The sequence below is a fragment of the Prionailurus bengalensis genome, chromosome B4 (assembly GCF_016509475.1).
Source record: "Prionailurus bengalensis isolate Pbe53 chromosome B4, Fcat_Pben_1.1_paternal_pri, whole genome shotgun sequence".
Lineage (NCBI taxonomy): Eukaryota > Metazoa > Chordata > Mammalia > Carnivora > Felidae > Prionailurus > Prionailurus bengalensis.
In genome coordinates, this window is record NC_057358.1 from 76475966 (window position 1) to 76546562 (window position 70597).

A 70597-nucleotide genomic window follows, 5' to 3' on the forward strand; every position below is an offset into this window, starting at 1 on the left:
TGTAAGAAAAAAGTAATATTCAAGCGTGGCTGGCATTTAATTCATCAAATTATTATGGGAGTTTTTTTTATGATATTTGTGGTGTTTGTCAGCTTTAAAAATTTTTCCTGTACAGGGATTAATCTTAGATATACTCTTCAAATTTACTACATTTACTAGCTGATTTGCCTTTGAAAACCTCATTATAATTGGTGTATTAAGAGTTTTTCCTTTTCTGCATTGATATTAGTCATTTGTGTCATCAAAAATATGTAAAGCTAGGAATTCTGAGAAATTGTATTTTGAACAGTTCCCATCAAAAAAGAAAAGAATGTATGGTACACTTAATGATATACTGTGTTATTGAGGATATTGCCAACAGGACAAAACTTGTTTTGACTGGATGTCAACATGGACAGAATCCTCTGCTTATATTTTTGCACAGCTGACAATCGGAAGAATTTTCTTCAGACTAGCTTCTGGCTTCATACATCTTCTAAGCTTTATTTTCCTCTACTCCTGCACACTTCTGGTGCCGGGTGCTAAATGTAGGACACGTTTAGATATTGATTTGAACTCCGGCCTTGCATCCACAGGTCATAACATCATGTGAGTCAGAACATGGGTGGATAAGAGACTTCTGGAACTCTTCCTTCATCTGGGCAGCAGGTAAAAATTCAACAACAAATGACCTTGTAAACATATTTCTAGGGCCTTAGCTATGTTCTACATGTGGAGGAGGACCCTAAAACCTGAGCTTCATTAGCTCCGTGGAAAATAAATCTCTGCTCTGCACGGAACATGTACCCAAGAACATCTAAAACGGAGAGGTATATATACAGAATTGGAAATATCCCAGGAAGGGACAGTTGACATGTATAATGATTTCTACAGCTTCCTAAGGAACCTTGTGACGCGGATATCTTGGCCCATGGTCTAGCCCATCCTACCCTCCCATTCTTTCCCTCTCAAATCATGCCCTAGCGGCTCTGCTCAGTCCCTGCTGTTCCACCTCACTCACTGCCTCCATTTGGGGGTCATAGGGCCTCAGAGCTGAGAGTTAAGTAGGAATCCGTGTATGTTTTTAAATATTGAATCTATTTCCCTACTGAAACAATACCCCAGCAAGGGACTCTTGCCTGGACTTTTGGAACACACTGCATCTGTAAATGGAGAACTTATCCTTTTTTTTTTTTTAATGTTTATTTATTTTTGAGAGAGAGAGAGTAGGGGAGGGGTAGAGAAAGAGGGAGACAGGGGATTCGAAGTGGGCTCCACGCTGACAGCAGAGGGCACGGTGTGGGGCTCAAACTCACGCACTGTGAGATCATGACCTGAGCTGAGTTGGACACTCAGCCGACTGAGTCACCCAGGCATCCCTGGAGAACTTACTCTTTATTATAGTTGAGAAATTCTATAATTAGTCCTTGCAGAATTTTAAATCACTTGAAAATTATAACCATGCAATTTATAAATGGAATGTTATAGCTGAAAGGCAACAAAGAGAACTCCTATTCTGAACCCTTCATTTTCAGATAAGGAAACAGAGATCCAGGTGGTAAAGGCAGTTTCTCCAAAGGTGGAGCCAAATTAGTCAGGGCACGCTAAGTACAATAATAAAAAGCCCCCAAATCTCAGTGCCGTACCATAATAAAAGTTTATTTCTTCCTCGTTGTCACAGTCCATTGTGGGTCAGTGGGCAATGAGGGAAGGGCTCTCTGCTTCTCAGAGACTTCATGGACCCATCTAGAAGGTCCACCTTTCCCTGGGGCTTCAGAGTCCTCCAGTGAGTCCTCCATATCTGGCAGCTGAGGACAGACCCTGGACAATCTCAAGGGATAATTTAGGAGCCAGATCCAGAAGAGGTATTCTTTACTCCCACGTACATTCTATTGGCCAGAACTCAGGTCCATGGCCCACATGGATGCAAGAGAGATGCAGAATATAGCAATGTGCCCAAGAAAAAGAAAAGAAAACGTGAATTTGGGATAAAACTAACTGATCTCTGTCCAGGAAGAATGAGTGAGGAGGAAGGGAGTGAATGTTTTTGGAATACTGACCAGAAGATTGCTGCTGGGTTTTTGTACATTAGTTGGCTCATTGGTTTATTTATTTATTTATTTCTATCGAAAAAATTTTGTTTGTTAATGTTTGTTTATTTTTGAGAGAGAGACCGAGCATGAGTGGGGGAGGAGCAGAGAGAGAGGGAGACAAAGAACCCGAAGCAGGCTGCAGGCTCCGAGCTGTCAGCAACGCACGAACAATGAGATCATGACCTGAGCCAAAGTTGGACGTTTAACCGACTGAGCCACCCAGGTGCCCCTAAAACCTCATTAAAATGGTAGTAAATTCACAAACCTTCAAGGACAAAGAAAATTGGAGAAAGCACAATAGCAACAAAATGTGGGACACTGGAAAGTGGATCGCAAATGTAACCGCTTGAGCTAACGGGGAGAGCTCACTCCTAAGGCGTTAGGAAAAGAAAGTCAGGAAGAACCACAATTAATGCTATGGAGTCCCCTAAAATTTCAGGAATTGATGGCAAAAACACTTCTGATACATGGCGAGTAGATGTGTCTCAAAAACAGAAGAATTATTCCTTTCAATAAATGATGCTCGAACACTTAGGTATCAATAGGCAAAAAAACAAAAGAAAAAAAGGATTCCAACCTAAACACCGTATACAAAAATTAATAAGGATAATAGACTTAAATGTAATGTGTAGAACTATACAATTTTCTGAAGAAAATATAGGAGAGTGTCTTTAGGACCAAGGGCTTGATGAAGAATTCTTATATATGACACCAAATGCATGAGCTATAAAAGAAGAAAATCAATGAATTGGACTTAATCAAAGCTAATTGGACTTAATCACTTTTACTTTGTGAAAAAGCTGGTTAAGAGGGTAAAAAGACGAGCTAAAAATAGAGAAAAGACACTAGTAAACTACACACCTAACAAAAGATTTGTATCGGAAATATGTAAACAACTCTGTGGGTCCCTGTGTGGCTCAATCCGTTAAGCATCCAATCGGCTAAGGTCATGATCTCATAGTTGGTGGATTTGAGCCCCTCATCAGGCTCTGCACTGACAGCGAGGAGCCTGCTTCAGATCCTCTGTCTCCTTCTCTCTCTACTCGTCCCCTGCCCATGCTCTCTCTCTCAAATATAAATAAACGTTAAAAAGAATATATGTAAAGAACTCTTAGAATCCTATGGTAAAAAAAACCCAAACAATCTAACTAGAAAATATGTAAAAGATCTGGAAACATTTCACTGAAGAGGATATACCAGTGGCAGATAAACACATGAAAAGATGTTAAACATTACTAGCCACTAGGGAAATGCAAACTAAGACCACGATGAGATATTCATACACACGTATTAGAACAATGAGAATTAAAAAAACATACTGACATCTTCAAATGCTTGAATGCAGAGAAATTTTGGATTCTCATATATTGTTGTTGAGAATGACAAATGGCATGGCCAAAATAGTTTGGCAGATTCCTTTTAAAAAACAACAAACAAAAGTACCTGACTGGCTCAGTAGGTAGAACATGCAACTCTTGATCTTGGGGTTGTCAGTTTGAGCCCCAAGTTTGGTGTAGAGATTACTTAAAAATAAAAAAAACCATATCTTTAAAAATAAAATAAATAAAGATAAAAAACAACAAACAAAACAAACAAACAACAAAAACTCCTAAGCATACACCAACTAGAATGTTTAAAATGAAAAAGACAGGGGTGCCTGGGTGGCTCAGTCAGTTAAGCATCTGACTTCAGCTCAGGTCATGATCTCATAGTCTTTGAGTTTGAACCCCGTGTAGGGCTCTGTGCTGACAGCTTAGAGCCTGGAGCCTGCTTTGGATTCCATCTGCCTCTCTCTCTCTCTGTTCTTCCCCCGCTCTCTCGTTTTCTCTCTCTCTCGAAAATAAATAAACATTAAAAATTTAAAAAAATTAAATGAAAAAGATAATAATAACAAATATTGATGAGAATGTGGAGAAGTTAGAACCCTCAGACATTGCTGGTGAGAATCTAAAATGGTACATCGTGGGGCGCCTGGGTGGCGCAGTCGGTTAAGCGTCCGACTTCAGCCAGGTCACGATCTCGCGGTCTGGGAGTTCGAGCCCCGCGTCAGGCTCTGGGCTGATGGCTCAGAGCCTGGAGCCTGTTTCCAATTCTGTGTCTCCCTCTCTCTCTGCCCCTCCCCCATTCATGCTCTGTCTCTCTCTGTCCCAAAAATAAATAAACGTTAAAAAAAAATTAAAAAATAAAATAAAAATAAAATAAAATAAAATAAAATGGTACATCGTATATGGAGAATAGTTAGCTGTTCCTCAAAAAGTTAGATGTAGAGTATGCTATGACCCAGAAATTACACTCCTAGTGTATATCCAAGGTAAATGAAAACACGTGTCTACACCAAAGTTTATATACGAATGTTCAGCTGCATTATTAATAGTAGCCCAAAAGTAGAAACAACCCATATGTCCTTCAACTGATGAATGGCTAAATACAATATGTTATAATGTGGTATATTTATATTATTTGGCAATAAAAAAGATGAAGTACTAATAAAATATGGATGACCTTCGAAAATATGCTAAGTGAAAGAAGCCAGTTGCAAAAGACCACATATTATATGATACCATATATAAAATGTCCAGAATAGGCAAAATTCTAGAACCAGAAAATAGTTAATGGTTACTTAGGAATGGGGCAGTGATGTGTGGAAAGGAAGAGTAAGGACTGACTGTTAATGGATACAGGGTTTTTTTTAAGGGGACAAAAGTGTTCTAAAATTAGATTATGGCTGGGTGCCTGGGTGGCTCAGCTGGTAAAGCATCTGACCCTTGATTTAGGCTCAGGTCATGATCTCACGGTTCATGGGATTGAGCCCCGAGTTGGGCTCCATGCTCTGTGCAGAGCCTGCTTGAGATTTTCTCTCTCCCTCTCTTTTTGCCCCTTCCCTGTGTTATCTCTCTCTCTCAAAAACAAAAAAAAAAACATTAAAAAAGATTGTGATGATGGTATATTCACATCCTCTAAATATACTAAAAAAATATTGAATTGTACACTTTAAATGGCAAACTCTATGTTGTGTAAGTTATATCTTAATAAATCTGTTTGAAAAAGAACAAAAATGAACATGCACTTACCATATGACCCACGCAATCATAATCCTGGGCATTTATACCAGAGAGAAGAAAATTTATATTCACACCTTTACATGAATGTTCATAGGGCTTTATTTGTAATAGCCGACAACAATTGGAAACAACCAAACTATCCTTCTTCAGGTGAATGGTTAAATGATAAAGTGTCACAGAACTAGATCCACACATACTAATGTTAATTTCCCAGTTTGGATAGTGCACTATAATCACGTAAGATGTAATCATTGAAGGCAACTGGGTGAAAGGTATATGGGGCCTCACTGAACCATCTTGGGACTTTCCGTGCACATATAATTATTTCAAAATAAAAAGTTAAAAAAAAATTTTTTTACATGTATTTATTTTTGATAGAAACAGAGCACAAGTGGGGGAGGGCAGAGAGACAAGGAGACACAGAATCCAAAGCAGGCTCCAGGCTCCAAGCTGTCAGCACAGAACCCAACGCGGGTCTTGGACCCACAAACCGTGAGATCATGACCTGAGCTGAAGTCAGATACCCAACTGACTGAGCCACCCAGGCGCCCCAAAAAGTTTTTTTTAAATAAAAGGAATTACTAGAGAATTGATGTAAGAAGCAGTTATACCCCCACTCTCATAACCACCCAATGCAGGCATATGACTGCTTCTCATGAATCCCAGAAGAAAGCGGAAAAGGTAAAATAGAGGATCTCTGGTCTAGGGAACACCAGCCCACTGGTGGCAAGGATAACCCCATGGCAAGCTTAAGTAAACATGTATACATTGAATATTGAAAACCTCAGATTTCCTGACCTATCACTTTCTAGATAACTGACATCCAGGATTATACCCTTTGACTGGGAGGGTTGAAGAGGCTTTTTGGAGGTGTTCTCTAGGGAAATGGCCCAGACAGAACACCAGCCAGTGAAGCCCATAGAGACAAGCCCCTCCACCAGCTCAGAGTTTATGATCAGATTCCTAGTGCCCCACTCATTTTTTTAATGGAAAATTTCATACATATGTGGAAGTAGAGAGAATGGTGTAATAATCTCCATGCACCTGCTACCCAGCTCCAACAATTACTAACGGAGAGCCAATCTTCTTTCTTGCATACCTCTACCCACAGTGCCTCCACTCTAAGTCTTGAAGCAAATCCTAGATGTCATATTTTACCTGTAAATACACAGATCTTTCTAAAGGTAAGGACTTTTTTTTTTTAATACAGCCACATATTACCTACAAACTTTAATAATAATTTCTTGGGGCACCTGGGGGGCTCAGTCGGTTAAGTGTCTGACTTTGGCTCCGGTCATGATCTCACGGTTCATGGGTTCAAGCCCTGCATCGGGCTCTGTGCTGACAGCTCAGAGCCTGGCGCCTGCTTTCGATTCTGTATCTCCATCTCTTTCTGCCCCTCCCCTGCTTGACTCTATCTCTCTCTCAAAAATAAATAAACATTAAAAAAAATTTTAAAAAGGAAAAGGTAATAATTTCTTTATATCAAATGTATTTAGTAAGTGATAAGATTTTCCCGATTGTTTCATAAATATATCTATTTTTACAGTTGGTCCACACCTGGCATTTGATTGATATGTCTTTCAATCTATAGTGACTCCCTCTTTTGTGTGCGTGTTTTTGGTTTTGTTTCTTTAGCCTTTATTTGTTGGAGAAATTAGATATATTCTCCTATAGAGTTTCCGATATTCTGAATTGTAGAAATCATTTAGTAAGTTTCTTGAACTTTGTATTCTATATGAATTGTCGGTTAGCTCTAGAGTCTTAATCAGATTCAGATTTGGTTTTGAGCAGGAAAACTACCTAGATGAGGATGTACTCTTCCTACTACATCCCATCGGGGGGACTATTTTTAAAATAGGATGGGTGACCCTAGCTCATCAGACATTTGAAGCAAGTCTCTAATATGAAAGAGTCCAAACAGCCTAGAAACAGAGGAGCAAAGACTCTGCAGGGAGAAGAAAGCATAAAAAATCATGAAACATTCATATTAAATATTAACATCCTCTAAGAAATAAGAGAGATAGTGCATCCATGAAACAAGCTATAAAAAGAATCTAGGTGGTGATTAAATGGATATTTACCATAAAATTCTTCCAACTTTTCTATATGTTTGGAAACTTTCATAATAAAATATTGGGTGAAAAGAACATTTAAAGAACAAAAAGAAGTCTTGGGAATTAAAAATATAATAGCAGAAATGAAACACTCTATAGAACAGTTAGAAGATGACATTGAGACAGTCTTCCACAGAGTAGAGCAAAGAAGGCAGGAATAGAAAATAGAAGACAAAAAAATAGAGTCCAGCCCCAAAGGTCTGATATCCGAATAATAGGAGTTCCAGAAAGACAAAGCAGAGAGAACGGAACCATCAATCTATTAAAGAACTATCAAAGAACTAATTCAAGAAAATTTCCCAGAGCTGAAGGGCTGATCAGGTGTGAAGTATAATGGATAAAGACAGTTCCCCATCATGATACAACTTGGTAAATTTTGAGAACATTGAGGAAAAAGAGGAAACCCTACATGTTCTTAGGAAGATTTCATGGAAGGGTTCAAGAATCATAATAGTGGATTTCTCAACAGCAACACTGGCAGCTAGAAGGCAATGAAACAATGTTTTGAAAATTCTGAAGGAAATTTATTTCCAATCTTTCATTTGATACACAGCCAAATGATTAATTAAGTGTGAACACAAAATGAAGACACTTCCAGACATGCGAGAAGCCAAAAACATGTTTTCCCATCAACTCTTCCTGAGGAAGCCGTTGGGAAAGGTTTTCCACCAAAATGAGGTAAGAACCGAGAAATCCATGGAGTCTAGAATGCATGTTTCTAATAGAGGAGAGTGGTGAAGGGTATTCCCTGGAATGGGGAGGCCCGAGGATTCCTGTATAACAGCTGAACAACAGATATTCGGAGCAACCAGTGCAGGTTAGAGAAATCAGAAGATTTGGAAAGATAATAAGGTGTCAACAAGATAAAACTGATAGAACATTTAATATATTTGGACATATTGAGAGGATATTTACCCATGTAAGTAGTAAAGATAAGTTATTAATAAGGACATAGGAAATTAAGCAAATGGACAATTAGCCACAATAACTGATTAACCTCCAGAAAAGCAAAACATTGTGCAAGAAAGGAAACCGTATACTACGTAGTTCAGCGTCGACAGGGTTTGTAGTCTTAATAAGGTAAACGTTGAATATTGATTAATTCACAATTATTGACAACCAGATCAAAAGGAGCCAGGGAGTGGGTGGAAGAGAAGTGTGTGTGTGTGTGTGTGTGTGTGTGTGTGTGTGTGTCTGCGCACACATTCATGCCCTTGATTTCCATCTCTCTCCCAGTTTGTTTTTCCCTCTGACTGCCATTTTATTTTCTTCTTCTAATGTATTTCCCATGCTTTCAATAATGCACACATATTAATTTTATAGTCAGAAAAGAAACCCCCCCCCCCAACACAGCTTATTACGAAGAAAAGGTTAGGAATGATGTCTCCAAGCATCCTCAGTTCCCCTTCTGAATTCACTACGGACTCAGCGTCTGTAAATTTTTCTAAATGTTATTTGAACCTACTTACATTTTCGGCATGTACCACTGCCTGGGCATAATGAGTTTCATAAGGTCACCCTACTATGCAAAGTATCCTTCCATAGAATCATAGAATCCTACCCTTTCCATTTACATCTTTCAAACCCAAGGGATTCCCTACATTCAAGAATTTTGTAAGGCGTGTTGAGGATAATGTGGCTGAGGCAAGGTCTGTGAAGGGAACAGTGGGGTGGAGGCCTGGAATGTTCTGGGGTTAGCGGAGGCAGAGGAGCTGGTGAAGAAACCTAGAAGAGAAGATGAAGAACCCCACCCTTTCCCTTACTAAGGACATGAAGGGAAGACAGATCTGTCAGGCTCCCTGGTATCTACAGGATGAAGTCCAAAGGGCTTCTGAAACATGAATATGCACATGACTCACCTGAACCTCTTGTTAAAATGCAGATCCTGATTCAGAAGGTCTGGGGTCTGGACTTCTGACAGGCTCCCAAGTAATGCCAAGGCTGCTGGCCCACGGAGCGGCCTTGAGTGGCAAAGATGATCCACAAGGTCCTCTAAACACTGGCCTGTTTCTCCAGCTTCATCTCCTCCGCCCACTCCCCTCCCCATTCTAACATCTCTATTCCAGCCACATTGAACCACTAATAGTCCCTGAATAGGCTGGGTGGGAGCTCCATGTCCTTGCACATGCTGTTCCCTATGCCTGGCATCTACCCCCCGTACCCCGGCAATTCCTACTTTTCTGAGACCCAGCTCATGTGTGTCCTCTTTTGTGGGACAGCACCACACGCTCTTCTTCAGAAAGAGTATTTCCCTCCCTCTACCTACATGAGTCTGTTACTGCCTTTATCATACAACATTGCAATTTTTTTCAGTTACTCGGAACTTACTGAAGGAAGTGACCATGTCCTGTCTTTGCGTCCCCAACTGCACGGTGCTGGCAGCTAAATAAATGCCACCTAACTGAATGAATGCTTGGTTTATAAAGAAGGAATAGGTTCTCAACAATGTACAGTTGTACCAAGAGGACGAACAAAGTAAGACTCGGGAAAGGATACTTCATGCACCAAGTAGGTGATACTTTGTCACTGTCACACTGCCAATTTCCTTTCCATCTGCCTTCCCTTCCTCCTTTCCTTCTTTCCTATCATTCTTCCTTCTTTGTTGTCTATTTATTCTTTGAATTTTTCTTTATAGTATAAATGTATTTTTTTTGAGAGAGAGGGTGCAAGTGAATGAGGGACAGAGAGAGAGGGAGAGAGAGAGAGAATCCCATAAAGGGGAAAGAGGGAGAGAGAGAGGGGGAGAGAGAGCAATTGGGCTCGTGCTTACTCAAAGCAGGGCTTGAGCTCACAAACTGTGAGATCATGACTTGAGCCGAAGTCCGACACATAACCGACTTAGCCACCTAGGCACCCCTATAGTATATTTTATTATCTGAGTTATGTAATTTTTCAATACAGAAAAATTGGTAAATCTAGATAAGCCACCAGAAAAGACCCAAAGTCTTATTCATCACCTGGAGATGACCACAATGAACATTTTAACGTATATCCACCTAGATTTTTTTCTTCTTCGTAAGCATACATAAAATATATGTGTGCATCTGTATATTTGATCAATATTAAGCAAATTAATGTTTTATGTATTACCCACTGAGCTTCAATGGAGCTATAGTCTCTTTTGGAGATAACACCGAAAGCCTACATTTCAGAACATTTTAAAAAATTTTAGATCTCTTTTGTATTAAATTAAACATTTTAATTCCAGTATAGTTAACAGTGTTATACCAGTACCAGGTATATGGTATAGTGATTCAGCAATTCTATATATTACTCAGGGCTCATCATGTTAAGTGTGCTCTTTATCACTGGTTCATTGCAGAACATTTGTAAGGAATACAAGCTAGTTAGTTTGTGGAATATCCCTTGATTTGGTTTTGTCTAGCATTTCCTCGTGTATCAGATTCAGGCTTTGAGTTTTTTGGTAGAAATTACATAAGTAGAATGCGTCCTTGATAATACATCATGCTAGAAGAGGCACACAATGTCAGTTATTGGGCCCTTCAAACACACACACACACACACACACACACACACACCAGGCCCTTGTTCAAGCTGTATCCTTTGTCTGAAAGGCCCTCTTTTCTCTTGCCTGCTTGAATAAAATGGACTCATCTTTTAAGATCCAGCTCAAAGTTCTCCAAGAAGACTTTTCTAACTCTTCATCTAACTATGCTAGTGTGGCACCTACCACATTACAGTCACTTTCCTGTCACCTCCATACCACTATGCTGAGTTCCCTGAGGACAGACTCTGTCTTAAGGTGGTAGACATGTGCTGTTTTTGGCCGATTGGCATTCAACATTCTCTGGGAGCCACACTCTGATTATCTTTTGGGGAAATATCCCTCATATTCCCTATCCCCATCAGTGAGTGCAGCTCAGGGATGAATATATGATCCGGGTCCAGTCACTCAGCACATTCCATCCCAGTGCCATAGGGACTGGTCCAGTGAAGAGCTTCTGAACCAAGGAGGTCCCGTCGGGCTCAACCAGGGCTTCTGCCACAGCTGCTGGCCAGGGAACTCACGGAACTCACACAAGAGCACTTCCATCACATTCCATTGGTCAAAGAACGGTGGGCATTGTTTTAAACTGCTCTGTTCTACCCTCTGGCCTCATGTCCCTCCCGAGGCCCCCAAAAGTTTCTTCCCACTACAACATCAGGCTTAGGTTTGAGGTCCAGAATCACATCTAAATCAAGTCTATGCGCATGTGAAGCTCCTCACATTTGGTTCCTTAGGTAAGGGTGTTCTTAATCTGAACTAAAGGCAAGTTATTTACCCCCACCCACCTACACACACACACAATGTACAGGAGCTGGACAGGCGTAGGACAACTACAATAGAGGCTCTGGCTCAAAAGGGAGAAAGGTGAGGTCCACCGCAGACATTGGTTATAGCAATTGTGAACTCCAGCTGGCTACCTGTTACCAGTTCCTTGACTAGGGCCCAGTATTGCTCCCTGGCAATGATCACCTGTGGCTCTTAACTCTACCCTCTGGCCTTCTGGTTTTGCCTTTGGAGTCACTTTCTTTTCTATAGGAAATAGCCCATATTACAGCTGAGTAGTTTTCTCAGCCTGCTTCCTGCCCTTAGAAGTCCAAGAGTCCAAAGGCCGCTTTTCACTTTGTATTATTTCTCTCCTTTGCAGGCTGAGCTGGTGGTGCTTCAACCAATACAAGTCTTATATATTCTGTCTTTTTGCTATGAATCTCACTGGAGTTCACTTCATCAGACAACTCGCACTCATAAGTCTCTCTGAGACAAGGCCCCCCCTGTCTTGGGCCCCCAGTGAGGCTGCCGAGGGAGTCTCTTCAAGATCTGTAGAAGCAGAGCGGCTGTGCGACAAATGCCTTGAAGACTCTAGGAGTACTTCTGTCTGTTTGAAAGATTCCATGGAGGCACCGTTTTAGATCTTTCTGAGGGCTTTTTAAGAAAATTAAATGTATTTATTTCAAGAGAGGGAGTGTATATGTGAGCAGGGGGTGGGGGCAGAGAGATAGGGAGAGAGGATCTTAAGCAGGCTCCATGCCCAGTGCAGAGCCCAAGGCGGGGCTCGATCCCTTGGCCGTGAAACGGTGACCTGAGCTGAAATCGAGACTCAAATGCTTGACCCACGGAGCCACCGAGGTGCCCCTCTGAGGGTTTAAGAGGACCTTACAATCATACTTCTGGCCTCGTCTTCCCCAGGAGACTGGGTTTTCCTGACAGTGTCCTGGGTTTGATCTTTGCCATGGGGCCCTTTATTATATTGAGAATTCTTAGCTAGCTCGAAAGACTGTCATGGCCTTTTTATACCTCCTCCAAATTCTGCTCAAAAACGGAACAATTTCTTCTTTAGCTTTCCTCTCACTATCTGTTTCTTATGATACGAAGCCAAAATAAGACAGTTGACGCTTTCAACGTTCCGCCTGGAAATCTTTCTAGCTAGCGACATCAGTTCGTCAGGTATTTTTCTATTTTTCGAGTTAGTGCAGCTAAAAGTCTTGCCGAAGTTTCTACCATGACACAAGGGTCTTTGTTCCTCCAGCTTCCAAGTACATTTTTCTCAACTTTCCCTTGAACTTTCACCTGCAGTCTCCTTCTCCTTGAAGCCCGTCTAGCCTTCCCTAACAGACTCATTGAGGTCTGGCCGGTGTCTTCTATTACCTGGAATGCCCAAGAAATGACAGATGTTTTAAGTTTTCCTATGGCAGCGTCTCCCTTCCCGCAACCAAACTGTGTTGCTGCAGAGCAAACTACTTTGAACTTAGTGGCATTAACTATTATGCTCGTGGTTTATGTGGATTAGGAATTGGGATGAGGCATACAGGGGATGGTTTGTCTATGCTCCGTGATGTCTTGGGCCTCAGCTTGGAAAATTCAAATGGCTAGGGGCTGAAATAGCCAAAGTTAGGGGATCTACTTCCAAAATGGCTTCTTCCCTCACATGGCTGCCACTTGATGGGCATGGCTGGAAGACTGGACCAGCCGGGTCTCTTGGCTAGAGCATCTAGCCTCCTTAGCATGGAGAAAAAGGAGCTAATAAAGAGGCGTAGAGCTCTGGAGGGACAGGATAAGGCTCACTTCTTTTGGCAAAGTTTTCCCAGAAAAGAAACCAGAGATCTTGGAGAAGGTTTGGGGTTAGTAGGCTGGGCAGAAAGGATCTTTGTGTGTATGAGTGTCTGTGTGTAGGTAGGTGTGTGTGTGTGTGTGTGTGTGTGTGTGTGTATGTAATCAGCAAGAGGGCAAACATAAGTTTGCTGGGAGTAGCCAGGCTTGAGTGAGAGCAGATGACATATGTGAAGCGGACCAGGTCAGCTCAGCTCTGTCATTTCTCCAGCCTAACTTAGGAGCCTGGGAATGTGAATGAAGAGCCTTGGTGCGAGGACCATCCCCAGGGGGTGCGGGTGACGGATGTGCTTGAAGGCCACCGCTTGAGACAGTAGCTGCCAGAAGGGAGCGGATGGTATAGTGGATTGTATAGTGATATCCAAGCAGAGATGTTCAAGTTCTAACACCCCGGTATCTGGGAAAGTGACCTTTTTCAGAAATAGGGTCTTTGTAGCCGTAATTCAAGACCTTGAGAAGAGATCATCATCCTGAATGTAGGGTGGGCCCTAAATCCAGGACAGGTAGCTTTATAAGAGAAAGGAGAGGGAGATTCAAGATGCAGAGACACAGGAGCAAAGGTCATGTGAAGACAAAGGTGGAGATGGGAGGGCAGCCACAAGCCAAGGAAATGATTGCTAGGAGTCGCCCGAAGCTAGAAGAGAGGCATGCAATGTGTTCTCCCCCAGAGCCTCCAAAAGGAACCAACCCTACTGATCCCTTGATTTCAGGCTTCTAGCCTCCACAACTGTGTGAGGATAACTCACTTCTGTTGTTTTCAGCGACCAGTTTGTGGTCATCTGTTACTCCAGCCCTAGGAAACGAAGGAAGAAGAATGAGTGGGCCGAAGACAGACCCAGTGGGGCTGAAGGGCTGGCTGGAAGCTGGAAGAGCTGAGGGAGCCCAGTGTTGCCGACCCCGCCTATGTAGCCGGCCCTCCCTCCCTTTCCACCAGTCTGCAAGGCTCAGCCTTTCATACGCTCTAGACCCTGACTCAGAACCTCACTCCCCTCACTGTTCCACATCTCAGCACCTGCTTCCCTGCCAGGGATGCTGTAAAGAGCGTTTGCTTGGGAGCATCAGCTGAGTAGTCAGGAGCTGTCGTCTACGTCTTCTGTTCTGCAACACCGTTTTCTCCCTCTCCTATCTTTGTTGTCTATGGAAGTGCTTAGTACACAGCGAGTGCTTAATACGTGTTGTTCATTCTCTCTTCAGGGTCCCCTCAATGTTGCCCTGCTCGTTTCCCTGCTAGAGCTGAATTTATACCAAAACCTTGTCACAGAGGAGGAGACTGTCTCCCACTGCTTCAGTGTGGTGTGTCCCCCTCCCACACGGCACCCTCGGCCCCAAGTTCCCTGAAGGAACTCGGCAGTGTAATCTCCACCCCACGTGCCTTCTGGTCCCACTCGCAGTCACTAACTCGTGTATAAACTTGGACAAATCACTGCACCTTCTGCTCCTTAGTTTCCTCCTCAGTAAAACCAACGGGTTGGCGCAGATCCATTCATCCCTCCGTTCATCCAAAAGGCATTATTGAGACTATTGGCCGTAAGTCCTGTGGATTCAAGGGTGAACAAGACACAGTTCATGCCTTCAAGGAGCTCAAGTGTCACAGAAGGAGATAGAAAGAGCGACTAAAATGTAACCAGGGTGGTACAGGGCAGGGGGGCTCCTAGGAGCGGTGAGTGAGGGTACCTGGGGGAAGGACTGAGAAAGGTTCCACAGGAGGGGTGACTCTTAAAGCTACTGCTCCTGGGGATCCTTCCAGCTACAACATAGGCCCTCCTTCTAGAGGAACAGATTTTGGGTCAAAATAAGGAGGCATCTTCTAACAGAACGACGCACAAAGGCTTCCCTGGAAGGTTTCCTATCTGGAGGCACCTCTGGTAGGGCTGTGACAGGTCCAGGGATCCCAAGAGCCTCTGCAAAGGGTATATACGGACAGGAAGATCAGTGTTTCTTTTTCCACATCAAGATAAATGTGGAGATTTAATTCACACTTAGCTATGCTGGGAGAAACAGCTCTGGTGTGAACTTTTCACATTGAATCTGAGTTAAACCTCACACACAGACTCCCCGGCCATCTGAGGCGACAAGCAAAAGGCAGGCCGAGGAAATGGTTCAGGTGTCATAATTTTATTCTTATCTCCTGTCAGTCACGGACCAGGAAGGTGAGGCCAGGGAAGGGAACAGGCGCGGACCCTGGGAAACTTGGAGGAGCTGAGGCCAAAAGGACTGTGTCTGGCGGTATGTCTGCCCTCAGTCACTTGGGAGAAAGCTCTGGCTGCCGGGTGGTGCAGGGTGGTGTCCAGCAGACAGGTGAACAGTGTCCCAGAGATGTGACGATGCTTGGACTAAAGGGATCAGTCGGAGGCCGAAGAGGAGAGAGGTCTGAGAAGAGCCGAGAGTGAAAACCAAATCCTGCCTGAAACAGGCCACACACAGCCCTTATGCTTCTTCCCTGCAGAACCAGACCCTGCTTTTCCTCAGGCGGCCACCGAGGGGCAGCAAAGGGCTTGTGTGAAATCCAGCACCCCCCCCCCCCACCCCCCCCCCCCCCCCCACCGGGCGAGCTGATAGCTCCTGGACTTGTCCCCAGGAGGCTGAGGGAGCAAGAGGCAGAGGCTTTTAACATACGGGTATCTGTTGGATCTTGACTCCCCTGAGATTCCTGGGCTTCCACGGGCAACACAGGAGCCACACATGCACCTGGGAATTGGGGCAGGAGTCCGGGGAATTCCCTGTGCCTCCCAGGCGCCCAGCTACAATCCCAGGAGAAGATCTCTTGATCTGTCTTCCTCCGACTTCATCACAGATGGTCAGATTCCTGGCTGCCTCCAGCTCTGTAAAATCCAACTACCCCTTCCTGGGCCCAGCCCCACCCTTGCCAAAAATGTATGGGGCCAGCGGTCTCTCCTCTCTGCAGCTTGTGGCACCTGGTCAGCTCAGGTTTCTCCTAATCCCACATTCCTGTAACACCTTCCCCCACCCCCTTCCTCCTTCCAAGGCCCATCCAGGTGTTCTTGGGGCTCTTTCTGGCCTTGATGCAGCGGGGACGAGGGCACCGAGCCCTGACTCTGCTGCCAGCTCACTGTGTCCCGGATCCCTCCCAGGACCCAGAGCGGGAGACTGGACAGCACACGCTGCTTTGAGAATGCCAAGTTGCCCAGTCATGTTGTTTGTTGCTGAGGGCTTACCTCCTCCCCCAAGCTTTTGGAGCCCAGCCTTGGATAAGCTTCTCAATCCTATTTCTGCAAAAACTGTCCCAGGAAGAGGAGGACTTGGACAGGAGGATTCTGGGAAACATGACCAAGGCCCAGGCTGAGAATAGCAGCCAAGGAGTGGGGGAGTGACGCCTCTGGAGCTAGGACCAGAGCTCAGGAGAGGAAGTGAAGAAAGGTAGCAACTGCATAAGGAAGTCAGTGCAAGTAAGTGTTCTGGCACCTCTCTGGCCATGGTCTTCCATCTTGCTGATACGAAACTAATCACAGCTTAATACCATGAGCCATCGGCAGTGAGGCCGTGAATCAGAAATCAGATTCCGGTTTCCCATCTTGTGCCCAGAAGGTGGCAACTACAAAGTACAAAATTTGATGGTGGTAGTGGGGGGAGGGGGAGGCCAGGGGCGGCACTGAGGCCAACAAATCTCCAGAGCTGTCAGGGCCTGACTGCCCAGTCTCATTCCAGCCCCAACCTTGTCTGTCAGCTGTATGACCTTGGACTCGTTACCAGTCCCCGCAATCGCCTCAGCTTTTCCCTCTGCAGTCGGTATATGCAGGCTACTCCCTTTATAGGATTGTTTTCACGGACTGACTTAGACCAGCACAGAGTAGGCATCCCAGCCATGCTCCCAGTTGCCTTTGTCTCATCCACCAACACCACCATCTGTTCTTGGTTCCCTCTGTCCTCAAATACCCAAGGTGGAACAAAATTTCAAATGCTTCTGCAGTGTGTTTTGGAAGCTGGCAACAGGAAGGGCGGAGAGGGAAGAGTCAAAACAGACAGGTAACATACCTAGTCACTCCCTCCAGGAGCAAACAGAGCCCCCAGCACAGGGGAGAGAGGCGAGCCCTGGAGGGAGAGGCCAAGGGAAGGTGCAGGTATCTGAGCCTCCCTGACTCCACCCAGTAACTTTCCACTGGCCCAGAGTCGGCTGCTGGGTGCCGGCTACACACTTCCCCCAGGTGTGGCCCCCTGGTCCCCTCCCCAGCAGGGCCTGCAGGGGGCCGGGTGGCTGACGCACACCCTGGTGGAGATCGCAGCCGCCTGGAGGCTGATAAGGAGACCCGACTTCATCACATGGGACCAGCTGGAGGGATTGGCCCTGGCTGTTAGCATCAGCTGAACAGCTTCCAGATTGGAGAGATAAGGAGATAAGGAATGGAGGGGGCTTAGGACTCTGGGCTGAATGGCCGGAGAAGCCAGGGGGAGGGACATGGGGGCACTGCCAGCTGAGGCCTCAGGAGGCCTGGCAGCAGATGGGGGAGAGTTTAGGAAATAAGAAGGGCACAAAGGCCGTGGGGCAGGGCAGGATTCCCTCCCACGGGGACTTGTTCAGCAGCTAGAATAACCCTCCCTCTCCAGGAACCTCCAATCCTCTAGGGCCCAAGCACTCCACTCAGCCTCAGGCGTGGGGTCGGGGGCAGCCCAGGGGATCAAGAGAAGAGGATGTGGGAATATGGGTCTCAGTCCTGCCAACCTCAAACACCCCCAGGGAGATGAAGGTCTGGGTGAATGGGTGCTACTACAGAGCCCACGCCTCTCGGCAGGCTGCTGACTCCCACCTCCCTTACAGCCCCAGGACAGGTAGGTCCCCACTTAGGAGCAGAGCCCCCTGTCCCCACCTCCTGCCCCAACAGTGCTCCATCATGGCCCAGGAAGCTAAACCAAGGCAAGTGCAGATGGCGCTGGTATCCTGTCCCTCTCCCATTGCCCTTGGCCCCAGGGCTCAAGTGCCGAGAACAAGCTGCTAGTCCCAAAGCTCAGAGAGGACTGGCAGTCTGAGACAACCATTTGGTCCCCCCACATCCCCCCACCCTGCAGAGCAGCCTCGCCTCGTTGCCCAGCTGTCCTCCCGCCCCCTTCCTTACAAGGGTCAGTGCCTGATCTGGAAGGAAAGAAGGGAGGAGTGGATTGGACACAGGACAGTGTGCCCCAAGGTCACACAGCTGTGGCAGTCTTAGGAGGAACTCTGGTGGGGTGCAGGCCTCAGTCAGGCTTCCTGGGGTCCCTTTCCCACATCTGGAATCCTGTCGGGCTCCTCCCACTCGTTCTGTGGGTCCTCAAACCCAGGGGAGCCTCCAGCCTTGACTGTCCACTTTGGGAGATGTAACTGGGGGGAAGGGGCAGCACAGGGGATGGTGTGACCTCAGTTCCACAGGGCCCCTGGTGGTTGGGTACAAGCTGCAGAGGGTGAGGGTGTGAGTGTCGGGCTGAGGGGAGGCCACAGGATGGGCTGGCAGCTAGTTTTATATCTGGGCTTGCAGGAGCACAGGGAGGGTCAGAGGACCAGCAAGGGGGACATTCTTTGAAGGAAGGAAGGAAGGAAGGAAGGGCTCCTCATTCCCGGTTGGTGCCAAAAAGCTGCAGGAAGAAGGTGAAGATGTAGATGATGTCTAGGTAAATGTTGAGGGCTCCAAAAATATACTCCTCAGGGCTCAGTGAGTGGCGTCGGTTACCCATCAGCAACTGGGTGTCAAATGCCAGGAACTGCGGGAAGGGGGAAAAGAAAGAAGTCAGAAAGTCCATCACTCTGACACTGACCAAGGGGGCCCAGTGTCCCCCCCCCCCAGGCCCTCTCTGATTTTGTTACCATCATGTACAGTTTGGCCACTCAGTGACCCTCCTGGAACAGCCCGAATCTGGAACTTTCCCAACACCTTCCATCTCTAATTAACACCTGTTTCCCAAGCACCTACTATGTGCCAAGCACGGGGAAATAGTAAAGAACAAGACAGACAAGATCCCCGACCTCATAGAGCTTAGAGTCTAGAGGGGAACTAGTTATTAGTATGAGTGTAACCAAAGAGAAATGCGAAGTGCCACAGGGGGGTGGCCGGTAATAAGGAACCCGACCCATGTGAGTTTGACAGTGAGCTTGGGAAGGCTTCCTGGAGGAGGGGACCTTCAAGCTGAGGCCTAGTCCTCTCACCATTGCTTCAGAGCCCTGCCCTTAGAAGATGAGGGAATGCTTCATGTAACGGTGAGGAGAAAACAGGTACTTCTTCTGTGTTTTGCAGAAATTAGCCCACTTAGTCCTAATAACGTTCCTCGAGTAGGGATTATTCCCAGAGGAAATCGAGGCCCAAAGATATTAAGTTCTCGCCTGAGGTTACACAGCTGGGAAGTAGCAAAGCGAGGATTTGAACCTGAGCAGGCCGGCACCAGGGCCCCCACGCTTAGCCATTCTGTTCCACTGTTCATGGGCAGCACCAGGGGTTAATGTGTCTCCTGCCAGGAAACACTTTCTCCCCAGGGCACCTTCTTGGCCTCATGGACCAGGAACAGTTATTCCCTTAGAGGCAGCTCCTCTCTGCCACCCTGCTGCCCCCTTACCAGACCTTCCTACTGTCGACACTGATTCCTACTCCTCCCACTTAGCTATTCTCTGGGGTCCAAGAATAGGAAGCAGAACGGCCGCTAGAAATGGCATATGACACTTCCCAGGCATGGTGTAGTTTTCTGGGAGAATGAAGCCAAAAAGTTCCACTAGCGACCCAAAGGTTATGAGCCACTGGTCGACCTGGGATTGGGATTCTTAAAATGCATTCACATTCTTGTTAACCGGGCTGTGCCCGGCTCTTCCGTTAACTCGTGTGTGGAAGACCTGTGTTCCTTGGGTCCTCTGGAACGTTCATTAGGCAATAAATACGTGTAGGGCAAGAGTTGGTGCAAGCGATTTGCTGGCAGAGACAACACCATGTCTGCCTTCTGGGCTCACCGCTTAGTGGGGAACACTTCCAGACGATTGCAGTAAAACTCAGAGGGCACCTGGGGTGGCTCAGTCAGTTGAGCGTCAGACTCTTGATTTCAGCACAGGTCATAACCTCATGGCTTGTGGGATCGAGCCCCGCATCTGTCTCTGTGCTGTCAGTACAGAGATGCTCTCTCTCTGTCTCTCTCTCTCTGCCCCCCCCCCCCCCCGCTTACTCTCTCTCTCTCAAACTAAATTCATAAACATTAAAAAAAAAAAAAAGAAACCTTGGTAAATTCCATTATTAGGGCTGCTTGAGCAGGAGGAAGGTAGCGCAGGAGAGGTGACATTTTGCCTGGGCCTCAAAGGATTAGTAGGAGTTTGCTACATAGAGAAGGCATGGGGAGGCGCGGGCCATGGTATGAAAAGTGAGGAATTCGGTGCGGCAGAAGCAGTGAGGCAAAGGGACAGAAAGAAAGGGACTAGAGCTCAAGGGCCAGAGGCTCCAATACGGAACAGCTCCAGCATGGGGGGACATCAAGGCATGACCCCCTCAAAGGTGGGGAGGGGGGGTGATTATGAGCACGGGCTTGGAAGTCTGCCCGACCTGGACTGCAGCCTCAACTCTGCTCCTCACTAGCTCTGGGACCCTGGGCAAGGCAGCCTCCCTGAGCCCAGGTCTGTAAAAGGGAGTTGAGTGTGCTTGCCTCCTGAGGCTGTGAGAATAAGATAATGCACACCAAGTGGCTGGCACGGTGCCTGACACGTGGTACGAACTTAATGGACGTGAGCTATTAATGTGGCTTTATAGTTGTTACATGCAGAAGGAGGGGTGCCCCCTTGAGAACACGTGTATGCTGCTGCTGAGAGCCAGGTGTCTCCAACAGCTCATCCAGGAGGCGGAAATGTTACTAGGGGACGCTACGCAGCCTTAACAGAAGGAACGCGGAGAGCCACAGCCAGGGCTGAGGGGGGGTTGTGCCAGGCACGTCAGGTTCCCTGAGCTCAGCAGCATTGAGGGAACGGTGCATGAGACCGCAGGACTGGAGTCGGACCGCTCGGGTTTGAGTGCCGGTTCCACCCCTCAGTAACCATCACCCACTTGACCTCAGTGTCCTCCTCTACCAAGTGGGACAGTAATAATGACCACACTATGGCACGGTTTTGAGGGTAAGTAGATGTATGCGGCCTCAATGCTTATTGTTCTTTCGTATCCTGTCACTTCATTCTACTCGGCTCCTCCTGAACAGGATTCGGATTCTCACATAAATTTGCCCTCTAAAGAGAGAAAGCGCAAGGAGAGGGACCGACTTGAATGCTACAGGCTGCTTAGCAGTCATGCTGCCAGCATAAGTTAATAAATTGCTGATCTGGCTTATCAATCAGTGGCTTGCTTGGTTGATTTCTCAGAGCCTGGTCACCCCTGGGTGAGCTAATGAAATTGACTCTCTCAACCTAGAAGGCTCGGACCCAACCGGGTCTGGGGGGTGGCTCCTCCAAGGAGCACCCACCCAGGAGGCCTCCTACAGCAGCCAGCAGGCTTTGCTCTTGGAAGGAGGAGGAATGAAGTGATTTCCGCCCCTGCCCTTGGCCTATAGCCACGGATGCTTATCTACGTGGTGCTCTCTGGGATAGCCTGCCCCAGATTCCAATACCATTGCACCTGTCGCTGCAACCTCATGCCTGCGAGTCAGCTGCAGGCTTTCCCTCATTTAGTCCCACCAATATTTATTGAGCACCTACTATGTTCCAAGGAGCTTGCCTTCAGAGAATTGACAGTCTAATGAAAGCAAATTATCAGACATTACATTATGAGCATGCATTCATTCCAGGGGCAAGTAGCCCGATAATCTTGGGTGTTGGTAAGCATCGTTAACTAACGTTTTGGTTGGGAGTGGATATCTTGGTTATAGTTAACATCTGGCAGCTAAGATCTCAGCTGGTTTGACCGCTGACATCTGAAAGGACACGGGTACTTCCTAGAGTTGGTGGCCAGCTGAACACAAGAGGAGGAGCATGTGGGAGGAGGAGCATGGGTTAGGGGCAAGAGGCAGGAGTGGGTCTAGGAGCCTATTAATTTACATCTGAGTTGCCCTTTCACACACTAATCCTTTATCTCATTTCTGTCGCCCAATATGCCCTGGGAGGTGGGAATTACTATCACTATTTTACATACAAGGAAAGGAGTCTCAGAGCCAGTGAGTGGCTTGCTGATGGTCATTTTTCTTCCGTGCCGGGGGACATCAAGGCATGACCCCCTCAAAGGTGGAGAGATGGGGGCGATTATGAGCACGGGCTTGGAAGTCCGCCTGACCTGGATTGCAGCCTCAACTCCGCTCCTCACTAGCTCTGGGACGCTGGGCGAGGTAGTGACCATCTGTCTCCTACTCTGATAGAGAAGTAGGCAGAGTGGGCTTGCAGGGGGAGGGGGCATGCACAGAGGGCAGAGGAGCCAAAGGCAAACTTTCCTGGCTCACCCTGTTGGCTGGGCCCCCTGGCCACACACTTGGCCTGACCCTGCTGTGTCCAGGACCTGGGCTTATGTCTTTTGTCCTCCCAGAGGTGAGGCTGGGGGAGCCATGCCATGGAGAGGCCAGCTCAGAGCCAGCAACAAACAGGCACCGGATGCAAAACGCTGGCCTTACAATGTGTTGAGTCAGCATAAAAAAATAGCTCGTGGACCATGTCCATCCTACAGAAATGCCAGCATGAGTGTGCAAAACAGCACGCCCAAGGCCATTTACAGCAGCGCTGGTTCTAACAGTGAAATACTGGAAACCCTAAACTCTCAACTAGGAAATGGTTAAATAAACTACGGGCAGCAGCACCAAGGCAGAAACATCTCTGATATACGCTATTATTAGAAAAGAACAAGCTGCACAAAAATCTGCCTCATACGATCCCCTTTCTGTAATAACAACAAAAAACTCACAAAACTGTATGTCATACAAGCCTATATAGCAAATACCTATAAAATGCATGTAGAAAGGTCCAGAAGGAGACAACTGATCGCAGCACTTACCACTGGGCAAGGCAGCGAAGGGCAAGCAAATAGCATTTGCTTTATCTACATACTGTAAGATTTTAAAAACTGAAATATGTGAACAAATGTCTTCATACTTTATTTAATTAAAAAGTTTTATTTTTATTTCATTTTCTATTCTTAGGGAAAGAGAAAGCATGAGCAGGGGAAGAGGGGCAGAAGGAGAGAGAGAGTTTCAAGCAGGCTCCCTGCTCAGCATGGGAGCCCGACACAGGGCTCGATCCCACAATCCTGGGATCATGACCTGGGCCGAAATCAGGAGTCGGACGCTCAAACTACTGAGCCACCCAGGCGCCCCTAATAAGAAATTTTTAAAAGAGAGATTAAAGTAACACACAAAAAAGTTGCTGAACCTTCTGAGGAATCTGGGGCACAAAGAGTGTGAGGGACTTGCCCACCTCACACAGCCAAGAGGACAGCTCAGATCTTCTGACCTCAAATCCCGTTCTCCTTCCAGCATGTGACACTGCTCTGGGATCCGGTGTGTGTGTGTGTGTGTGTGTGTGTGTGTGTGTGTGTAGAAGGCTGGAAGAGGTGGAAAGAGAAGCACAGAGCTCAAGGCTAGCTGAGGCTTCCTGGAGGGCTACAGGGAGCACTGGGCCCATCTGGCCCTGCCACCACTTTCTGGGCTAGAGGGTGAGCCTGGGCTTCGAGGATTCTGTAGGAAGAGGCCGCCAGCCTCAAGCCCTGTGCCTTTAAAGGCTGGGATGCAGGACAGGGTAAGGGAGTAGGGGAGCGGAGGAGAGGCACTGAGTGGAGACCTGGGTCCATTTGTGGCCTGGTACCAACAGAAGTTATTTCTCTTGTCTTTACTGACCTGAGTGTCAAAAGTTTAAATGGTTCAGACAACGTCTGCACGCAGCTTACATCTTCGGGAGCACCTCTAGGCAGCCACTGAAGGAACAGGGTCTGGCAGGTATGTGAGCCAGAAGGCCTACCCCAGGATAAAAGGGAAGCAGCGTATGGAAGTATGTGGAAGAGCCCATGTGTGGTCCTCTGAGGTAGGGCTTGAGTGTAATACGGTGCTTAAGAACATGGACTGGGGAGGGGCACCTGGGTGGCTCAGTCGGTTAAGCATCCAGCTTCGGCTCAGATCATGATCTCACGGTTCGTGGGTTTGAGCCCCGCGTCAGGCTCTCTGCTGACAGCTCAGAGCCTGGAGCCTGCTTCAGATTCTGTGTCTCCCTCTCTCTCTGCCCCTCCCCTGCTCACACTCTGTCTCTCTCTGTGTCAAAAATAAACATTAAACAAAATTAAAAACAAAAAAAAAGAACATGGACTGGGGAGGTATGCCTGGGTGGCTCAGTCGGTTAAGCATCCGACTTCAGCTCAGGTCATGATCTCATAGTCTGGGGGTTCAAGCCCCTTGTCAGGCTCCGTTCTGACAACTCAGAGCCCAGAGCCTGCATCAGATTCTGTGTCTCCCTCTCTCTGCACCCCCCTCCCACTCATTCTCCCTCCCTCTCTCTCTCTCTCAAAAATAAATAAACATTAAAAAAAAAAAAAGAACATAGATTGGGGAGTCACACAGACCTGGGTTCAAATCTTGCAACTGACTACCACTAACAGGCAATATCATCGATTACTAATGATGCACCAGTCACTTTCTTAAGTGCTTTGCATATGTTAATTCACTTTCAAGTTACAACAACCTACATGGTGGGTACTATCGTTACCTGCATTTTAGAGATAAGGAAACGGAAGCACAGGGAGGTTATATGATTTTATCAGTTCACACAGCTAGAATACGGCAGAGCATGGATTTGAACCCAAGTGCTCTGCTCCAAAATTTGGTGCTCTGAGTTACAAGGTTAACATTTACGATAAGGGTAAAAGTCACCATGGTAGTGGAGAAACTATCAAGTTCCAAGTGCCAGGCTGTTTTCCTTTTTCCTTTCATGTATTATCTTATTTAATTACGGCCACGACTTTGTGGAATAGTTCATATTAGGCCCATTTTAAAGACGAAGCAGGTGAGGCACAGAGGAGTCAAGTAACCTGCCCAAGGTCACAGTGGTAAGAGGATGAGCTAGATCCTGAAAGTCATTTGGGGGGGGTGCATGTGGCCACCTGGAGGGCTCCCCTGGCCCTTCTCATAGCACCTCTTCCTGGTTCTGCTCTGCATCTGAGAGCAGTGACTCCTGCCCTCCCTGCCCCAGCATGCCAGTTAGACACTCCTCTGCCCAGCTCCTTACAGGGACTCTGAACTGTCCCTCCCTCAGTCCCCCACCCCTGGTGGTGGAGGGGGTGGAGCTGGGAGGAGGACTCCTTTCACTGTCTCCAGGTCAAGGTATTGGTTTGAAGGGCTTGGTTTGGGCAGGGCATGGGTTCCTGAGGAGGACTGCCTCGGGAAGTGAAACCGAGGTGGGTCCTGGGAGGGGGACACCTAGTGCACTTTCCCCCTGAAGGAGCAATTACCCGTCAATCCACGCTCCCCGCTGCTGCCCTCTGAGGAGAGCGCTCAACTTCGGAGGGTTCAGATGAGGCCGCAGGTGAGGTGTCAGGGCTGTTTTAGTGGTGGAGGGTGGGTAGCAGAACAGAGAAGGTTCTCACTAGATCTTTCAGGCTCACGTAAAAAACTGAGGCGAAAGGGCCTCTGAGCTCTGAATGAAATAAAGGTTAAGTCTAAAATAAAATGATGCCCCTGCCTTGGGCTTGGGTAGCCATTTTTGCTTTTCAAAGTGTTTCTCTAATTGTGAAGAAGGTAGGGCATATGTCACAGCCCTGAGTAAAAAAGCAGGGGCGGGGGCAAACAGGAGTCTCTTTCCAGAATCCTCCAGATGCTGTGGGGCTGCCCTAGGCCAGTCAGGGGAACATCAGGGACACAGATTCTCTGCTGGGGTTGGATGGAAGTAACTGCTGAAAGCCTGATCTCAAAGGTTGAGAAAGCCTCCCTGGGTTCTTCTGCTGTGGAGGGAGTCAAGCAGCAGGAACTCTCTGGCCTCTATTTTCCCACCTGTGAAATGGGACAGGGAGATAGAGTCGAAAGAATAGCTGGACTGAGAGTCAGGAAAATGGGGCTTTCATCCAGCTTGGCAGCTAACACTGTGTGTGTGTGTGTGTGTGTGTGTGTGTGGTTTATGAGGGTGCGTGTGGGGTGGGGAGCATGCTGTCTCAGGGCCTCAGTGCAAATAGGTCCCTGCCAGCACTAAGGACTCACCTCAACCCTCCTTTCTTGCAGGGACTGAGGACAGAGGGCTGTATGTATCTTCCCCATGGGCAGGGGCCAACACCTACAAAGCATCTTCCTACCTCAGCTTCACTCATCCAAACACCATCAGGCCCTGAAGCATCCAGTACTGACCAACATACCTGTTCTTCCTGCCACCCTGTCCCCAACTCTGGCACTCTGCCTGCAGTGGTCTTTTAACTGGTCTCTCAGGCTCTGGCCTACCCACACAGCTTCTGGCTAATCTTCCTTAAAACACAGAGACCGTGAGGGGCGCCTGGGTGGCTCAGTCGGTTAAGCGTCTGACTTCGGCTCAGGTCATGATCTCACAGTTCGTGAGTTCGAGCCCCGCGTTGGACTCTGTGCGGACAGCTCGGAGCCTGCAGCCTGCTTCGGATTCTGTGTCTCCCTCTCTCTCTGCCCCTCCCCAGCTCCTGCTCAGTCTCTCAAAAACAAATAAACATTAAAACACACACACACAGACTGTGATGTTTTCTCGGGTCTCCAATCCATCCAGGCCAGGCAGGGGACAGTTCTGTTCGTATTGGGCTTGTCGCCTAATTTCCAAAGTCCCATGCTTAGTTTCTTTCCTAAGTCTCCTGGCTTGGCTTCCCGGTTTAGGTGGCTGGGAGATCCTAGCTTCCCCAAAGAAGGACTAGCTCTGAGGTAGAGCCACACAAGTACGGAGGCTCAGCCACAGCGGGAAACCTGCTGGCCCAGCCCTTGGCCCAACCCGCTCTCTCTCCCTGCCCCAACCCTCCTGCTCTGTCCCAGCCCCTCCACTTTGCCCCATCATCTCACCCAGCCAAGCCCTCATACTCCCCCGCCTGACTTTCCATGAGCCACTATAAAAAAAAGCACCGAAGGAGAGGGCACTAGTGGGGTCAGGAGGATAAGCCCTGAGGTACCTGCGGGCTGACTCACCCACTTCTACTGGCATTTGGGTCTGGTGCCCAGTGAGGGGTATGAGATAGGGGTGAGGCAGAAAACCCAAAGCCTCTTGAGAATGCACCAAGGCTGGATGGGTGAGGCCTAGGAGGGGCCTCTTCCTCAAGGCTGGACCTCGGCCCTAAGAAGCCTGGGCTCCCCACCCCTGATCTCGGCCTAGTCCAGCTCAGTGGCCCTGCCCTCACAGATGGTAGAGACTGTCAGAGAGGGGCTAAGGTATCTAGGAGAGAAAAACCATTTGAATTCTAACAGCCCTTCCAAGGCCCAGGCTGGGAGCATTGGGTGGGTCCTCGCTGGAGGTCTGGGGTCTCCTCTGAGGCTTCTCCCCTTTCTCACCCACCCTCCTTGTGGCAGCTGGGCAGGGATGCTCTGAGTGCGTCGCTGGGAGGGCCCCTCGTGGTGCTGAGAATTCTCCACAGGCTAGGGTGGGAGATGCCGGGATGGGCAGATGAAGAGACTGGGCGTGCTGGGTGCTGGGGATGGGTTGGAGCTAGGGGACCACAGCTTCCACAGGACAGAACTGATGCAGGAAGCAGGGTCAGACTGAGGTCAATGGCCTTCTGAGTTGGGGTTCATGGAAAGGCCCGGAGACTGTTCTTGTGGGGCTGGGCCTCTGATGGCCTCTGTCCACCTAAAACTCAGAGGAGGGAGAGCAGTGAATCCAGGGCCCTCCTCGGCTCTCCCCTACCCCAGGGGCCCCAGGGAACCTGTGCATGTCTTCCCTCCTTTGGCCCAGGTGAACAAGGTCAGGAGGTGGAGCTGGGGGATTCAGACCACGTGCTCCTGGCCATTGTTTACATAATCTGGAGGAGGAGCCCTAATGAGACATTAACAGCTAATTAGGCACTGTGGTTCCTCCTCCCCTGTGACTCACCGAGCAACTGAGGCTTTCTTTCCCTGCTCTGACCAGCATCTCGGCCAGTCCTGGCCCCTCGGACACGCCTCTCAGGCACCTATCCGTTCCATAAACATCAAAGGGGTGCCAGGCACTGGGGATGCAGTAAAGTAACAAGCTAGACAAAAACCCCTGCCCTCAAGGAACTTACATTCTGCTGGAGGGAGACCATCAACAAACAAGTCAGAAAAAAAGGATGAACAGTGCTGTGGCGAGAAATAAAGCAGGGAGGAGGAGTAGGCAGTGTGTGCGTGCGTGTGTGCTCAGTCACACAGGATTGTAAATCAAGCGAACACTTGAAGGAGGGGACACAGGGAGCTGTGAGTGGATCTGAGGGGACAGATGGAGGCATCTGAAGGTGGAGAGGTCCCGGGCTGGGAGTGAGCCTGCCGTGCTCAGGGGCAGCAAGGAGGTGCACATGGCTGCACCAGAGCGGGCGGTGGGGGGCATGGGAGGAGGTGAGGTCAGGGAGGACCTGCAGGCCCAGGAAGTCATCCCTGGAGGCCCAGCAGAGGAACGATGTGACCTCATTCACACTTAACAGGATCAACCCGAGCTGCTGCACTGAGCACACACTGTGGGGGCCACGCCAGTGGGAGGCCACGGCGGCAATTCAAGAGGGGGACCAGGGAGTAGCCATGAAGGTGGAGACAAGTGGTCAAATTCTGCCTAGAAGGTGGGGCCGATAGAATTTGCTATAGGGCCAGAAGTGGGGTGTGAGGAGAGCGGAGGAGTGGAGGATGTCAGCAGGGCGTTTGACTTGAATGACTGGAAGGACAGAGTTGCCATTTACAGAGATGGAGAAAAGGCTGTGGGAGAAGCAGGGGTTTGGCGAGAGCAGGCGCTCAGTTTCAGACGTATTAGGTTTGGGGTGCCTATTAGGTTTCCAAATGCGGATACTGAGTGGACAATAGGAAATTTGAATCTGGAATTCTGGGCTGGAGATCAACTGTAGGGCCATCAGCATAAACGATGGTATTCAAAGTCTTGAGAGGATCCTGACTTGAAAGATCCTGTAGAGAGTGAGCGTAGAAAGAGAGGAGTTGATGGCCCTATGGCCCTCGGTGTGAACAGGGGGACAGGAGAAAGACAGGACAGCTGGTGGCCAAGATGCCCAGGGAAGAAGATGCTTCTGGGTGGAGGAATGAGCAACTGTATCAAACAGGCTGAGGGTCTGGCAAGATGAGGGCTGAGAAATGACCACTGCTGACCCTGCTGAGAGCATTAACAGGGTTGAGAGAATTCGAGAAGGACTGGGAGGAGAGAAAGGAGGAGACAAATTGGAAATACAGGTATCCCTTGCTTTCTGAAAGTTTGAGTTACATTGTTTCATTTTTACCAAAGACCTGTCGTACCTGATTTCGCTAGCCAAAAGAAATCCAAAGAGGATTTTCACTTTTACAAAAAAAATGGCGGGGGGGGGGGGGCGTGGATAGCATTCAGTATTTGCTTTGCAGTGAGCTGTTATATACAGTGAGCTGTATATATATATAGTATATATGCTATATATATACTATATATATATAGTATTTGCTTTGCAGTGAGCTGTTATATGATAGAGGCAGCATGCACCCCAGACAACGAGTGGCACCCCCGAGCTCCTTCCCTGGGAACTACACCCAGCATCTGGGCATCAAGCCGCCACAGTTTTGAGCAGTGTCTGTGAGCATCTGTGTTTTATCTCTATTTATTTTGTGCATCATGTCAGCAAGATATGTCCTAAGGTAGCAGAAAAACCTAAGAGAGGTTATTTTGGAGGGGGGCTGGGATACTCAAAAATTTTTCCATAGACATTAGTTGCTTCTTCGCTTATACCATTTCAGCTTACAAAGGTTTCATAAGAACGCATTACTTTTGGGGGAAGCTTATCATCAGTGTAGATTCCCTTATAAGGATTTTTGCTCTAAATGGGGGTGCTGCAAAGGGATGTGGGTCAAGAGTGGTGTGTGTGTGTGTGTTTCCAGATAGAAGAAATTATAGCCTGTTTCCATGCTAATGGGAATAGTCCAGTAGAAAGGCCAATACTGATGGGGGCGGGGCGGGGGTGGAACAGGGGGTTTGCTGGAAAGAAACTTCCAGCCTCTTCCCAAATCCAAGCTAATAGGAGTTGTCTTCTTTGAGGGGGACCACAGGGGTGCTGGAAGTGGCACCAGGCTGGGCACAGGACACCTGGGTCCTATCCCACATCTGCCAACTCTTAACACCCAGGGCTTCGGATGGGGAAAGCAGGTCTTATAACATCAGTGCTGCCTCCTTCCCTGGGTTGTGGTGCAGATCCAATGAGGTAATAGGTGTGAAAGTGTTTTCTAAAATGTAAAGGGTGGAACAGATGGCTGGGATTATTTTTACTATTCTAACAACACAAGGGATTATTAAACAAATTTAAGGGATTACTATTCATCCAGCCTTCCTTGTATGTACAGCCTTCCTGCTTAGCTGACATACTGGCTGTGATCTGATCCACAGGAATCCAAGTAAACTCCCCTACTCTCCACTGATGCTCGCCGTGCTCCCCCTCTGCCCTGCACATTGACCCCTCTTCTTCCATTTGTCCCTGGCAAACACTGTCCTCTGAAGCCTCCTGGGTTCACTTCCCCCCATGTGACCCTGCATTTTTCTTTCCTCTTGGTCTTATTCCCCACCCCTTCCTTTTCATTGAAAGAACTTTTTAATGTTTATTTATTTTGAGAGAGAGAGAGAGAGAGAGAGAGAGCAGGGGGAGGGGCAGAGGGAGAGAGAGAGAATACCAAGCAGACTCTGCACTGTCAGCACGGAGCCCGACGCGGGGCTCAAACCCACAAACCGCGGGATCATGGCCTAAACCAAAACCAAGAGTCCATGGCACAACTGACTGAACCACCCAGGTGCCCCTCATTGGAACTTATTTTAAGTAGGTCCTGCCTGGAGGAAAGAGAGTATTGGTGCAGGAGCCAAGAGAAGTTAGTGCTGCATGGTGACCTTTCTGGTTTGCCCGAGATGTAGGGGTTCCCTCAAGCAGTGGGACTTTCAGTGCTCAAACTGGCAAAGTTCTGGGTAAACTGGGAGAAACTGGTCAGCCTAGCCTTGACCAAGGCCACACTTAGTTGATATGCCATCATCTTGCCAGGAAACGGGACAAACCATTTAACTTCTTTGTGGTCCAGTTTTCTCATCTATGAGAGGAAGGGCTTGGAGTTTCACTAGATCCCTTTTTAGTGCCTTCAGCACTAAAACATTCCAACAAGGGACAGGAGGGTCTGGTCACTCCTCCTGCTGGTGTTGGTGTTTACCTTGTGTGCCCCCTGAGAAGAGGTCACCGAGATGAGCTTGCCCACCTGGGCGGGTCCCGGAGCACCAGCACATTCAGGTGCCCACCTGAGCAAAGGGCCTGTATTGGGCTCTTCCAGGCAGATGTCTGTCCCTGGCTACCTCCTGTCTCCTGGGCATCTCCCTGGGGCCGTCCCGAGCTCCTCCCCACGTAGCCTCATACCCAGAATGGGGCTCTGCAGCCAGACCATCCAGGTTGTCACTCTGGTCCCCTGCTTCCTAGGACGCTGTGTGAACTCCGGCAAGTCGTTTAGGCTCTGAGCTTCGGGTTCCTCATCTTAACCTGATCACAGCAGAAGCTATTTCACAGAGTCATGGTGAGGGTTAAACGCACATGGAGAGCTTGTTGGTGGGGGGAGGCGTTCAATAAATACCGTCATCATCATCACCATCAACACTCTCAGTTTGGTGACAACAACCACGACCACTGGGGATCTCCCTTGCTCCAAGAAGCCTTCTCAGATTTTCCCTAGGAGAGCAATGACTAGCTTAGTCCCCGTGGCCAGGGCACCCTCATTCTCTCACCCCTGCAAGCAGCACTGGCCCTCCCCAGGAGCCAAGGGTGCCTCTTCCCAGCTCTGTCTAAAGCTCCAATCCTGTTACCACCTTCTTCCTCCCCTGCCCAGCTAAGCTGGTGTATCTCAGAAACCAGAGAGCATTCCCTGAAAGCAGCGCTGAGCCTTGACCTGCCCACAGGAGCTTTACAAGGTGTTAGGGAGGAGGTCCATGAGGAAGACGGGGATAGTGGAGGGGCTTGGGGAGGTGATCAGAGGCTGAGAAGGCGGGGCCCCCAGGGAGCCACACTCACCAACGTAAACACGCCTGCTCCCAGAGCGGCATACACAGCGTGGAGCCAGGGCACCTGTGGAGCAGACACAAAATGGGTATAGGGTGACAGGCGGCAAAGGAGGGCTCAGTCCAGAGACCGGGGGATGTAGCACAGACCTCCCTGGTGGGTTCCCTCTCTCACAGCAACCCCCAACCCTCCCCAGCAGTCCTGAAGACGCCCCAGGACAGAGAGGGGTCCTTGATTCTCTGTGTGCTCAGGGTGCGTCTGGGGAGCCCCAGGATAACAGTGATCAGGGAGGGACTGGCAGGGGAGTTCCCAGCTGACATGTACTTGGTGTTCCCTCCATACACAGCCCCGGACTCAGGCTGGTCGAGGGAGACTCAACCTGTTGAACCCCTGCCGTCCTCCCTGCCTGAGTCTGGCTTCAGGCCGCTACCTCCCGCCGCAGACACACTCATCCCTGTCCTGCGTGGGGTCTGTCTGTTCCTCTGTAGGGGAATTCCCTAGCTTTGCCTGGAGGCGTAAGGGGCTCAGAGGTCTGTGTGTGTGTGGTGGGGGGATGGGGGGAGCCTATGGAATCCCTGCCAGCCATTCATGATGCGATTGCTTGCAGCACCCCTTCCCAACCTTGGCCACCCCTAGGTCTCAGGGGCACCCAGCTGGGTGTGGAAACCCTGCAGGTTTCAGCCATGCTTCCCTCCACGGGGCCTTCCCCCAGAAGATTCTTGGAAACAAAGGCAAACCAGTAGCCTGACCTGGATCAATAAACGGTTCTTTGAAGTTTGGAAGCCACTTCCTATAACTGCCTCTCCCCCATCCTAGATACACAGAGGGCCCCCAGACCAGCTCCGGCCCCTCCCTTCGTCAACAGGATCCTGGGAATTGCCAAGGAAATGCCAGAACCAATCCTGATGTCCTGGACTTGGAGCCAATACCCTGCGGACTGGGGCTGGGCAGGATGGGGTGGGGGGAAGGGGGAGTGGGGAATGCCGCTTCTAGCCTGGCAGAAAAGGGGGAGTGGGGGGACCATGCACCAGAGGTGGTTAAGAGGAGTCCTGGGTGGGGGTACAAGCACTGAGCCCTTAGCAGGAGTCTAATAGCTTCATCCTCTGGGTTCCCAGGATTAAACCTCAAGCCCCTCCTGTGATGCCCTCGGTCTGCCCCTTCTCCACCTGCAGCACGCTGACTGCCTCAGTCACCCCTGAGCCCTGTGCTGTCCGAGCTGCATTTCCCAGGGCAGGCTGGACAGCTGAGATTTGGCTGGCCCCATGGACACCGTAATGGGGTGGGGGTATGCTCAGACCCCCACTGCCCCACCTCCTTCCTGCCTGGCCAGCCAGATTCTGGCCCTCTGCACTTGGCTGATCCCCCAGGGGCCCCAGGAGGTCCTTCTTCAGGGCCCTTCTGGGTTTGGTGGCGCTATGGAGCTCGTGCGCTCCGGTCCCTGCCCAGGGTTTAAATGTGCTGTGGCTTCTCCCTCGTCCTCACCTCCCCCTTAGAGGGGAGGATGAGAAAGGTGAAGCCGGATGTGGCTCATGGTGTGAGCAGATGCCCACGCCTGCCAAGAAAAACCTCCTTGTTTGTTTGCTTACACTGCCAACCAGCTCAGGGCAGGTGCCAGGAGGGCTGGACAGGATGACAAGCTGTGGGCCTTTGGCTCTGGGCCTTCCCTGGAAGGTGGGGAGGAAACGGCACCCTTGGGCGAGGTGGGGCTCTCCCTCCCTCCCCAGGGGCCCCACTGGGAGACCCAGGGACTCACGTATTGGAAGGGCAGGAGGATGGCCAGGATGAGTCCACTGAAGAAAAGAGTCATGAGCAGCACGAAGATCACACCCTGGCAGGAGGTGAAGTCAAACTGCAGGGATGGGACAGGTGTGAACCATTGGGCCGGCACAGAGTGGCTTGGCACTCCTGGGGACCCCTGCTGGGCGGTGTGCTGGCCAGAAGGCTGAGCCCTAAACAGCAGGCTGCTGTCTTATGCTCCCTACCTAGAAGCTGGCGTCCCCCCTCCTCCCCTCCTTCAAGTGGCCTCCCAGACTCTACACACCCCTTTCCCCCTCCCTAGCCAGGGACCCAAGCTTTGGGCCCCCCATCCCATAGGCCTTGTCCCGCCCAAAAGCCCCAGAGCTGACCTTAGTCTGGAAGCTAAAGACGGTGACTGAGAGGCAGACGAGAGCCGTGATGCCCAGACACAGCAGCACAGATGTTGTGTTGTAGTAGCTGCGGGACACAGGGCCGGGGGGCTCAGCTTCAGGCAGGGGTCCTGGTTTCCCCCGGCCCTCCTCCCAGGCCCATCGCCTTCTGCGGGGACCCGATCCCTCAACCTCTGGCCCCCAGCCTCTCTCCTGGGTTCTGCCCTCCCCAGCATGCTTAGACTCAAACTCCTCTTTGCAGAGGATGGAGAGGGGTTTGTGCTGGTACCAGGGAGGCTTACAGGGAGTGGTGTGACCACCCAGGCTGGGGTCTCTCAAGCTGCAGTTTGAGAGAGGTCATCTTGCTCTCCTCCATTCCCCACCTCCACCCCCCAACCTGGCCAGGTCCTGCCGTCACTGTTCAACGGAGTGTGTGAGAAGAGGGCTCCAGGCCAGTGTTTCCTGCCTGCCTGGACCTCCACCCTCCCTGAACGCTCTCTGAAGGGGTATGTTCAGGGGCAGCTCCCCTCAGAGAGTGGCCCGTTCCCTTCCACCTGTCCCCTTTACCTGGACAGCATCCCAGTGAGGTAGGCCATGGACAGGGTCTGGAAGGAGAAGCAGGATGAGGGAATGCTCCAGAATCCAGCCTTTGGGGGTCCAGTCTGGGCCTCCACTCCTTGGGCACACCCCTCAACTCTGCATCGGCCTCGCCCCCACACATTCACTTCCACAACTCAGGCCTGGTGAGGAGCGTCCTGACGGGCCTGCACTAGCTGTGTTCCCTTCTTCCTTTCGCAGCCCTGCTCTTCCCTCCTCTCTATGACCTACTCTTGTTTATCCATTGCTCTAGGATGCCACATTCAAACCTCTCAAAAACAACATAACAAAGAAAAGAGACAGTGGCTGGAGGAGTCAAGGGTGGGGGAGACTAAGCCTATTTGGAAAGAGAGGGTGGGATGTCTTTGTTGTAGAAGGGGGGTGAAAATACCCCGGCCTCCACCAGTCACCTCCCATTGGACATCTGCAGCCCAGACTTCCTGGCCCTGGAAGCACCCCCCCCCCCCGCTTCCTCCTCCCACTATGTGCACTCAGCATCTGTCCCCAGCCACCCCCAGGTCACTTACGAAGATGGTCAGGAGAATCAGGTTCCAGGGGAAATGCCTCCTGTAAGGCAAACCACCGAGTTCAGAGGAGATTGGGGGGTGCCGGCAGCCACGGGCTGGGTCACTGCAGCTGGGAGGGGGGGGCCTCTGCCTAACCCCATCCCCACTCCTTGGAGCCTCCTCCTTCAGCCACACCCCCAGGCGCCCCCATCTGTCGGTCCACACCACCCTGTTGCCACCTGAGAGGCGCCAAGGGAAGGAGGGAGGGGCAGGCTTGATGGAGCCCAGAGGGTAGAGCCCTCTCAGAAGTTCACAGCACACTGGCAGCAGGCAGGACTGGGGCCAGGGCTTTCGAGATCCTTCTCATGTTCCCGCAAGTTGTTCCTCAAGCCATCACATACCTAGGTCCAGAACAGCAGGCCAGGGTCAGATAGGTGGCGAAGAACACAGCACTGTGAGAAACAGATGGGCAGTCAGCCCGTGCCCCCGGAGGCCCCTCCACCCAGTCCCCTGCTCATTCCACTCTCTGCCCCGCCCCCCCCCCCCCCCCTGCTGTCCACAGGCACCAGGTAGTATGATTGGGTCGGGGGAACGGTGTTTAAGACCTTGGTCGTCCTAGAACCTGGCAACGGGCAGGATGGTGGTACAATTCCAAAAGCCAGGAATGGGAATTGGGTGAGCCTGCTTCTGGAAACATGGAGTCTTGGGTGTCATGGACAGCTGACCACCCAGTCCAAAGTGGCCTTCCCAGACACTCCCAATACTTCATACAGAAAGCTCGTATACGGTGTTTTCTAGGTGCCAGGCAGAGTGCCAGGTGCTTTATGAAGACTAATATAATCCTCACACCTTCTTGCTCCAGAGTACTAATTTATCACCACTGCCCCACGCTGCCTCCTTCAGTCCCCTCCCACCTTTCTCACTACTTGTAATAACCTTGTTACTTTATCGTTGGTCTACCCTACGAGGCTGCAAGTGAATCAGGTGAAGGGCCCTCATCTGTCCTGCCAGCGCCTGGCACAGGCAGGAGGTACCTGTGGTATGAATTTCTGGATCAGATGGCCATGTCCAGTGGAAGACTGGAAGGGAACTCAGGCACAACCCCAGAGACAGGGATTGAAGACTGAGGATTTTCTAGAGAGCAGTGGAAGTGACGGCCAGTCCGGGAGGTAGAAGATGAGGGGCTGAGGACCCAAGGGGCACGCTCACGCCTACCTACATGGATGCCACCACCAATGCATGGTCTCCAGCCCCCGGTGGACCCTGAACACGGCACCTGCCGTCCTCGCCCATCTCCCTTCTCAGTTTGTCACCTGTCCCCCAGAGCAGCAATTCCAACCATCCTCCCTCATTTGCAAACCTCCCGGGCTGCCTCGCTCCTGCAAGGTCTGGCCTGGTGTGTCCCAGAAAGATTTGAGATGGCGTGGAGCTCCCTTGGCCCCCTGCCTGCCACTGGCAAACGTAGTATCCCTTTCTTCTGTCCTTCCATCCCAGGCCAATCGCCCCAGCCTGGACTCTGGGCCCCACACCCTCAACCGCCCCTCCATGTCTATCTCTAGAGCATCACCTTTAGCATCTACCTGCACCTCTCCTCCTACACGAACCTCCTTAACCGCTCTCCATCTTCAACCCAATGTCTTCCCCAGTTCCAGCTACTTCCACTTTATCCACCCTCACAGACAAGCTGCTTGAAAAAGTCGTCCTCACTCACTGTCTCCTGCTTCATCTCCTCATTGCTCCCCAACCCCACAAACTCAGCCCCAGCCCCACTTAACGACAGCTGGCTTTGCCACATCCCCGTGGCCTTGTTGAGTCCAAGCGATACTTGTCAGTCCCTGTCTTGCCTAACTTTTCAACATCGGATCCCTCCCATTATTCCCCCGGTTCCAAGATGACACTCTCGGGTCCCCTCCTACCTCCTTGGCCACTCCTTCCCAATCTCCTTCAGAGTATCTAAATTTGCCCAGTCCCTTTGACACAGAGTCCCATCAGGCTGTCTCCCTTCATGCTCTCGCTGGGGGCTCGCTCATCCACGGGACTCCCTCTAGCAGGCAAATGCTCATGGCTCCCACACCCTCGTTTCTGATCTACGTGCTCCTTCTCAACCCCAGACCTGAATATGCAACTGCCTACTGAGCAGACATGGCCATTCAGAAACGCTCCAAACCCAACAGGTTAGGAGTGAACTTGCCCTCCTCCCTGCCCCTGCTCCCGTGTCTCCTATTGCAGAGGACATCACGCACGTCCAAGTCGCCCAAACAGAGAGCTCAGCATCCTTGACTCTCACCCAGCCTCGCCCAATTAATCACCTGGACCTGCCAATCCTCCTACCCAGGCAGCTCTCAGATCTGTCACCTTCTCTCCATGCCCAATACCACCCTTTTAGGTGGGGCCACCTCTCTCCATCTGGTCCTGCTGCCACCCCTGCCTTCCACCCTCCAAGCTACAGGCAGATCCAACCATGAGACTCCTTTGTTTAAAATTACCAAAGACCTGGCAAGGCCCTGCTTCATGTGCCTCCCTGAACCTACCTCCCTGGCCCACCCTTCCCTGCACTCCGCTCCTCCTCCTCTCTGCACCCTCACCACGTGCCTGCCACACTCTGCTCCTGCTGGAAAGGACTGACTGGCAGAGAAGCCTGACGCCTGGGTTAGAGGGGCTCCCTCCACGCACCACGGACATTCCTCAACCAAGGCCTGCACCCTCACACCCTCCAGGCCTGTTCATCTGAACCCCCACCCGGATATGGCATCTGGAGCGACCTACTCATTTTGCATTCCTACCACTAAGCGGGAGCCTGGCAATGGCTAGGTGGCCTTTAAATACTTCTGGATGAAATGCAAAAGAATAAGGGATGGAGGGGTGGAGATAAGCCTACTGGATTTGGCAAATAGGACGCCTCCATTTTCACCTTCTCCTATTCTTCAGTGGCTCTCGAGTGATGTGGAACAGTTGTCACAGTGATTGAGGGGTTCTTAGTATCGGGGGCCAGCGAAGGACAGTGGAAACATCCTGCCCCAGTTGAGAAACACTCCAGCATGTGCTCTCTTCTGGTCTCCCTTGAGTCACTGGTCAGTCACTTGGGCAATAATAATAACGATAATAGCCTTGTCTATGTGTGTCCTGGGTGTGGGTCCTGTCTCCCCGCCAGACTGGGAGCTTCCAAAGGGCAAGGGCCCCGTCTCCTTTCCTCTCTGGTCCACAGCTCCTCGACCCTCAAGACCAGAGGTCACAGGAAGGGCAGAGGGACATGACCTGGGGGTTACAGGGCAGCTTTGGAGCCTGACATTCGCATTCATAGCCCAGCTCTGCACTCCTATTGTGTGAGCTTAAATAAGTTACTTAATTGCGGAGCTCCGTTTCCCTCCTTTGTGAAACAGGAGCACTGGTACCAGCTCACAGGGGCTGTAGCAGGATTTTGAGGGCGCACAGGTCAAGCGTGGACAGGCCCTGGTACAGGGTAAGGACTTGAGAATGGGAGTTGTTAGTATAATCGGACTGGCAGCCTCCTGGAGAGGCTCTGACCCACCTCTCCCAGCTCTGGGCCTCACAGTTTCCTCCTCCGCCTGCTTCCCCACCCCCGCCCCACAGCCCTGACTCCTTCCCCGCCGCCAGGGCTCCGAGGGAGCAATCAGACAATAAGGTAAGAGCCCACCGAGGGAGATGACGGGGGCCTTGAGACAGCGGTGAGTGGAAGGCGGGGGCTGGCAGGCTGCCATCCCAGGGGGCAGAGAATGAATCACAGACGTGAAGGAGAGACTCACTGGCATGTCAGAGCCTGGGCCCCAGGCCTGGGCTGGAGCCCTGGTCTGTTTACAGAGTGTCAGAACAGGGGAGGGAGGCTCAGGTGGAAGCCGGTCTAAACCCAGTGTCCTCCCCCAACGTATCCCATTCTAGGGCCGATCCTGGACCAGCAGGGGAAGCAGCAGAACATGTAGGGGAAGTGCACAAGACTGTGCTGCTTAGCAAGTGATAACTTCTCCCTGAGCCTCATTTCCTCATCCGTAAAATGGGGATAATCATAGTGTCTGCCTGGTAGGGTTGTTTATAAGGATCAAATGACAAATACCCGGAAAGCACTCAGCACCGTGTCTCACACATAGAAAAAGAGTGGTTTCGTTCTTATTGCTGTTAAGGGCTTGGTACGTTGAAGGAGGTGAGACCCACTCGGTCTCAGACCCAGAAGCAAATTCAGGGGGCAAAGTGGATAGAGTTGAGGGATGGGGAGGGGACCGGACAGGACAGAGCCACAGGGTGGCTTTCTGGAGAAAAAAGCAGCATCTTGGTGCTGGGATTCCCAAGCACCTCTAAGGCTCTGTGATGCCCCTTAAAGGCACAGGGTCCAGGCCCACTCCTGATTTCTCCTCTCCCCCCCCACCCCCACCCCTGAGCCAGGGAGAGCATCTCTGCTTTCTGTCTGGAGATGTTGAGGAGGAGCGTTGTTAAACCTCACCATTCACGGGTGAGAGTCTCATGCCTGCCCTCAGTGGGGTGGACTCTGCCCCACTTCTGAGCCTGCTCATTCCCGGGCTGTCTCCCTGTCGCCATCTGCTCAGGACCTGGAGTCCTGCAGACCCTCCCACAGAAGTCCTGGTGAGGGGCCTGGGGACTCCATTCCAGAGTCCTCAGGGCACCTGAGTCTGCCAGGGGGTGCTGACGTACTGGGAGCCATGCCAACCTGCCATGTGTGTTGGCCGGGGTGGCCGTCCCTGGGGCCTCATTAGCTTTATCATACAGTGCCCCCAGTTCCCCAAGATGCATGCCTCCTTGCCTGGTCTGCAGACGGGTCCTCTGTTCTATGCCCTAAGAAAGGCTCTAGGCGTGAATGTCTCCTCCCCTGGGACTCCCAACTTGACTGAGCCTCCCCTCCACTCCTCTGCTCCTCTGAGGAGCCACTGAGGCCAGGATGGGCCTCCTTCCTGTCAGCCTATGGTTGGCTTGTATTAATTCAAGGCCCACCCGGACTGTTCTGGGTTCGGGATGGTTCAGGAGGCTTTGGGCTGAGCCCACATCTCCACCATACCTCTACCCAGGAGCGGGCCTGGGACAGCTGGAGTGCGCAAGCTCCTTGCCGGGCATTCAGAGCTCCCACCCCGGAAGGCCCCCCTGCTCTCTGAGATGTGTCAGATTCCTTTACATGGAGCCTTCCAGCCCTCTGCCGGTCTTGTCCCGTATTTACCACATGTACCACGTGCAGCCCCACTCCCACGCTTTTGCTTGAGCCACTTCAGTCTGCATCTGTTGAGGTGCACCCTCTCAAGTGGACTGAGGTCTTGGATGTCTCAGGCTCAGCCCTCCCGCCTCCCCTCCTCTGAGTGGTGCTCACTCCCGTGCTGCTTTGTGCCACTCACTACTTTTCCCTACAGAGGTCTCCTCCCCAGTAGCCCCAGTGCCCAGTATGGCGCTGGAGGAGAGAGCAGTGAGAGCGGTATTGCTCTGAGCCCAGGGTAGTTGTGGCCTGGAATTACCCCCAAATGACCCCTAATTGCTCGGATAGGAGGGTCAAGGATCACCTACGCCACCCAACTTCTTCTCTTAAGTTACCTGCCATGTTCTTTAAAGAATAGAGGGCAAGCAGGAGCCAAGTGCCTTGAGAAGAAGGGAGCCTGCCAAGTGGAGTGATTAAGAGCACAAGCCTCAACCTGAATCCTGGACTTGAACCCCAGCTCCGCCACAGACTAGCTGTGTGACCTTGGGCAAATTACTCAACCTCTCTGAGCCTTAGTTTTCCGAGATAATCATACCCAGTAGACTCGAGGATCGAATGCAATACTGTATATCCGGCGCACAGAACAAGGCCCAGCCCTTATTAGGCATTCTGTAAGTGGTAGTTACTATGATTAATAATTCATAGGCATTAATAACAACAATGTTAATAAGAGTAGCAACATTATCATTAGTGTGGGCCAAGGTGTTCCAGCCCCCCCCGTTTCCCCTCAGGGCCAAGGTCTGGGTCTCTCCAGCCAGGGCCCCAGCCCACCTCCCCTCTTTGTGCAAGCACCAGAACCTATGCCTGTCTTCTTCCCTCCCCCTCAGATCCAAAGGGCCCGTCTGGTCATGCTCTTGTGAGGACAGTCTTCTTTGGGGTGGAGAGAGCCATGGGCTTGGATTCTGTCCGTGGAGACTTCCCACCCTGTGCCACCGAGGGTTCTCTGGGAAGGGGCCTGGAGGCCTGGGGTATACTCACTAGGATGCCCAGTACCATCCTGGGTTGGCCTGGACATAGTCCTTAACGGGGTCACTGCAGAGAAAGGAGGGGGAGAGAATCAGAATCTCCCCTATGTCTCCATTTCCACGTCTGCACCTGCCCCACCACGGTTCCCAGGACTTGCGAAGAAGAAAGGAAGAAGGGATCCTGGTGGCATAGGGAGCCCCAGCCACAGTCCCCGGCTGGGACATGGAAGTACCCGGCTGTGGGGCTGGAAGACCTGAGAGGAATGACCACTTCCCAGGCACCAACAGGCCCAGAAGGTACCGGGTCCACCCCTGCTGGATAGAGGACTCCTCCGTGGGCACTCCCTAAGATTCCTCCCCAGTGTGAGGGCCTCCACTGCCCCACACAAATCTTTTCAGGCAAACATTCCAAAAGCAATCTGATTCAGGGACCCCCGCCCCAGGCCTTGCCATGGCTGCCCCTAGAAGGTGCTGGTTCACACAACCAACTCACCAGAAGGTAAAGAGAGCCACGACACCCAACGTCACCAGCAGCTGGATCAGTAGGATTGTATAGACCTAGGTTTGGGAGGGAGTTCCGGTCAGCTTGGGGAGCCCCCACCGGAGGCTAGGGAGGCCCAGGCCCCCAGTGAGGCTCAGCGAGTACCCCAGCTTCCCAGTGACTCAATCTACTCTCCAGACCTACATCCTATACCCTCCCCTTTCTTTCCTAGGGGTCACTAGAATGGACCCAGGACAAGGTGAAAGACAAGCAACTTTGCTCCAGAGCCCATCCCCACAGGACAAGGGGCCCCATGTATCTGGAGACAGGTTGAGACAATGAGTTTGGGTATAGCAGGGGGCAGTGGGGTGAAGCACTTCCCAGCAGGTGCTATCAGCTGGGGTCACTAGAGAAGGGGACACAGGGATGGCCTCTGTAGACAGAGGGCTGGGCCAGGGCCTTCTCAAGGGACACCCTGTCCTCCCCCCTGTCCCCCAGTCCTGGAAAGTTGGGAGGAGGTGGTTACCTTTCTGATGAAGACTCGGCGAACTTTCTGGTCGTCCCAACTGAAGGTGGTGAAGAGCTCATGGTCTCCAGCGGGGAATCCATTCTCATAGCTGGAGCTGCCTGTATGGACATGGGGAGGGCCATGAGGGCTCCCATGTATATAAATGCTGCCCCCAATGGCCACCTGTTCAGAGCTGACTTTTGTCAAACTGGCTCTCTGGACTGGGGAAACTTTTTTCTCTAGTTCCGTTCTCAAACCTCCCACCTCACCCCATCCCACCCTCAGACCTTTTCCCCCAGCTGCTTCTCCTGAGTCCTGAGAATACACTGTCATCTCCCTACCCCTTCCTTGCATGCTGACTGGGGCTCCCTGGGGGCCAATCCCTGCCATACAAATGTGGCCCTTTTCTCTTGTGTCCCCCACTCTCCTCCCTAAACACGCTGGCTCCCTTTAGTGGCTAAGAATCAGAGAGAGACAGCCACTCTCCCAAGGCCACCTAGCACATCTCAGGGTCTAAGGTCCTACCCCTGCCTGCTCTGAGGCCCTGGGGGTGAGAACCAGGGACTAGTTGGATGGGAGAACCTTCTGGTGCTCCAGCTGGGAAGCAGGGCAGGGGGAAACTGGAGGGGGAAGTAAAGCCAGGACAAGGGCAAAGAGTGGGGTATGGCTGGGGATGAAGTTTGGGGGCCTGGTCCCAGAACTGAGAAACCAGATATCAGGCCTGCGAAAGAGCATAGGATCCACAGTCAAACAGACCCACATGTGGCTCCCTCTTCTCAGACTGACTATCAGCCATCTTGGAGTGTCTTCTGCGATATGGGTCCGTGACACTCACCTCCTGGGGACAAAACTAGATGAAAGCGAAAGCCGATGGCTCTGTGCCTGGTGGGGACTATGCTGCCCTCTCCTTTGCACCCCTCATCTGGGCCATTCCTGAGGCCTCTGCTCTGTTCTCTTCCACTGTCCTTTTAATTCTTGCCATTTCTCCACGATCTTACCCTCCCTCCACAGCAAAAGCGTCAGTCTTGGTCTTTCAAAGCTGACCCTGCATCAAGCTCTTTGATGGCTCCCCACTGCCTTTTACTCAAGTTCAAGTTCTTTAACAAAGCTTCCACAGCCTCCCCCGAGCTCTCAGCCCCAATGCACACTGTTGCCTCCTACTTTTCTCCAGCCTGACTATATTTTTTTCGGCCACGTGCTTTCTTGCCTCTGCACATTATATTCTTTCAGCCTGAACACTCATTTCCCTGCCTCTTCACCAGGCTAACTCATTGAGTCTTCAGGACTCAATGTGGATACCCCTTTGTCCAGGAAGTCTTCCCTGACTGCCACACGGATTAGGTAAGCTGCCTAGGCCTCTATCACTGCATCTCTTTCATTGTGTGGTAGTGTCTGTTTACTTGTCTATACAGTCAGGCCCGTGGGGGCAGCAAGTCTTGCAAATCCATGCATCGCTAGAAATTTAGCACCTCTGGTCACAGTGCTTGACACACACTTAGAAATGTTTGTCGCATGTTGACTAAAATGAGCTTCCTTCCTGCCCTGACAGTTCCCTGGAAAACACTATTTAAGGCAGCTAGCCCTGGCAACCTGGATATGGAAAATGAAGAAGGGGGAGAGAGGGGAACCCACTGCAAACCTGGGGCCTGGAGGCCCTCACCCTTTTGTCTTCCACTTTCATGTGCGGTCTACATCTCCTGCCAAAGCCCAAATGGCCAGACTACTGAGCAGGCGGTGGGGACAGAGAAAGTCCTGTGGGTGTCTGGGGCAGTGAGAAGGGCTCACACAAACACCAGACCTTCATTGGCTCTCCAGTAGGTCACGGTGTGGTAGGTCTGCTTGGCTCTGGGCCGAGAGGGTTTGTGGTAAGGGGTGTGGACCATGGTGGCTACTCCCGGTGAGTAGAGGTTCTGTCTGAGGCATTGTTCCTGGGATTCCTTCTAGAATTCTGCTGGGGATGGTGGGAGTATATAAGATGGGGGAGGGGGGTTGAGGGGCCGCTTAGGGAGGCTGCCAGGGCTGAGGAAGATTTGAGAAGGGGCCCTTCCTTAGCACGTGGGGAGCTGTATGTTCCCAGCCCCCAGGCAAAGCTCCCACAAGCTGCTCAATCTAACAGAGGGGCTCCCACGGGCTGTGATTTTTGGTCTACAGGGAGCTGGCATTCACCTGGGTAAGTATGCCTATGAATTATGCCTGGCCATGAGAGGCACTAAGGCTGGCATCCATATACCTTCCCCATGTCATGTCCTCCTGTCCCCAACAAAGGCCTGGAGAAGGGAAGAGAGGTAAGGAAAGTGAGGGTGAAGTGATCCTCAGACCCCTGGCCCCCAACATCCCTGGGGCCTTCAGGGGGAAGTTTTGGACCAGCCCACATGTAAACACGACACCTCCACTCACAGGGAGCCAGCCACAGCTTAATGCTGCCCTTTCCTGTGTCTACTCTGACCTCTCTCCACCCTTTTAATGTACCCCTTTGAGGAAAGCCTTTCTAGAATAGCCCCTGATCCACCCCCTCCCCCTATTTACTCCCTCTATTTGCCCTAGCTTGGCGACTTGAAAAGAATCCCCTCTTCCCCATCCAAGAGTACTATGACAGAAAATATTGTGTCTCTCCCTTTTCATGGAGTCCTCCTTGACCTACCCTTGGAATAGCCCTCCAAATCCCAAGCCTTTGACAACAGAGCCTCATATAACAACCATACAATGCATCTATTTATGGGCAACTTCCTCCTACCCAAGTTTTTCCTCTGGGCCTACCACTCCCCATGATGTTCCAGCCTCCAGGAGCTGAGAGACTTACTAGGATCCACATAGGCCCAGCTGGGATGGAGAGGCACAGCCGACGGGGCTGGGGGGAAGGCCCCTGCCTTCAACCCCTCTCCAGAGGTGGCCTCCTCATAGGAGGGCGGGGCCGAGGGCACTGCTGGAGTCTCCTTCTTCTCACCATTGGCCTGCTGCTGCCCCTCTGTCCCGGGGGCCTTGTTAGCCACGGAGATCTGTGGAATAGAGGTGAAGAGAGACAGTCACCAGGGAAAGGGTGCCTTCCAAGTCCTCCCCACCAGCCCCCGATATCTGGAACTTCCATGGGTACTTTCTCACCTGCACTAGGAAGGGTGGGGGTGCAGACAATAATTTCCCTATTTTACACGGGATATGGAATATTATTCAGCCTTAAGAAAGAAGGAGATCCTTCCATTTGCAACAAGGCTCAGTGAAATAAGCCAGACACAGAAAGACAAAAACTGCGTGATACCAGTTATATTGGGAATCGAAAATAGCCAAACTCATAGAAGCACAGAGTAGAATGGTGGTTGCCAGGGGTTGGGGGGTGGGGGAAATGGGAAGGTGTTGGTCAAAGGGCACAAAGTTTCCATTGTGCTAGATGAATAAGTTCTGGAGATCTAATGTACAGCATGGTGATTATAGTTAACAATACTTTATTGTATACTCGAAATCTGCTGAGAGGGTGGATCTTAAGTGTTCTCATCACACACAAAGAAAGGTAACTATGTGAAGTGATGTTAACTGACTTGATTGTGATCATTTCACAATATACATGTATATCAAAACATTCAGGTCGTGTACCTTAAATATATACAATTACCATTTGTCAATTACACCCCAATAAAGATGGTGGCGGAAGAAGACTCTCCCCCTTCCCCCTTTTTTTTCTTTATAGATGGGAGAACTGAGCTCCAGGAGGGTCAGGGCTGGCCAGAGGCACACACTGAAGCTGGAATAAAAACTGAGGAAGGAGAGGGGAAAAAAACTGAGTGACTCGGTCGGTGAAGCGTCTGGCTCATGATTTTGGCTCACGTCATGATCTCACAAATCATGACATCAAGCTCTGTGTTGGGCTCAGGTGCCAAGCCTGCTTGGGATTCTCCCTCTCCCTCTCCCTCTCTCTCTCTCTCTCTCTGCCTTCCTGCATGCACATGCATGCCCTCTCTCTCTCAAAATAAATAAACTTTTAAAAAAAGTTTAAAAAATAACTGAGGAAGGAGAAATTCTTAGGAGAGGCCACCATGGGGCTGTCCCTGGGGCAGAGAAGGGGTGTGTATGGTTCCACTGTCTCCCTGGGGTTCAGGGAAGGGCCTGGCACAGAGTAGGCCCTCAAGAATATTATTGAATGAAAGATTCTTTCATTTAATCTCCCTGCTCCCTTGGTGGTTATATTTTGACCCCTGTTTTTTTTTTTTTAATGTTTATTTATTTTTGAAAGAGAGAGAGAGAAAGAGAGAGCAGGGGAGGAGCAGAGAGAGAGAGGGGAGGAGAGAGGATCTGAAGTGGGCTCTGTGCTGACAGCAGAGAACCCAATGAGGGGCTTGAACTCACAAACCATGAAATCATGACCTAAGTTGAAGTTGGATGCCCAACCGACTGAGCCACCCAGGCACCCCTGATCCCTGTTTTAAAATGAGGGAACTGAGGCTCAGAGAGGAAGGATGACTTGTCCAAGGTCACAGAGCCACACATAGCCCATTGGGCTGCAGAGCCCAGGCCCCATCCACTGGGACTGGCCTCCTTCTGTTGGGCTGGAGATGACACTAGGAAGGTGGGGATGGGCGAGCAGGGAAACAGAGAGGGGTGAGGGGAGATATGAGGAAGAAAGGGGACCATAGAGTGGGGAAAGGGCAAGAGGTCCCTGGTGAAGGGTCCTGTTTTGGCCTCATCCTGTTGTGAACCTCAGCCTCTCTCCCAAACCAGAACAGAATCACAGACCTTCAGTGTTGGAAGGGATCTCAGAAGGTATCTAGCTCAACCCTTTCCTTCATTTGACAGATGAGGAAACTGAGGCCCAGAGGGAATTGTGCCATGGCAGGTCGAAAACTCAAGCCCATTTACACTCAGCACTGCCCCAGGCCCCAGAGGGTCCACTGAAGCTTTGGGGAGAGGATGTGAGCTGGAAGGGCCTGAGTGCTGCCGCCAGGGAAGGGAAGACTGTGGGGGAGGGGGTGTATGAAAACTGACCGGCAACAACAAGACTAAGCCTCAGAAAATGAATGGGATTTAGTTCTGGCTTCAGAAAGAATGTGTTAAACCCGAAGGGCCGCAGAGGAAGGCCGCTGAGTTCATTCTTTGTAGGTTGCGTCCAGCTGAGGCAGCCCAGAGGGAAGCGAGCACCAGAACATCTCTGTCTCCACTCAGCCCTAAGGACCACTGAACTGGAAAGTTCTTTTCCATCCTCAGAAAGCCTGTGAGCCAGCTGGGGGTCAGAGGCAGAGGAGGCGGGGCAATGTGCTACATTCACTGAGGACAGGAGGCGATGTCAGCAAAGTGACTGGGGTGGGGGGGTGGAATCAGCAGTAGGTGGGTGTGGGGAGGGGGCTTCTCATTTTCACCACGGTGAACACCCCCCAGGCCTCCTTAGGGAAGGGCCTTGAGGAGCCTAGGCCTGTGAGAATGGGGCCCTGGTTCACCTGCTGCCCTCCCACTCCCCAACCTCCTTCCTCATCCAGACCAGAAGGCTCACATCCAGGAAAACCCATTTCAGCCCACCAGAACCAAGGTCCTTTGAAACCAGACCCAGGAAAAGAATTATCACCTCTGACTTCAGCCCTGTCACGAATGGGCCCTCCTCCCAACCCCCACCCTGCCGATGGGCCCCAGAGCCTCCTGGGCCCTGCCCCCCATACACACACACACACACACACACACACACACCCTCATTCCCAAGTGAGGCCTGCCCAATGGCAGGAGGTGGTATCACCAGTGACATCATTTTGAGGTCTCAGGAGCTTAAAAACAGAGAGGAGGGTCTGAGAGCCCAGGGAAGGATGCCATTGGCTCTGAGGCTCATCTTGGAGAAAGGAAGGGGGAGTGTAGGGGAGGCTCCTCTTCTGTTTTCTCTGCCCAATCCTTGGCACCCCCAAAACAGAGGGCCAGAGGACCCTCCCCCTTTGCCCCAGGCCCTGATTGTTGTATAATTCCACAGGCTGTTGATGTTATGTAACCACACTAGGCCAGCCAAGTCTCTGCCCCAGCCCTTCCCCTCCATTTCAGGCCTAAAACTAGAAAAAAAGAGACGACGTTTTATCTGGTTCCATCTAGTCCCATGTCGAGCCAAAACAAAAACACAAATTAAAGCATCCTGATGCAGGGTTGCCATAGTAATCCCCTCCCCCCCCCCCCAAAGCATGTGTCCAGATGTGGAATGAGTTGGCTGGGGGGAGGGGGTGGGGGTTTCTGTGGAGGTGGGAAAGATGAGCATAATGTGGTTGGGGCAGGATAGGCACCACTCCTTGGGGCTCACCCAGGTGCCCCCCTCTAGTCCCCCTACCACACCCTGGACACCCAGGTTGATTCCTTAAGGGAAACTGGGTACCTGTGAAGGGTACTGAGATGCCAAAGCCCCTGGGGTGAGAGGGCCTGTTGGGCAGGAAGAGGCCCTGACCTATCACTTGAAATGCGCCTTTTGGTCCTCTGACTGCAACAAGGACCACAGAGGACCTTCGCACAAGCGCCGGGGAAGGATGCTTATAGTGGTCCAGAGAGTTTGCTCGGGATGACTGGGAGCGGGGAGCCGAAGGATGAAGGATGATGGTGCAGGTGGGGGAGATGCCGGTACCTTTCCTTGTGTCATGGTGCCGTCTCTCCGGGAAGGGGTCCCTGAGGCAGGGGCGGCCGCTTGGGTCACCGCAGCCTGCCTGCGTCTCTTCCTTCCTCCGCGTGGGTTCTAGCAACATCCACTGCAGCCGGGCCAGGCGGACCGGAATGTACCATTCAGGCGCAGGAGGAGGAGGGGGCCCGGGGGCGGGCTGGGAGGCTGCTGCGGAGGCCGCTGCGGATTTACAAGCCCGTGGGGAGGAGGAGGCGCGCCGCCCCCTCCCCCGTCCCCTCCACCCTGAACCCTCATCCCGGGACTAGGGAGCGCGTGCTGCAGAGCCACCCAAGTGGATGGGTCCGCAGGGCGGGAGGAGGCGCGGGGACTCCGTGACACCCGACCAGCTGATGCTGCCTGCCTGTAACTGGAGCTGGGTGTCAGGGCCTTATCGCTCCACCATCTCTGCCGCTGACAGGTTCTTTCTGTTCAAGCCTCAGCCTCCCCCTTCCCTGCCTCTGGATGCGTCCCAGATTTCTGTCTCCATTTCCACCTCCCCTCTCATCTGTTTCATCATCCACGGCAGAGTGGGGAAAGTCTCCCACGGCTGGCTCATCTACCCTCCCTGGCTTCTAATAGGGCCCCTTGGGCCCTCAGTTCCTATGGGCCTTTGGCAAGCCATATAGGCACCTCTCCTTTGCCTCCATTTTCCCACCTGTGAAATGGGAGCAATGGGCCCCTCCCTGCCTTGTCGCAGAGGCCTAGTGTGGGAGGATGCAGGTGCTGGTGTTTTTGTTTTTGTTTTTGTTTTTTTCAGCCCTGCTGGACCATCTAACCAGGCCTTTCTGGAGAGGCTTCTAGCTCTGTCTCAAAGCGTCTCCAACTCCCATCCCCATTCCCAAGATGCTGCTTCCTGTCTGCCTCCACTCCTGCCTCCATCACCCCTGCCCCCTTCCAGAGCCTGTTCCCTCCCCTCTCCCAGGCTTGTCCTTGGGAATTGGCCATCGCCAGGCCCAGTTTTCCAAAGCTGCTGCAGTGTTGCTACGGAGTTTGCAATCTCACGAGCTGGGCTGGATTCCCAACTTGATCACCCTCTGGCCTTGTGACTTTGGCAAGGCCTTGATCTCTGTGAGCTGCAGCGTCTCCTATGGAAAGAAAGAGCTCTATCCATCCTAGATTGACTGTGAGGCACACAGGTTATGGCGGTGGAAGCGCACTGAAGACCACAAAGTGCAGCCAGCATGTGAATCATTATTAGCTGAGGAATTAGTGTCTTGGGCCGCTCCAGGGTGAGGACTCTGAGATCTGCCTAAAAGGATCTGAACTTCCTAGGATAAGATGAGAAACCAAGTCCCAATGCAGGGATGGCCCCTTACCGTCTGCTTCTCTGTCGTCTCTCAGCTAGACCCACCCAATGACGGTGAGAGAGCAGGGCGCTTGGTGTGCAGCTAGATTATTATTGAGTTGTGACTCCAACTCTGTTCACCCTTTGTGTCCCGCCCCCTAGCTACCAACTGCCTATATGCTTGCTTAAGCCGGGGTGTCCCTGTCTAGAGGCTCTCTCAGCCCTCGCTGTCCTTCCCAGCCCTTCTCCTGCCCCCTTCCTCCTGCAAACTGTTGGCATAGTTCCCCCCACCCCCACTGCTGCCCAAGGTCTGCCTGGCCTGCACGCCACCACCGTCCCCTCCCCCCCCCCGCCCCCCCCGAATCTGTGTTCTGGAGCAGTTTTCTCCTCCTGCGTGACAGCTCTAGTGGCCACCTCCTCCAGGAAGCCTCCCTGGCCTCTGGTCTGGGATTGGTGCTTTTTTCTGTAGTTTCCTAGCACCCGTCACATGACACTGTGGAGTTTCTTTGTCTCCCTGGTAGATTCTGAGAGAACCTGTCTAGCAGTTTCCACGTTGGCAGGGCTGAGAACTGTGGCAGGCATGTGGAATGTACTCGATAAATCCTAGCTGTGACTATTACCCAGACATATGGTGTTACACAGAGCCTGAATTTATGTAGGCCTCAGCATTTTCATGTATTTGCGAATCTCAGTTGCTCCTTCTCTCCCTGTTTACTCCACTCCTGCCACACAGGCCTCTTGGCTGTTCCTTGACAGGCTAAGTATACTGTTAGCTCAGGGCCCTTGCACTTGCTACATCCTCTGCCTGGAATGTCTACAGATTGCTGTATGGGTCACTCCCTCACTCATTTCACGGCTCTGCTCACACATCACCTTCTTGGGAAGGTCTTCCTGATCCTATATAAGTAGGAATGCCACCAATGTACCACCACCCAGTTCATCGGGCAGTCTCTTTCCTGCCCCGGCTTTATTTTATTTCCTTGGCAATTGTGACCTCTGACACATATCTTGTGTTTAGACTTTTGGTCCCTCTTTCTCTTCTAAGCTCTCAGCGTCAGCTGTTAGTATTAGCCTCAAGGATTCCATAGATGTTGTTTAATGAAATAATTTCCACCCTCATAAGGCAGCTCAGTTCCGCTGTTATTACTTCATCACGTGTGTCGTGCCTAGCTCTATGTGACACACTGTGGTAGAAGCTTTGGTGGTTCAAAGGGGACTCAGACATGCAGCCTTTCTTCGGCGGGAAAAGGTCCATTCAGAGCTCACCCCTGCGCACTGCCAGGGCGGGAAGCAGGCTCGGGCAGGATCGCTAGAGAAAGGGGTGCCTGAGGGGAGCCAGGCACAGTGAGAGGTTCCCCAGGGAGCCGGGAGCTTGTTGGGGTCACATCTCTGACTCTCTAGCCCAGAGAATGGGCTTTATTCTGTTAGCATCAGAAGTGGGGGCGGGGGGAAGTTCCAAGGGTTTTCAAGCAGGGGAATAGGTTCGAAATCATGCTTCAGAAAGACCAAACTGCTGTAGTGATATTTGTCGTTAAAGCATTCTCTTGAACAAGAAGGGAAGAAGGGTCAGCCTGTGAGGAACTGTGGGGAGGGCCTGAAGGAGGGCAACACTGATAAGAATGCAGACTCTGTGAGTTCTTGTGGCGGCCTGGAGCCCAGACTGCAGAGCGGTCTGCCTGGGCTCAAATCCCGGCCCTGGGCAAGATGCTTTGCTTCTCTGTGCCTCTGTTTCCTCACTGAGTTAGTATTAGTAAAGCACTCAGAGCAGAGCCAGGCATATACCAAGTGCCCCATGCATGTTTGCTAATTTAAAAATAAGACAAATGAGGGGCGCCTGGGTGGCGCAGTCGGTTGAGCATCCGACTTCAGCCAGGTCACGATCTCGCGGTCCGTGAGTTCGAGCCCCGCGTCAGGCTCTGGGCTGATGGCTCAGAGCCTGGAGACTGTTTCCGATTCTGTGTCTCCCTCTCTCTGTGCCCCTCGCCCGTTCATGCTCTGTCTCTCTCTGTCCCAAAAATAAATAAACGTTTGAAAAAAAAAAGAATGTTTAAAAAAAAAAAAAGACAAATGATCCAGGGGCAGAAAAGATGGAGAGAGGCAGACAGCTTGGGGCAGGATTGACAGGACTTGGGAAGAGGCTGAAGACAGAGGGATTTGTAGGCTGAGACCCTGGGAGAATGGTGCCATTAGTAAGAGGGAGGATGGGGCTGATGTGTTTGGTGGTGGTGGGGGGGGAGGGGGTCAGGTTGAGTTTGTGGTGCTCCTGGGATATCTAGGTAGAGATGTCTCCTAGGCAGTTAGCTAGAGGCTCCTGGTGCCCAGAAGAGATGTCTAGGCAGTGCCTTCCTTACATAGCTCAGGAGGCACCTTGCATTGTATTTTAGGGGAATGTCATGCCCTTTCCCACCCTGGAGCCCAGCTCTGGGGCCTCATCAAGTCGAGCAGTGCGGCAGCTGGGACTGGGCTGGATTCGGAGGTTTGGGGCTCCTTGGTCGTTAGCACGTGGACGGTGGCTGAATCATGGAATACATGACGACATCCTGCAGAGTGAGGCCAAGGAGGGAAGAGGTGGGGAGAGGAGGCCCAGAGCAGCACCTGGAGGGGGGTGGAGAGTCAGAAGAAAGTTCTTCCCTCTCTCCCAGAACCCCCTCACCGTCTTCAATGACCAGGCTGAGGTAAGAGGGACAGACTCAGAGACCACCAGTCCATGTGGCCGGGGCCGCTCCTCAGAGCAGGGGAGGGTGTGGGCCCCCACGTTTCCTTTCCCCTCCCTTCAGGCCAACGTAAGCGAGGCAGCCCACCCCCATCCTTGTTCTGCTCCGCTTCTCAGCCAGCTCTGTTTGCAGCAAGCGCCTGGGAGGTGGGACGGGGGGGCGGGGGGGCGGAGGTGTGGACAGAGGCGAGGTTTCTCTTTCTACAGCCATAGAAGCCAGAGGCCAAAGAGGGTGAGTGACAAACCCAAAGTTACATGATATGTTGGGGGTCAAGCTGAGATGAGAAGAGTGGATGTGACCCCATCTCCAGGACCATCAGGCCAAGAGTGTTTCAGTGACAGCACTTGGTCGGGGTGTGGTGGGGGGGGGCTGGGGGTTCTCCGGCTCCCTAGATGGGCAAAAGCAGAGCTTTCCGGGTACCTCTTCCCAGATCCTTACCCATAACTGTCCCCCCAACCTGCAACAGCCCCTGTCCCCCAGGGATGAAGAGAGAACCTGCACATTTGAAGTCAGTAAGAGGGAAGGGCCGAGGCAGTGGCTAGAGCTCCGGTCCTCACAGCAAGCAGGTTTCTCAGGGTGGGCTATGAGAGGTGGAGGTCCAGGTGAGCTCAGGCATACCAATGTGCCCTCCTGGCTTTACCTGGGCTTCAACAGTGGCTGCCTTCCTACAAATTGTCCTCCTGGTCCCTGGCCCCCTGCCCCTCTCACTGCTGTCCTTACAGGCCCTTTCTACCTCCCCCTCCAGCAGCCCTGCCACAAAGAACCTGACCTCCCGGACTGGCCAGCCACAGCCTGGTGACACAACTTCTCTATGCTAGGGTTTCCATTCCTACCTCCTCACCCCCTCCCCCGTGACAAGAGGCCTCCCCAGATGTGTCTCCACAGCACAGGGACATGAAGCCTCTTCCCAGCTGCAGGGACTGCTTACAGGTGTGAAACCACATTCCAGCCACCCCCCAACTTCTGGGCGTTTGCTGGGAGCTGGGGCAGGGGGAGCCAAGTGCAGGAGCTGCGGTTTCCAGGCTCTTCACACCCAGCCCCATCTGCTCTGTTGCTCTTAGCAGTGTCCAGACCCTTGATAAGTCATTTCTGTCCCCTGGGTCTTGCTGTTGGGGCTGGCCCTCCCTGATTCCTAGCATGGCCACGGGTTCTGTTGAGACCACACGTTGTGCTATGCGATTTTTATACATGCACGTCTGCTTCTCTACCAGATGGAAAGATCCTTAAAGGTTGGACTCGATCGGGACGCCTGGGTGGCTCAGTCGGTTAAGCATCCAACTTCAGCTCAGATCATGATCTCACGGTCCATGAGTTTGAGCCCCGCATCAGGCTCTATGCTGACAGCTCAGAGCCTAGAGCCTGCTTCAGATTCTGTCTCCCCCTCTCTCCTCCCTCCCTTGTTCACGCTCCATCTCCCTCTCTCTCTCAAAAAATAAACATTAAAAAAAAAAAAAAGTAAGACTATCCTTCCAGCCCCCACTCCTCTTCCACCGGGTAGAGCTCACTGATAAAGAAGAATACAGGTAGGTTTTGGATTAGGTCTATCTGGGTGCAAATTTTGATCTTACCACTTACGCAAGTCATTAAACCTCTCCAAGCTTAGTTTTTTCATCTGTAAAATGGATATTCATTCATTAATTCACTCATCCAACCAATATTCACCGAGGGCCTGCTACATCTCAGGCAATCACGCAGATACAGCATCTAACACAAAAGACACAAATCCCTGCCCTGTGGGCCTTGCTTTTTAGTGGGGAACCTTAGTGCCTGTCTCAAAGAGTGATTGGGAGGACTCGATGAGCTAATTAGGAACAAGCTTCGCACAGGGCCTGATGTGATAGGCCTGACAGGTTAGAGCTGTTGTGAACATCCATTCAGGGCCACTTATCAAGAGCTTACTGTGTGCCAGCTCCATGGTAGGTGCTGAGGAGACAAAGATGTGGAACAGCCATCCACACCCTCGGGAACTCAGTTTAATGCCCCTAATGTGTGTTGAATGGGCACTACCCTCGTCATTGTTCAGAAGCTTATAACAAGCACCAGTCTGTATGTAGCGTGTGCTACAAAGAGCCATCAAATTCTAGTAGGTGTGACATGACAGGTGTTTATCCCCTGGTACCCTGCAGACTAAGTCACACATGATTGATGTGCTTTCAGGAGGTTCCGAAGAAGGAGCGGTTCTATTTGGTTGGGGGACAGAAAGGATCTGGAGGAGGTGGCTTTTGAACAGCCTCTGAAAGAAAAGAGTAGGACTCCACAGACAGAGAGTGGTGGCAGAGATAGGAAGGGCGGCCCTTCAAGGGACCAGAAGGGCACAAAAATAAGTGCTTGGAGGAAGGAAAACAGGAGGCGCCAACTGTGTGCCTAATCCCAAGACGACCTAGCCCAGGGTGAGGGTGGAGGTTGGTCTAGGCAAGGCAGCTGAATTCGCAAGCACAGGAGACAACTCTCCAAGAGGTAGGTTGGAGAGACCCCTTTCCTAGCCCTCTACCCTGGAGCAAGACTACACCAGGCTCAGAATGCCACCATTAGAAGTTCATTTCCTTGAGCAAGCGTCAGCTTCCAGGAGGTCCCTCACAGAAACAAACCACGAAAGTGGAGCTCCCTGAGTGGTGCGACACGTTGTAGATACTTCGCACGCACCACGTCCCTTCCCTTTCTCCTAAGCGGAAAGCTCCGTTTCATGAGCCAGGAACCTTGTAAATATTTCAGTGGCGTCTGTGTGGTTGAGGCTGTGACGACTGTTCTCTGCAGCACTCGTGACAGTGAGGTCTGGGAGATGTCTCAGGCCCGTTACAAGTGTTTGATCAGCCTCATGTTAAAAAAAAAAAAAAAAAAAAAATTCCCCGGAACTGTTGACAGTCACTGGCGTGAGACAGATTTGCACTTTTTCTGGAAAGAGGCCAGAACATGAACCAGCAGAGAGTTGCATCTCACAAAAGAGACCATGGCCAAGGCCTGACAACCAGGCATGAGCTCCTCCACCCCCAACACAGTCCCAAGCCATCAACTGGGCCGGGCAAGGGCTCTGTCACACTAGGGGTCCCAGAAGGAAGCCCAGGAAAGAAAACAAGAGAAAGTGGCTGTGCCTCTACCGGCCAGGGCTGGAGCTAGAATTGAGGACAAGTTGACCGGGCCTGTTGCCTTTGAATTCTTCTTCTTCTTCCTCCTTTTTTTTTTTTTTTAAAGAAACATTTTGTTGTGATAAGAACATTTACCATGAGATATACCCTTTTATATTTTTAAGTGTGCAATCCAATATTGTTAACTACAAGCACAATGCCGTACAGCAGATCTCTAGGACTTATTCATCCTGCATAGCTGAAACTTTATACTAATTAAACAACAACTCTCCATTTCCTCCTCCTCCCCCCGCCCCTGGAAACCACCATTCAACTCTCTGCTTCTATGAGTTTGTCTCCTTGAGATACCTCATGAAAGTGGAATCATACAGCTTTTCTCTCCTTTCGTGACTGGCTTATTTTACTTATAATGTCCTCAAGTTTCATCCGTGTTACCCCAAAGGCAGGGTTTCCCTCTTTTTTAAGGTTGAATAATATTCCATTGTGTGTACACTATACTTCTTTATCCGTCCCTCCAACTGGTTTGTATGTTGATTTTGTATCCCATAACTTTACTGAATTCATTTATTCTGATGGGGTTTTCTGGAATCTCTGGGGGGTTTTCTACCTATGAGGTCATATCATCTGCAAGCTGATATTTTTACTTCTTCCTTTCCAATGTGGATGCCTTTTATTCTTTTTTCTTGCTAATTGTTCTGGCTGGAACTTCCAGTACCGTGTTGAATAGAAGTGGCAAGAGAGAAAGTAGCTTTAGAGGAAAAGCTCTCGGTTTTTCAACATTCAGTATGATATTAGTGACAAGATTTTCACATATTGCCTTTATTATGTTGAGGTAATTTCCTTCTATCCCTGGTTTGTTGAGTTTTATCATGAAAAGATGCTGAATTTTGTCAAATGCATCTACTGAGATGCTAATGTGATTTTTAAAAAATCTTTCATTCTGTTCATGGATGTATCTCATTAATTGATTTCTGTTTGTTGAACCGTCTTTGCATCCAGGGATAAATCCTCCTTGGACATGGTGTGTGATCCTTTACATGTGTTGAATTCGGTTTGCTAGTATTTTGTTAAGGACTTTGGCATCTATGTTCATCAGGATGTAAACACCTAGTAGTTTTCTCTTCTTGTGATAGCATCGTCTGGCTTTGATATCAGAATACTGCGGGTGTGATAAAATGAATTTGGAAGTGTTCCCTTCTTTCAATTTTTGGGAAGATTTTGACAAGGATTGGAGTGAATTCTTGAAAAGCTTGGTAGAATTCACCAGTGAAGCCATATAGTCCTGGGCTTTTCTTCGATGGGTGGTTTTTGATTACTGATTCATTCTCCTTACTAGTTACAGTCTCTTCAGATTTTCTATTTCTTCATGATTCAGTCTTGGAAAGTTGTGCGTTTCTAGGAATTTATCCATTCCTTCTAGGCTATCCAATTTCTTTTGGCACTAGGGGGCTTTAAATTCTGACATGTTCACAACCAGGTTGGGCTCAAGTGGATAAAGCACATAACCTATCAAGAAACAGGGAGAGGAGAGGAAAGAAGAGTATGACCCGGACTGGACAGTGTGAACTCTCAAGGTGTGTCCCCTGCCACCTGTGGACTTTGTGATTTTATACATTGGGAAATGGAAGTCAGGGAGCAGAGCAGCTTGGCTGGAAGAAGAAGAAATAGCAGGACTCTGTTGAACCCTAAGGCATCCAGCCCAATTGGAGCCTTGCAGGCTCCAGCTTGCCTCAGTCATCCATTCCACAACATGTAGAGAGCCCCTACTGGCTAGAAGACACGGAGGCAGGCCTTATGGTGATGGCAAGATGCAGAAGCCACCCGCAAGATGCTGGAGAGGAGAGAAGACAAGCCCACGGTTAAACTCGGGACCCTCAGGGCTGTATAGTAAGAACCATAACAGAGGAAAGTGACACAGAGGGAGGCCTAGGAATCCTTCAAGGGAGTTGGCATTTAAACCGGTCTTCGAACACCAAGCATGATTTTAAAAATCTATACAGATTTCCTTTTCCGGTTACATAATTAGTGTGTTCATAATTTTAAAAATTTTAAGCAAATGTGGTAAAATGGGAAGAAAAAAATACTTATCTACTTCCATAACCTGGAGAAAAATCATGGTTAAAATATTGGTGTGTTTTCTTCTGGTCTGCCTTCTTTTTTCCCTTGATTTTGTCCCTACATCTCGAAGGTAGCATTCTGGCAGACGCAGCTGGAGGAAGGAATGGAGAGGCATGTGACAAGGAGGAGACCACAGAATAAGGGCACGGTGTCTCTGAGCTCTCTCTGTGCCCACATTGGGGTTGTCAGAGCCCTGACGAAGGGGGCTCCCTTCCCCCCACCCCTTAGCCCTTAGCTCTCTGATTGGCTAATGGGCCACACCCAGGGCGCAGCCTCAGCCCATTTTCCTGCCTGGCCCCCCAGGGGGTCTGTGTTCTGGGCAGGAACATGAGGCTGTGATTACCCTTCTTCCTGGCACAGTAGACACAGCCTGTTTCTTGGGTGATGGAGTTGAGTTTCCAGCTCCAAAATTGGCCAGGGCCGACCAAATCCCAAACTGATCATCTGGATGTGTGCTGTCCAATGGAGTAGCCACTAGCCGCCGGTAGCTGCCAAACACTTAATATGTGAAGAGTCAAAACTGAGATATACTGTAAGTGTAAAACACACACTGCCTTTCCAAGCATGAAAATCTAATGTAATATATCTTATTCACATTTTTTATATTGACTCCAGGTTGAAGTGATAATATTTGGGGTATGTTGGGTTACATAAGATATATTATTAAAATTGGTTCTCCTTGTGGGGCGCCTGGGTGGCTCAGTCTGTTGAGCATCCGACGTTGCCTCAGGTCACGATGACTTTGCCTCAGGTCATGATCTCACGGCTTGTGGGTTCGAGCCCCGTGTCAGGATCTGTGCTGACCGCTTGCTCAGAGCCAGGAGCCTGCTTCAGATGCTATGTCTCCTCTCTTTGCCCCTCCCCCACTCACGCTCTGTCTCACTCTGTCTCTCAAAAAGAAATAAATGCAAACAAATTTTTTTTTTAAATTAGTTCTACTTGTTCTTTTCGCTTTTTTTCACGTGGATATAAAAACAAGTTAAATTACTTACAAGACACACACTTGTGTCTCACATATTTCTTTCTGTTCAACTATGCTGGTCTAGACTGAACCGTTCTATCTTCCCCACTCTTTTAAAGGAAAGCCCACAAGAAGGTATAGGGAAGGGAGACTCACAGAGGGATTGTGACCCACCCAGACTAGGCCAGAGATGGGGAGCTAAGCCCCACAGGCCTCTCCTGGGGAGAGGGAGTGAGGAGCAGGTATTTTCTCTTTCACCCTCGAATTTCTCTGTTCCTGCGTCTGCCTCCCTAGCATACTGTGAGCTTCCTGAGATAAATAAAACCTTGTTTTATCCACCCTTATATCCTCAGTGCCAGGCACAGTGCCTGCCGTGGAGTAAGTGCCGAATCAATGAATGAGGTGAGGGAGGGGTGTCTTAGTGGGTTGAGCATGTGGCTCAGGTCATGATCTCACAGTTCACGAGTTCGAGCCCTGCCATAGGGCCCTGCTGACAGCTCAGAGCCTGGAGCCTGCTTCGAATTCTGTGTCTCCCTCCCTCTGTGTCTCCTCTCTGCCCCTCCCCGACTCACACACTGTCTCTCTGTCTCTTTCTCTCAAAAATAAACATTAACAATTTTTTAAAAAATGAATGAGGTGAGGGAGAGGATGGGGAGACGATTCAAATAGCAGAAAACTATGCCGACAGGGTGCCGGCCTGCCGGGGTGGCTACAAGCACTCAGAATATTTGGAGATTTTAATCCTCAAATCCTTTAGATTGTAATCTCCAGAGAGCCAGGAGGCCAAACTCGTATCGCGTCTCGGTAGCTGGAAGACAGCTGGGGACAGGCCATGAGGACACCTCGATGTCATTGTGTGCGGCCTCCTGCCTCTTTCCCCCCCTCAGAGAAGATTCTTCCCATTCCTGCAGTCAGCCTGCTGGCTCGGCCGGTCCTCCCCGTGGGCACACACACCTAGGTGAGGGCCCATCAGGCCTTGCCACACTCAGTGCAAGACAGGAAGGGCTGTGAGTACAAGGAGGAAATGTTCAGCTGCTCCTGCCTGGCACAGCTCTGCCCCCACCTCAAGCCAGGGCTCCGCCCTTGCCCAAAATTCATGGGTCAGAGACTCTCAGGAGTGCTCTTCTCACGCACCTCAACTCTCGAGGTGGGGTCCCACTGGCAGGTTCCCACAGCCCCCGCCCTCTTCTGCCTGGCAGCGGGCAAGGTAGGGATGCAGGAGGGTCAGGGAGCGCCTGTGAATGCAGAAAGGACCCCAGAGGGGCTCAGGTGGATGGATGATTAGCACTGCATGTTGGGCCTATAGTAGAACTTAATTAAGCACCAGGGCTCTGGAGCTGGAATGTCTGAGCTCAGATCTCAGATTCTCCACTTGCTGTTTGTGACCTGGAACAAGTTAACTAACCTCTTTAGACCTTCGCATCCTTACCTCTAAAATGGGCACAATACAGGTTCCCTGCCCTTATGGTGGCTCAGAGATTCAATGACTGAGAACAAATCAAGGACCTAAAACTGTGCCTGGCACATGGCAGACATTCAGCGTTAGAAATAGTCTAGGGGCGCCTGGGTGCCTCGGTTAAGTGTCCGACTCTTGGTTTCTGCTCAGGTCATGGTTTCACGGTTCGTGGGATGGAAAACCCCACATCAGGCTCTAAGCTGACGGTGCGAAGCCTGCTTGGGATTTTCTCTTTCTCCTTCTTTCTCTGGTCCTCCCCTCATTTGTTTTTTTCTTGTAGTTTTTATTATGGAAGATTTCAAACATACAAAAGCGTAAAGAATAATATAGCAAACTCCTATGTACTCATTACCCCACTTCAATGATTATCAACTCATGGCCCACTGAGTTTCATCTGCAGGCCTACCCTACCCCGGGGTTCTTTTGAAGCAAATCTCAGATATTACTTCATTTCATCTGTAAATATTTCAGTACATATCTCTAAGAGATAAGGACTTAAAAAATAGTCCTATAGAATTAACAGCAATGTGTTAATATCAAATATCTGTTCGAATTCTCCAATGGTCTCATTTCTAAAGTAATTTGTTTAAATTGGGATCCAGATACAGTCTCTGTAATGCACATGATTGGTGTTGCTTAAGCGTTTTTTAAACTACCATTACCTCCTTTTCTCTTTCCCCCCACCTAGCAATTTATTTGTTGAAGAAACAAGGTCATTTGTCTTGTAGAGTTTCCCACAGCCTGGAGTTTGGTTGCATCTCTATATGTAGAAGCTTGATGTGATTCAGGTTCAACATCTGGGAAGATTACTCCCCGGGTGTGTTCTTCTATCAAGAGAGATACATCGTAAGTAGCTGTGGATAATCAATGCTTGGATCCATTATTTCATTAGGGGTTGCAAAATAGTGATATTCTGTCATTCTTCCTGCATCTGACAGCTGAAACACCTTTACTAACAGAAACCTCCCTCTCCTCACTACATGGTTAACCTGAGTGAACTTTTACGAGCCACACAGGAAAAACATATCAGTGCTTGATTCCTTTCCCTTTATTTACAGTTTTCACAATAATGAGTTACTTTCTTAGCATCTCCAAAGGTGATTAATTTTTTTTAATCATAAACTCATGGATTTAAGTGTATTTGGAGGGTTTCAACCCATTGTCATTATAGCTAGTATATATTTTTAAATTGTTTTCTGGCTTAAGTATATTTAATAAGGGTAATAAAAATATGGGACAACATAGAAGAGCCAAGGGAACTCTGACTTTGAAGTCAAACAGCTCAGGGTGGAATCTTGGCTTCACCATTGACAATCTTGGTGACCTCGGTCAAGTTACTTTATTTCTCTTTCCTTCTGTTTCGTCATGCCCCAAATTGAGAAGTGGTTCACAGTAACTAACATTTATGAAGTGCTTCCCGTCTTGCAAGCATTGTGCTAAGTGCTTCAAAGACACGATGCCATTTCATCTGCAAATGAGCTCAGTGAGGTAGGCGCTATTTTTGTCATCCCCATCTCAGAGACGAGGAAGAAACTGAAGCAGAGTGGTTGAGCAGTTTATCAGGCTTTACACACCTAGAAAGTGGTGGAGCAGGGACTGAACCCCGGGGCAGTCTGGCTCCAAAGCTCACTGTCATCTAGTGGTTATTGTGAAGATGTGAGATGATGATGGTGATCATTCATTATATGCCAGATACTTGGCCTGCCTCCAAAGCCCACGCTCTTAGTTGGTACCCTATTTTCACAGTGCTGGCCTGTATTTGCATAATTAGCGAGAATTATCGGTGGTTGTGGAAGTAGCCACCATTAGAATGAGGGATGGGGTGAGGAGCTGACCAGAAAAAAAGGCAGGCCCTGGCAAGTGGAAGAGCCTGGGCAGGGCTCAGAGTTCAAGCAGAGCTGTCCGGCCCTTGGCCCTTCCCCTCCAAAATGGAGGATGGTCACATGGCTAATCTCCTATTGCAGCTGTGGTCTCTCCCTCCCTGGGCTCCCCTCCCCCGCTGAGATGCAGCTCTCTTCTCTAAGAACGCAGCTCTTCTTGGCGAGTTCTATTTCTACTGTCATTTGGCTCTCATCCTAATTGCCTTGTTAATCAGTAAGGGCAGGAAAGTTCCCTCACTTTCCCAAAGACTTCCCTTGGGTGTTCTTTGAGGACAGGCCAGGACCTCCCAGGGTGGTGGGGAGTGCAGAGATCCTGGGTCAGCTGGGACAGGGGAGCTATTGATAATCACACTAAGAGTAGTGATGTTAGCTATCATTTCCTGAGCACCTGGAGTGTGCCAGGCCGGGGTCAGGCTCTGTGTTATCTCCGTGCATCCTCGCAGTGCCCCAAAGAAGTGGGTCTTGTTATTGTCTCTATTTTGCAGATGAGCAAACCTACGCGGGAGAGGTTAAGGAACTTTGCCCGAGGTCACTCAGCCGGTAGGTGGCAGAGCCAACAATGTAACCCAGACTGCCTGACTCCACATCAGGCATAGGGAGACAGGGAAGCAGGTGAGGCTGGAATTCTCCCAGTAGCAAAGGAGGGGGGCATTCCCGGCAGGAAGAACGGTTTGTACAAAGGTGTGTAGGCGTGGAAGGGTGGTGACTAACTCTGGCCAGGGTGAAGGGTGTGTAAGGAGGAGTGGCAACACGCGGAGCTGGCGTTTGGGGGGTGCTGGGTAGAAGAACCTCAGCTTTCTGGACAAGGCCCCGGAACTTTGCTCTCGGAAGGTTGGGGGGCCAGGGGAGGCATGGAGCAAGAGGGCTGATGCCTAATAATTTGGGTTCATGTGATGATCTGTGGTTTACAAGGAGCTTCCAGAGGTACATTATCAGATGGAAGCTTCATGTCAATCCTGGAAATTAGCCCATTTTTCAGATTAACAAACAGACTCAGAATGGTTATGGTATGTGCTCAGGCCACAAGGCAATTAGCAGCTGGCTCCAAGCCCAGGGCTCTAGCCACTATAAGACATTGCTCCTAAACTCAGTGCATAATGAAAGAAAGAGGCAGAGGCATCCTTCAGCTCCTGAGTCCTCCAGCCCTGCTCCTGCTCAGCCTCGTTGGGGAGTGTGAAATGAAGATCGACTGGGCTGATGCCTAGGTCCCAAGCATTGCTGCTTACTAAGACTACGGCAGTAAGTAATAAGAACCAGTTCACTGAGTTCCAACTATGTGCTAGGTTAGCTAGGTTAGGAGAAATCTAGACAGAGATCAATACCCCCAGGGACTCTGATAACTAATATTCTGACCTGAGGGTCCCCACAAAGGAGTAGGAGGTGCCCCAGATCTGCCTGAAGAGTTAGAAAGGGCCCCAGTGGGAGAGAATTACTGGATTGCTGGCTGAGGCCCTAATTACGCTTTGACCTTGACCAAGGCAGGCCCTGCTGGGATCCTGCTTGGCTGAGTGAGGGGACTGCACCAGAGAAGGAGCTTTTACATCAGAAGTCTTGGGGAACATCTCAAGCTGACTCAGAAGGTTCAGGGAAGGGACTCTGGTTGGGGTATTTTAATGAGCCCCATGAGAAACTCTGAAATAGAAATAACTAGATTATCAAGGTCCCTTCCAAATCCAGTTCAGCAAGTTCAGTACCCCACACGTTTATTGAGCACCCATGATGCCAGGCGATATTCTGCAGGTTTGGGGTACGTTAGCGAACAAAACCGGGTAAGGGTGATGAGGGGTGCCAGTCCGAGGAGAAGTTACACCATTTGGAAGCACGAGCAAGGGCCAGCAGCACTGAGAAGGTGGCTTGAAGGCGGCAAGGTGTAGCTGGGTGGACATCTGGGGGAAGGGCATTCTGAAGACTCAACAGCTAGAGCAAAGGCCTTGCCGCGGAAGCATGCACGACCGGTAGCCAGTATGTCTGGCCCGGGGGGTGGGGGCAAGAGTTGGGGCTGCGTCAGGGAAGAGGGCAGCCATGGTTTGCTGCTCCAACATGCTAAAACATATTCAGCACTGCCTGAGTATATTAATCCTGATCTTGACCCTGAACCTATCCCTGCCCTGACCTCTCCCCCACTGAACTTTAATTTAAGGGACCTACCCATCCCATAAATGCCACAACTGCTAAATCAGAAACAATGTCATGTACCTAGGTACGCGTTTGGTATTTTACCTCCTCAGAACCCTGAGTGTCTTCAACCTCGCCTAGTCTTCTGTCCCACCCGGGTACCTGCCCTTCCTTTCCTGACTCCTTCAAGGGGCCCCAGGTCTTTGTGGCCTGGAGGTAGGGGAGCAGAGTAGCTGGAGAGTTGTGGCCAGTGTCATCCTCATTGTCCCAAGGAAGCAGTGGCTTCAGAGATAGCATCCAGGACAGAAAGGACCCCTGTGAGTAACCTTTCCTGGGAATACACATTTACTGAGCACCAACTCCTAGCTCCAGACTGAGAATCTCCAGGTGAATAAGACTGTCCGGGCCCTCTGGGGGCCCAGCCTGGGGTGGGTAGGAGGGGTGACGCTGGGTAGGGGAGACAAACACACAGAAAACTCCAATTCACATACAGCGGAATCCAGTGGCTGAAAGGGAGGAAAGATGGGCGACCCCCAAGGTTGCAGAGTTCAGTTAGCCATTATCTACCAACCGGGGGACCCTGTGCAAATCTGTTAACTTCTCCTCCCAGGGCTTGGAAAGCATGGAGCTCTATCCAAATTTTTATATCATTTATTTAGTTTTTAAATACTTACTCGTTTTTGAGAGAGAGAGAGAGCGTGAGCATGGGTGGGGCAGAGAGAGAGGGAGACGGAGGATCTAAAGCGGACTCTCGCTGACTGGCGGTCAGCGCAGAGTCCGCCGCGGGGCTCGAACTCACAGACCATGAGATCATGACATGAGCCGAAGTCAGACACTTAACTGACTGAGCCACTCAAGCACCCTGAGCTCTATCCATATCCATATTTTTAAATGCATGCACTTCAGTTTCCTTGCATGTAAATGGAAGTTATAATAATATTGTTGAATGAGGGCACCCAGAGCCAGCCTCCGCCCACTTCCAAGTTCACTCTCCTGTCCTTAGCCTCTGGCCCTCCCCTCAGCAGCACCTGCACATCCCCCTACTGTGGTGTCCAGTGCGCCACCAGGTGATATCTGATGAAAGGAAGATCATACCAGCTATTGGATATGACTTTGACTGCAAAGGGCAGCACACAGCTGATGCAATGGCCACTAAAATGTTCTACAAATATTAAGTTGTGATGGCCACAATGGACTTCATTGCGATGGCCGATCAATGGCTAGGGTAGCCAACTTTAGCAAATAAAAATCCAGGTCACCCAGTTAAATTTGAATATCGGATAAACAACTTTTTTTCTTTAGTCTACGCATGTCCCACACAATATTTGGGACTGCAGGGGAGGCAGAATTTTACCTCTTGCCTCGTAGGGTTGTTTGGCTGGGCCTGAGAATGAAACGGACATAAGACAGATGAGCGGGAGAAAAGCACACACATTTATGTTAAGTTTTACAAGACACAGGAACCCTCATAAGGGAATGAAGACCTGAAGAAATGGTGAAACCACATGCTCTCATACTGGGTTGAACAAAGAGAAGCAAATGTGGAAAAGTGACCAAACCAAAATATCGGAAGCTAAGGACTAACTAAGCTAAGTTGACTAACTTATTTTAACGAGGTCTGTTTGCACAGAAGTCTCTTGGCTTTAGCTCACATTTAGAGAATGTTTCTTTTTTTCCCTGGTACAGGGAGGGCATCTGTCACACAGGAGTTATTGCCTCTTGTTTCCCGGAAGAAAAGGCAGATGAGGCTGCTCTTCTTACATCTGCTGTTTTTCAAGTGCCTTTAGCTCAAAATAATCTTCATGTCAAAGTGGCATCTTTGGGAGTGGCATATTCTGCCATGCTTCAGGACGTATTTATACAAAAATATTATTTGTAGGGGCGCCTGGGTGGCTCAGTCGGTTGAGCGACCAACTTCAGCTCAGGTCATGATCTCACAGTCCATGAGTTCGAGCCTCACGTCGGGCTCTGTGCTGACAGCTCGGATGGAGCCTGGAGCCTGCTTCAGATTCTGTGTCTCCCTCTCTCTCTGCCCCTCCCCTGCTCATGCTCTGTCTCTCTCTGTCTCAAAAATAAATAAAAACATTAAAAATTTTTTTTAAATATATTTAAAAAAATATTACTTGCTTATCTGAAATTTGAATGTAACCGTGCATCCTGGATTTTATCTGGAAACCTTATTGATGACAGTTTATTGGCTGGCGGGGGATGACCGGGATGTGGGGCTAGGAATCAGCTCTGCAGAGGCTGTCTAGAACTGAATCAAATGTGAGGATGTGTGTCAAGACCCCCACTGGGGATGGTTGCTGCATGATGGCCTTATGCCATTCTCTGTCAGCGAATCCCTCAGACTCAGGCCTGCTTGGGGTTCCCAGTCAGTCTCTCTTCCCCCCAGGTCTGGGTGTCCCGTCCTTCTGTCGCCTACCTGGATGCTGCCCTGGGTGAGCTCCCTGGCTCACCGAGGATGTAATGAATGGTAACATTAATACACTTACTGTGCGCTCACTGAGGGCCAGGCGCCATGCTGGGTGCTCTAGGGATGTGAGCTCACAAAGCCCAGCTCTCTTCATTGCACCATGCTATGGCCTGTTCAAAAGACTTGAGCATCCAGGATGGTGAGGGAAGGAGCAGGAGTAGACTTGGAGTATCCCGAAGTGGCCTCCCACTGTGTCCCAGGCACTGTGTTAGAATTCATTGAGCTGTCACAAAAGTCTTGTGAAATTCTGTGGCTCAATCGGTTGTGTCCCACTTCGGCTCAGATCATGATCTCACAGTTTGTGAGTTCGAGCCCCACATCAGGCTGTCTGCTGTCAGCACAGAGCCCACTTCAGATCCTCTGTCTCTTTCTCTCTCTGCCCTTCCCCAGCGTGCGCTCTGTCTCTCAAAAATAAATAAACACTGAAAAATAAATCTTGTGAAGTTCACACTCGAGGACACCCTAAAAGCTAAGTACCTTGCCCACGTTCACAGGGTTTAAGTAGTGGAGCAGGGATTTGAACCCAGGTCTGCCTCACCTCAAAGGCTAAATAATTTTGCCCTCCTTTGTGCGTGTGCATTGTGGAATGACGTGTGTGCATGCTCGTGCATGGTCACTTCTAACCTTCAGAGGAGGGTGTTCCAGTTCTCTACAGGCCTTCCTCTCTTGGGATGGATTCAGGGCCTTAGAGATGGGCGCACTCCAGTGGTGCTCACCCACGGCTGGCCTTCTCGGGGGCTGGTGCCATCTGCCCACTGACCCCCAATCGGCAGCTTCTCTTGGACCTTGCCTTCCATGCTAGTATCTCTAGCAATGGCAGAGAGTTGGTTCCCAGGCTTCTGGGCCTTGGGCAGAGGAGATGGGGGCATGGATGGTGAGAGGGGGCAGGGTTGGCACTGAAGAGGCTGACTCACACCACGGATACCTCCATCTCCAGCTCTCACTCACTCTCCCATGCACGCACTTTCTCTGTAATCCCTGGAACCAAACAGTATTGTAGCTAGGAGACTTTAGGAACCATCTAGTCTTACCTCCTCATTCTATAGTGAGAGGAACGGAAGCCCAGAAGGCAGAAATGAATTGTTAGGATTCCTCATCAAGCTAATGGAGACTGAGAACCCAAGTTGTCTACCTCCTGGTCCAGTGCTCTCCGCTGCTCGTATCCACGCCTGTCTCTTCCAGTGGCATCCATCCTGCCATATTAGGACCAAAAGGAACTTTAGGTTAGGGAAAGGGCTGGGAATGCTACTGAAAGGTGTAAGCATTTCCACTGAAATCAATGGGAAGAAGAGAATGTTCAAGAAACGGTGTTGGGATACCTGGATTATTGTTGGGGGTGGGGGCTGGATAATAAAGATGTAGCCCACACAAGTTCTACATGGATCAAAGATTTAAGTGCAATAAATAAAACCATAGATGTTCCACAAGATTTAAGTGCAATAAATAAAACCACAGATGTTCCACAAGAAAGTGTGGGTGGATCGATTTATAATTTGGGAGTGGGAAGGCTTTTCTAATCAAGATGGAATACCCAGGAGTCATAAAGGAAAATTTGATATATTTGACCACATAATAATTAAAAAAAAAAAACAAACTTCTATATTAGAAGGGCACCTGGGTGGCTCAGTTAGTTGAGTGTCCAACTCTTGATTTCATCTCAGGTCATGATCCCAGGGTCGTGGGATTGGGCTCCATGTCAGTCTCTGCACTGAGCATGGAGCCTGCTTAAGATTCTCTCTCTCTCTCTCTCTCTCTCTCTCTCTCTCTCTGCCCCTCCCCTACTTATGAGTGCTCTCTCTCATAAATAAATAAATACATAAATAAACCTTCTAGGTGCGCCTGGGTGGCTCAGTCGGTTAAGCGTCTGATTCTTGGTTTCAGCTCAGGTCATGATCTCAAAGTTCGTGGGTTCTAGCCCCACATCAGGCTCTCCACTGACAGAGTGGAGCCTGCTTGGGATTCTCTCTCTGCCTCTCTCTCTGCCCCTCCCCTGCTCATGCTGTTTCTGTCTCAAAATAAATAAATACGCTTAAAAATAAATAAATAAATAAATAAATCTTTTATTTGGAAATCCACCATAAAAAAATACTTTTCCAATAACCGAGAAAACATATGACAAAGGGATATTTCCTTAATTTACAAGGAAACTCTGACGAATGAACAAAAAGAAGTCTAATCATCATCATAGCTAATACCCGATCATTTACTATCATTTAAGTACATAGATTATTTCATTTAAATCTCTCAAAGGGAGTAACTCTATGAGATAGGTGCTATTATTATCTCCACTTTATAGATGAGATCCCGAAAGCAGTTTAAAAAATAGTCAAACATCTCCAAGGGCAAAGGAATTAAAAGCAAAAATGAACTATTAGGACCTCATCAAGATAAAAAACTTCTGCCCTGCAAAGGAAACAATCAACAAAACTAAAAGGCAACCGATGGAATGGGAAAAGATATTTGCAAGTGACATATCAGATAGAGGGTTAGTATCCAAAATCTATAAAGAACTTACCAAACTCAACACCCAAAAAACAAAATAATTCAGTGAAGAAATGGGCAGACGACTTTGGAAAAGTGAATAGACACTTTTCTAAAGAAGACATCCAGATGGCCAACAGACACATGAAAAGATGCTCAACATCACTCATCATCATTAGGGAAGTACAAATCAAAGCCACACTGAGATACCACAACAAACCCGTCAGAGCGGCTGAAATGAACAAATCAGGAGACTGTAGACGCTGGCGAGGATGTGGAGAAACGGGAACCCCCTTGCACTGTTGGTGGAAATGCAAACTGGTGCAGCTCCTCTGGAAAACAGTGTGGAGGTTCCTCAAAAAATTAAAAATAGATCTACCCTATGACCCAGCAATAGCACTGCTAGGAATTTACCCAAGGGATACAGGAGTGCTGATGCATAGGGGCACTTGTACCCCAATGTTTATAGCAGCGCTTTCAACAATAGCCAAATTACTGGGCGTTGTATGGAAGCCAACCTGACAATAAATTATATTTAAAATAAATAAATTAAATAATTAATTAATTAAAATGGCAGCCAAATTATGGAAAAAGCCTAAATGTCCATCAATTGATGAATGGAC

At 50.2% G+C, this 70597-nt stretch overlaps 1 protein-coding gene and 1 long non-coding RNA gene across 3 annotated transcripts; both read right to left on the reverse strand.

Moving 5' to 3' along the window:
- Positions 1-1076: 1076 nt before the first annotated feature.
- LOC122473368 lies at positions 1077-18438 on the reverse strand. The gene is made up of 3 exons (XR_006294652.1): positions 17629-18438; positions 9474-9484; positions 1077-1087 (listed from the first exon to the last, which is right to left on the reverse strand). It is a non-coding gene; the product is annotated as an uncharacterized LOC122473368 (long non-coding RNA).
- A 355-nt stretch (positions 18439-18793) lies between these two features.
- FAIM2 (Fas apoptotic inhibitory molecule 2) lies at positions 18794-49523 on the reverse strand. Of its 2 annotated transcripts, XM_043563835.1 has the most exons (12): positions 49373-49523; positions 45605-45800; positions 42823-42923; positions 42309-42373; positions 41829-41882; positions 36043-36093; positions 35663-35702; positions 35106-35143; positions 34539-34626; positions 34166-34261; positions 32425-32478; positions 18794-19051 (listed from the first exon to the last, which is right to left on the reverse strand). In XM_043563835.1, the coding sequence occupies exons 1-12, from the start codon at positions 49385-49387 to the stop codon at positions 18902-18904; spliced, it is 948 nt and encodes a 315-aa protein (XP_043419770.1). In that variant the 5' UTR covers positions 49388-49523; the 3' UTR covers positions 18794-18901. The 2 variants fall into 2 exon arrangements, with proteins under 2 accessions (XP_043419770.1, XP_043419771.1); XM_043563836.1 differs by lacking the exons at positions 45605-45800; positions 49373-49523 and adding an exon at positions 44603-44702.
- Between the last annotated feature and the right edge of the window lie 21074 nt (positions 49524-70597).

Excerpts from the sequence above, each read along its gene's own strand:
- FAIM2 (XM_043563835.1), bottom strand. Across the intron at positions 35,703-36,042 it reads GCCTGCTGTTCTGGACCTAG|GAGGCATTTCCCCTGGAACC; the intron begins GTATGTGATGGC and ends TTTGCCTTACAG. Across the intron at positions 34,262-34,538 it reads TCTTTAGCTTCCAGACTAAG|TTTGACTTCACCTCCTGCCA; the intron begins GTCAGCTCTGGG and ends CCATCCCTGCAG.